At 41.0% G+C, this 72,089-nt stretch overlaps 1 protein-coding gene and 1 long non-coding RNA gene across 3 annotated transcripts; one reads left to right on the top strand and one right to left on the bottom strand.

Moving 5' to 3' along the window:
• The first annotated feature begins 36,141 nt into the window (after positions 1-36,141).
• LOC311433924 lies at positions 36,142-41,035 on the top strand. Its single transcript, XR_014691056.1, has 3 exons — positions 36,142-36,239; positions 39,609-39,685; positions 39,800-41,035. It is a non-coding gene; the product is annotated as an uncharacterized lncRNA (long non-coding RNA).
• Positions 41,036-44,792: 3,757 nt separating this feature from the next.
• TFAP2B (transcription factor AP-2 beta) lies at positions 44,793-71,391 on the bottom strand. Of its 2 annotated transcripts, none has more exons than XM_084513640.1 (7): positions 71,146-71,391; positions 66,173-66,631; positions 61,018-61,078; positions 52,837-53,056; positions 50,181-50,299; positions 47,460-47,601; positions 44,793-45,510 (listed from the first exon to the last, which is right to left on the bottom strand). In XM_084513640.1, the coding sequence occupies exons 1-7, from the start codon at positions 71,224-71,226 to the stop codon at positions 45,210-45,212; spliced, it is 1,383 nt and encodes a 460-aa protein (XP_084369766.1). In that variant the 5' UTR covers positions 71,227-71,391; the 3' UTR covers positions 44,793-45,209. The 2 variants fall into 2 exon arrangements, with proteins under 2 accessions (XP_084369766.1, XP_084369767.1); XM_084513641.1 differs by lacking the exon at positions 71,146-71,391 and adding an exon at positions 67,914-67,955.
• Between the last annotated feature and the right edge of the window lie 698 nt (positions 71,392-72,089).

Below are 72,089 nucleotides of genomic sequence, written 5' to 3'. Positions count from 1 at the left end.
GTAGAAAAATCCACTGACAACTATCACATACTAAGACTCAGCATTTCCAGAGTCACAGATCACCAGGAGACAGAATAAATGCCTAGAAGATTTTGCCATAGACTTGCTATTTTATACAATTCTTAGGCACCCTTTCTGGAGATCAGGCACAGGTTATTTGACCCAAGAGACCCATTTTGCATTTAACCCACAATGAACTGACCTATTCCTCATATTCTTCTGTGGGGATCCTTCCATGCTTTTTTTTTTTTTTTTTTTTTTTTTTTTTTTTTGAGCAATGGCAGCTGTGACAAAGAGAAATGATGTTTCTGTGTTGCCTTTGGTTATTCTCAAAGGGCTGACAGTCAGGATATTTTTAAAGTCCTCTATCATCTCAGAGTGCTTTTGGATTATGAAGAACCTTATGAAGATAGATTTGAGAGAGATTCCACATGCAGATATTTATATGCTTAAACACTTCAGGGTCTACAAGCACCCAAACAATATCTAAGGATGAGTAAAAAAAAAAAAAAGTTTAAAAGTTTTAAGGCATGTATCAGCTGTCCCCATGACAGGAAACATGGATATGGGAAATACAGAGTAACCATCTCCTCAGAAAAAAATGTTCCTTTGATTGTACAGAGTCAAATATTCCTCAAGCAGTTCCCAAATCTTATGCCTTGCTATGCCTTTGGGCTACTATTCTCTTGTGTTTATATATTTCCAGTGTGCTTGAGAAGGCACATTCTGTTGACTTCTTATGTATTTTGACCCAGATTGGTGCCCACACTGAATAAGCTAAAAGAAGTATAAAAAATTCTCCCTTTCTTAATGACAGAGGCTACAGAAGCACTTGAGACTTAGCCTTCTTCAAAACCCATTGATCTCATTAATGCTAGACATGAAGTGTGTTTTTTGCTTTTTGTTTTTTGTTTTGTAAAGTTTATATAGTCTGTACTAGTCTGATAGGTCTGTACTGTCTCTTATACCCCCAGAGTCACATTTGCCTTTCATCCCTCTGTTTTGTCCAAAGCACAGCCTTTGGACTCTGTACGTCTATTCACCAGTGTGATGGCTTCTTATACATGTAGCTGACCAGCTTTTCTTAAGATTCTCCAAGGGCAACCCTGTGTGTTGGGGACAGGCAGAGATCAAACAAGGGTCAAAGCAGTGCCAAATTTAGGCCAAGGTGTGTTTGTGTGTGCATTTTTGTCTGGTGGTTTGGTTTGGTCTGTTTGTTTTTTGTTTGTTTGTTTGTTTGTTTGTTTTTTGTTTGTTTTTTTTGTTTGTTTTTTGTTTGTTTTTGTTTTTTTGTTTGTTTGTTTGTTTTGTTTTGTTTTGTTTTTTGAGAATACAACAAAATGTCCTGAGGACTGTTCTGATGGAGCTTGACTAAAGCAAAGTAGTAAAACAAAATGCAATTAATCTAGTTCTATAACCCTGTGGTCTAGTTGTATGGTCTATTCATGCCAATACTACTACATCTTTTTGATCTTCAAAAAAGTGTGGCTGCACTGACTCTAACTTTTCAGATTTCATTCCCTGGCCCTGTTATTTTTTAAGCTATGTCTAGGTGTAATATGTTGGGAGATCACTGGCTGGCATGGCAAAGACCATTTTTATGCTGTGTCTGTATAGATAACTCTGTTCCGGGACCTGGGAATGTTCTTTGGCACACTTTACTAAGATTGAAGCAGCATAAGGGACTAGATATGTTTAACTTAGGTCATCAAACAGGTCTGCAACGTCTCTCTGGGGAGATAAGAATCATGGATCAGATACCTTGGGAAAACTGTAAATTCTGTTGAAACCTGAAATCCTGACCAATAAAATATTTGAATTACCTTCTTTAAGAGAGGAGGTTCATTCCATTTTCTCAGTCAGTTTCTTGTCCAAATTGTTCTGGTTATTTTTCTTGCTTATTAAATATCCATGCAAGTTTGATTTTGAACATGTTTTCTTAACTCTGTCTTAACAGAGTATCTGGGGAAAAGGATTGGGTATCTCAATTGCCAGTTATTTCACATCAATTGAAGTCAAAGGCAACCACAGTTTTGAAGACTAACTTATTGAACTCCAAAGTACATTTGTTTATAGCACAAATTGAGGGATAAAACATATTCCTAAACATGGTTTCACCTACCATTCTTATATAAAACCATGAGTTCAATTCACAGTCACTCTCCTGGAGGAAAGTTTCAGCATGCTAGATCTCAAAATCACAGAACTGTTGCAACTGGAAAGCAGCTCTGGAGATTGTCTTGTCCAATCTCTCAGTTCAAGCAGTAACCCATAGCAGGTTGCATATTAACAAAAACATGTTGAAGCTAGATGGCTGTGGTTTGGAACAGTAATGGGACTCTTCTTACTGCCATTTAAGATCCAGACCAAGTCTTTTAGAAACATGTGTCATGAATTTCATAGAGTGATGAGACTGCATTTGTATGTACCACCAGTATGTCAGCTTATATTGGCACAGGTACCTACATATAACTAAACTTGTTCATGGCAGTTGCTCTTTTCTTGGTTTCATGGATTTATTGACAAGAGTAAGAAATCTGTGTAGTGCTGAAAAATATAAGTCTTACCTGAGGGTAAAAAAAAAAAAAAAAAAAAAAAAAAGTAAATGTAGACTAGGCAGGATACATTATTTATTTCAAAATCTGCTAGGGCTCACGTATGAGAAGCTGAACTGAGCTCAAAGGGTTCACAGAATAGCTGATGTTGGAAGGGGCATCTCAGATGATCTAGTCCAACACCCTTACACAGAGCAGGGTCATCCTGAGCAAGTTGCTCTGGGCCATGTCCAGTCAGCTTTTGAGTATCTTCAGGGATGAGTACTCCACCTTTCTGGGCAACCTGATCCAGAATTCAAACAAATTCACAGAAAAAAAAAAAAAAAAAAAAAAAAAAAAAAAAAAAAAAAAAAAAAAAAAAAAAAAACAGGAGCCTTCTCTTTTCCAACCTGAACAATCCTGGTCTCTCATCCTTTCCTAGTATGTCAGCTGCTCCAAATCATCAGTTGTCTTTGTGGTCCTTTGCTGGATTCACTCTAATATGTCCATGTCTATCTTGCACTGGGGAGACCAGAACTGGCCACGGTACACCAAATGTACCTTGACAGATCTGACCTGTTGGCAGTGTTCCTCCTAATGCTGTCCAGGATGCTATTTTTCACCTTTGCAGTGAGGGCACATTGTTGACTTATGTTCAACTTCTCCACTAGGACACCCAAGTCTCTCTCTGCAATTCTGCTTTCCAGCTGTTTGATCCCTAGCCTGTATTGGTTCACGGAGTCATTCCTCCCCAGAGGCAGGATCTGGCATTCCTACTGTTGAAATTCAGGAGGTTTCTGTCAACACATTTTTCTAGTCTTTTCAAAGTCCCCTTGAATAGCAGCACACTCATCTGTTGTAGCAGCCACTCCTCCCAGTTTTATGTAATTTATTAATATGTTAAGGGTGAACTCACCCCTATCATTCATATCATTAAGGAAGAGGTTACATGGTTTTGGCCCCAGTACTGACCCCTCAGCAACCCTCTAGTTATTGGCCACCAGCTTTGTCTCATCACAAGTTTCTGAGCATTTCAGTTCAACCACTTTACAGTATACCTCCCTGTCCATTTATCTCTGTGCTCAATCAGCTTGTCTATGAGAATACAGCTCACCCATCCATCAGCCTAGCTCCTTTGAGACTTTAAACAGAAGTTTATGTCCTACTATGTCCCATGCTTACACCCTGAGTTTGGTCTAAAGCTGAAATCCAGGTAGTGGTGGGATGGGGAGGATCAAAAACCTGGTCTGCTGTGCAGAACTCAGACTTTAAACTCCTTTTCTCTCCCTGATTATCCTTGGCCATTATTTACTTCATGTTTTGAAATATTACCTGGGCTGCACCTAAAATGTGGCTCCATTCAAGGATCATCCACATTGTCATTTCTTTTTAATAGTTTTTTAAAGAAAAACACTTTTCAATGACAGCAATCCAATCTAAAAACACTAATGACTCTCTAATTAAAAGCTGGTGTCTTGGTTTGATTTTGTTTTGTTTTTCCGTGTCTAAGCTTTGGCTTTCTCCCCTACAAAACTTTCACAGGAACACCATTTCAAATCACTCTTTTTTGTCCTAATCCTTCAAGGGCTTTGCCAAAATATCTTTTTTTTTTTTTTTTTTTTTTTTTTCTCATGGCACTTCAGATGCCTAAATCCAAACAATGAGTAATGATTTCAGACTCCTTTTCAAATCTGTATTTGCAAATGACTTTACATACCAGGTAACAGGAGCTATATAGGTTGGCTTAATCAACGAGAATCCCCCTGAATGATAGAGGTATAGAGTCCAACCCTTCAGACCAGAGCACTCATATTTAGGTTACACATTTGAAGACCGGGCAGGTCACAATCTTCAGTGCTGAAATTCCAAAGCAGTCACTGGAGTTACACAAGGGATTAATTTGATTCTGTATTTAGATTAACAGTACTCATATAAATACTAAATTAGAGCTGATGTCAATCTTTTATGCTAATTGCTAGTTAGACCCCGTACAAAGACACGCTTTGCTTGGACCACTTTTCTAAGATTGCTATCTATCCACTGTGGAGAGATTTATGCATTTGCTTTCCATTAGCATTAATAGGAGCTGTCCACATAAATCACTCATCGCCAGCAAGAAAAGATAAAGTCCTACCAAGTTCAGAGAACACAGGCTTTCCCAATTGAAAAATCTATTAATAATAAAAAACCTACAATGTAAATATCTGACATCTGAGCTGCATAGTAACACTGTGATATGAAATAAAGTAGTCCATGAAGTGATTGCTTCAAGGGGTAGAACTGAATGGTTATTTCCAAACCTTTTCAAAAAACTCATATAACTCTTATGGTATTGGTGGGACCATAAATAAAGCAAATAGCTGCAGAGGAAGGAGGAGGAGCAGGAACATAGTAATTTCAATTTTTTTTTTTTGTTTTGTTTTGTTTTGTTTTTCCGTGATATAGTGACAGATCCAATTAAAAGTCTTGTTATATGTTCAGAGAGGACAAAGATTGTTAGAAATAGTAGAAAAAAAATCTCTTAGCTAATCCAGATGTAACTGGGCATCAGATCATTTGGGCTAAGAAGTTAAAGGTATCCAGATGCAATGCTTGCTGCTTTGCTCCTTGTTGCTGTTCATTATAAAAATTGATGTAATTTATCTCACTAGGCCAGGGAAACACACAGATCATTGGCCGGGACTCCCTAGTGCTTGGCACTGGGCCAGTCATGATTATGATCTGTGCAACTGTATGACATGATGATATATAAAAAATAAAAGCAGAAGTGTTTTTCCCTTTCTGGTGGTGTAAATCTGTATGGATTCCAGCCAGCTTTCCACAAAGTAACACTGGATAATCAAAAATAACCAAGTTTCATTGATCAAATTGTTATTATTTAATATCTAACATAGCACTAATTACCATTTGTTAAAGTGAGGTTATAAAAAAACTGGTCACAATCTTTGTCTGTATTTCAACATATGTACACACATCTATTGTTTTGTGTTTCCTTCTACTCCAAAAAGAACTGAGCATTAATTACACATCATCATTACAACACTGAGCCATTGAAAGCCACCTATTAGAAAGCAAATTTGATACAATATTTTGTTTTGCAATTAATGCTTAATCACTTTACACTAATGAAACTACATGATTGAATTGTGTGCATATCTTTGTGTGATAGAGAAGAAAAACAATCCTTCAGAAAACACATTTTTGTAAAATTAAAATATCTCATGGGAATATATCTATTTAAATGCATATTTTTGAGTTTCACAGGTGAGTGTTTAACAGAATTATTTTGTTTTTCTAACAAGGAACCCATAGTTCTGGCTTTCTGATGCTACAGTGCTCACAGTTTATATTTGATTTAATTTGAAAACATCCCAGTTAAGCTTCTACCATGACCCCAAGAACATGTAGTAGAACCTGACCCTCCTCTTAGGAAAAAAAAATAAAAATTCTTAAACAAATAAAAACTGCAGAAACCACTGAGTCTCCTGGAAAGCTGTATTAATGGATCAGCTGAAGTTCTCAGCTAAAGATCTGAGATTTCAGTTTATCCAGCCACAAGACCACTGGATCTCATGTCTCTGTTCCTTTGTTACATTAAATAGCCTTCATGTATGGCAGGTAAGTAACCCAGATTGTGCTGATGAACTGATGATCTTCATGAACCTATATACTTAATTTGGGGTTTGGCCAAGGTTTTACCACTGTCACAGATTATTAGGTGAAGAGTAACAATTCCTCTCTCTTAAGGAACACTGTTTCAGCCAAAGGTTACATTGATTTTGGCTGCCATAGAGCAACATCTTTCCAATTGATCAAATGCCTGATAAGCTTGGATTCATGCTCAGTACAAACATCCATTGAATGCATTTGGGAAGTTGGTTTGAAGGAAACAACCGTAAGTAATAGAGATAACTTAAAAATACTTGAACACCTGCATGAATGGAGGAAAAGGGTGGGAGTGAAGTGTTGCACTTGGCAGACAAATAAGCAAAACAGTCTGAAAACTAGTAAAATGCCTAGAAATTGTGACATGCATCTGAATATGCTGCTGAATTGTATTCATTTTCTTTTTAGGGTTGTCAGCCTTGGGATAAGATCCTCACAGATGAAGTAGCACTTGTTTCATTTCTGTTCAGGACCTATCACAAGGAAGGAAATATAGACAGACATACAGAAAGGTAGATACTAAGAATATCTTTGTGGTCTCATTTATAACACAGTACCTTAATGATCTCTGTATCACAGTGACAGCATGCAGAGCCCAATGTGTGATTTCCATGGATGAAAAAAAAAAAAAAAAAAAAAAAAGGTAAAGAGGCCACAATGCAAATATAAAGAACATGAAACTATTCCTCATCTATACAGAAATGCATGAATGAGTTTCTGGTGATAATACTTTAATTAGAAAGCTTTATTTGTTATAGACACAGGTCATTCTGAGAGTGCACAAAAGGATCCAGTGGAACAAAAATTATAAAAATAATGATTAGAATGAATATTCTGTAACAGAGGCTGACAAAGAAAAATAAACCATTGTTCCTGTGAGCACTAAAAATAATAATAGAAAGAACATGTAGAAAAAGTGTAAAATTGGTATTTTACATGTAAACACTTTCAATCAACAACATTAAGACTCTCCATTAAAAAAATAAATAAATAAACTACAAAATGTAGTGATTACATAGATACACACATATCTAGGTAGACAGATGCAATGAAAGAAGAGATACTGTGATTAAAGAGAAAAATCAAAAAAGAACGGAAATGGCTGATTCTTTCTTTGTGACATATTTTCTCTCTCATCCTTGCATATTTGCATTAAAGTGATTGTGAATAATGTACATTTGACCAGTGCTGTCTGCGGAACTAATGCCTATTAAAGTGATGGGAAGTAGCATATGTTGTGCCTTGGGCAGAGAAAGTCCAATCACCCCCACTGTGTGCAAGTCTCCAACTAAAATGCAGGACAGCCTGGGTTTTATCCTAAATGAACCCAGCAGGGAGAAACAGGACATAGTCCCTCATTCCACATTTAAGCTTCTAAACTAAGGTTTAAAGAGTCAGATTCGGAAAAAAGGAACTGTAACATCCATCATTTAATTTACACTTGGCGCTAATGTTATTTTATCTTTTGCTGGTACTATCACTGTGAAGAAAAGCATTAAAACAGGAAAAGTGGATGTGTATTCAGTTGTTTCAAGAACTGAGATGCATTTACTTTATTGGCACCAAAAGAAAGAAGAAAAAAAAAAAAAAAAAAAAAAAAAGGAAAAAAAAAAAACCTCTGCACTGCTCCACTCCTGTTATTCTTTCATATTTTCTGCCAGTGCACAATTTTGTCAGTAATTGCAAAATGGTTTGGGTTTGTTTGGTTTCACTTTTATGTTCTTGCACTGTACTAGAAATGTTCTGCTATTTGAACAGTTTGTAAAGCTTTTTGAGTTGTATTACATAATCTTTCCAACGACCTCAAGCATCAAGTTCAGATCTAAAGCAGTCTTTCTTCTACCTGTGTGAACTTGATAGCTGGAAAAAAAAAAAAAAAAAAAAAAAAAGAAAAAAAAAAAAAGACAATTATAGAACTGTATGAGAATAACAAATTTAGCTGAACTAAGGAAATAAATTTTGCCGAATTGTCATGTTTAGATCTGCAATGATGACTTTTGTTTCATTACCTTCAGCACTGAAAAAAGGGGAGGGGGCAGGGGAGGCAGGGAAAGGAGTTTTTTTTCCTTCTTTTTTTTTTTTTTCTTTTTTTTTTAAATATATAGTATTTATAGGAGGAATTTATTTCCATTTCCAGTAAATTTTCCATCTGAAATAGAACTACATGTATATCTCTTAGTGATGTGGAAAAACATTTGCTGCCAATGTAAATCAGGAATAACTGCAGTGAAATAAATGGATTGGCACAGAATCCTACTTACAGTGGTGCAAGTTCTGAATATCCCACTGACTTGACATTAGTGAATAGAAGGGAGACTGAAATTTCTTCTTTTTTTTTAGCAGAAAAGTAAATTATACATGTATAGTTAATTTAATGTGTAATCTTGAATGCAGATTTTAGTACGTTTTGAACATTTTTTTTTTTCTGCAGGAGAAGTTTCAGAGTTAATACTTTCAATTATTTTTTGTAGTCTCAACTAAAACTTCTGAAGCCAGCAAGAACCCCCTTTTTTAAAGGTATCAGTGAAATTCCAATCCAGCTGTTGTCTGAAATTCAGGCACATCCAAGCTCTAGAATACTAAACATTGGGGTTCTCATTTGCACTTCTATTCAGTTACTGTAGGTAGGAAATATCACCATTTCTTTTTCCTGTTTATTGCTCACGTTATTTAATTTTAAAAGGTAATGGGTAAATAAGGGGAGAGAGAGTGGGGGAGAAAAAGAGAATGTATTGTTGAGAAAATTACAGGAGGTTATTCCCATTAACAGAGCTTAAAATATATGATTAGACTTCCATCGTTTTCCTCACTGTTGCCTGGTCAAATCCAGACTGGCTTTGGAGGAATTATTTTAGTTTCTATTTCCTTTTTCCTATCTCCCTTGACTAATTCCTTAACACCAACCTTAATAACAGTGCTATTAAATACTCAAATACCCCAGCTAGATTCCACCACAGTATTCTACATCCACACACTGTACCTCATCACTGTTTTAAGCCACTCTAAGCACAGATAGCTACAAAAATTGGGAGCCTCACCCAGGGCGATGTTGCTCTGTCCCTTTCTCTGCTGTTATCATTTGGGACTGTACAACCTCACAGTGAGCTGGATCTCCAGACTGATCTTGCTGAAGAGGAAGAGGAGAGGGAGAGGATTAATGTTCAGGCAAATCATGTGGTGACTGCTCAATGTGATAAAAATAAGAAATAATGATGCCGGCATGAGAGAAAGGAGGAAAATATGTGGGTATGGGAGTGTGTAAGCAGAGGGTCATCATAATATAATCCTTCCAGCAGACCACTCTGATCAGCTAAGAGTAATTGGGAGATTGCAGCTGTAATAACTAATCATTTTACTCAAAAATCTGTCAGTATGAACAGATAAAGAAAAAGTACTGGTTTCCCCTTAAAAAGGAACTGAAACACAGGCTGACCTGGAGGTTGGGTTCAGTTCAAGATTAAGCCATTCAGCTTTGATGACTACATACAGGTGTCTAAACAAGCAGGGGAGGTGTTTCTGCTCTCATTGTCAGTAGAGATATAATCAATACAGTCAGTAGAGCCATTCCAGGATCATTTTGCCAACTGGCAATATCTGTCCACGTGCATGCTTTGAATTCTCGTACCCTCAAAAATGAGACAGGCACATCTTGACTCCCTGGTTGGAACAATCTGTGCAAATTCATCTGAGCCCTAGAAGATTTCCCAAGAGTATTAGCTGGCTTACTCAAAACCATGCTAGAGTCCTGGGCCTTGGCACTGTTTTATTTCCTAGAATAGATGTTAGAATCACAGAATGGTTTGGTCTGGAATAGAGCTTAAAGGTCATCTAATTCCAACCCCTCAATGGACCAGGTTGCTCAAAGCCCTATCCAACCTGGCCTTAAACTCTTCCAGGCACGGGACATCCATAATCTCTCTGGGCAGCTTGTGCCTCATTATCCTCAAAGTAAAGAATCTATTCCTTATAACTGATCTAAATATACTTTTTTTTTTTTTTTTTTTTTTTTTTTTTCAGTTTAAAACAATTCCCCCTTGTCCTATCACTATACCCCCTGACAAAGTCTTTCTCCAGCTTTCTTGTAGGCCCCAGTTAGGTACTACCAGGCTGCTACAAGGTCTCCCCAGAGCCTTCTCTTCTAAGAAGAGATTAACAACCCCAACTCCCTCAGCCTGTCTTCATAGAAGAAGTCCTCTGGTCATCTTCATGGCCTCCTCTGGACTCATTCCAATATGTCTGTATCCTTCTGGTGCTGGAGGCCCCAAAGCTGAATTAGGGCTGCAGGTGGGGTCTCAGGAGATCAGAGCAGAGGGGCACTATCCTCTCCCTCACCTTGCTGGCCATGCTGCTGCCGGTGCAGCCCAGGATACATTTGGCTTTCTAGGCTGCAAGCATACATTCCTGGCTCATGTTGAGCTTCTCATCAACCAACACCAGGTCCCTCTCTTGAGGGCTGCTCTCAATGCATCTGACTCACAGACTGTATTTTTGCTTAAGATTGACCTGGCCCAGATGCAGGACCTTGCACTTGGCCTTGTTGAACCTCATAACGTTCACACAGACCCACCTCTCAGGCCTGTCCAGGTCCCCCTGTATGGCATCCCTTTCCTCCAGCATGTCGACTGCACCACACAGCTTGATGTTTGGGATGTTCAATAATATCCAGCACCCTAATAACACTACGAACTCAGGTGACTCAGTCAAGCCTGAACTGGGATTTTAGACATCTAACCATAAACACATAAATTCAGGCATATTAATCATGAAGAAAATCTCATGTTAGAACTCCTGAGTACACCACTGCCTCCATTAACTCAAGAACATAAAAGCAAAGAGGCCATCCTCTTTGACACATACTTCAGTCAGGTATTGTTAATATTGTAATAAGTGAGTTAAAACAAAGCTGAGTGGTTTCTGACTTCATACTAGCTACAGTCAACAGACTCCAGCCCCTGATGCAGTTGATGAGAAAATAAACTTGAAGGATTTGCCGGAGTGAACAATTCAACACTATAAATATTTTTCTCCTATTACTACATTGTAAGTAGAACCTGACCCTTCAGAATTACTAAGAACTTAAAACAAATCTTATGTTATCCTAAATTTTAATGTTATTGCACTCAGGTTAGAGACCTATAAGAGGCCATCCAAATTTGTCCATCTATCTTGTTCTCCCCTCATTTATTTCCATAGAAGTCAATAGCTAAACATGTTCCCGTTCCTCTCATACAGACTGTGGTCTTTGAAATTAGTAGACTTATTATAATGTGAAGGGTTTGGGCTGAAGCACACAAGGATCAAATTCCAGAACCAAAGGTACATGAAATCTAAATAATTCCACACATCATCTTTCTTTGTTCCTACCTAGAGAGCAACCATCCATTTCCTCCTGCAGTAGGTGTTTTCAAGTTGGATGCAGACACATTTCATCTATGACCTATTCAAAATCACAGGATATAGCTGATTTCAATGAATTTTAAATACAGATTTGATCTAGGTCATTTAAGATTTAGCATGGGAAACTATTCTTCTCATTGCAGAAGCCAGGAGGCTGAGGGTGTCTATGGTCCTGAGAGGTCTTAACAAAAATTCAAATGTCTATCACAGTTGTATCAGGTCCTACTGGTATGTGTATCTCTAAGTCTATCCTCAACGCATTCAGTGGCCACATTCTCTAGTTTATTTGGACTCTGCATTCTGTGTTTTTATGTGCTTAATCTTTATTAGTTCACTTCTCATACTTATTGTTTAATTTTAGACTGTATGTTTTAACCAAAGTCCAAGTATAAAATAGTCTAATAGTCTCTGTGTACACTGTTTGGTGTACGTGTTCCTTAAATGTTTCTTCCAAGTGCTGAGATGTGCTCATTGCTATTTTCATGGCATTTGCATCATGTTTATGTCTTGCCCTAATTTTGCAATCTTTATTGCTCTCAGTTAAGAAACTGGGAGGGAAATAATTGCAGAAATCCTTACAATTATTCAGTTTGACTTTACATATTCATCTGAAAGTAATGTAACTAACATGAACATTAATTATAACTTTCCTCAGATCTATCAAACAATCTAATGGTGATAACAAAATGTATAAACCAGGACTAAGAGTTGTGAACTAAAGCCAGTTCAAATGTTCAAATCCGTATTCAACCCTAAGGAAAACAAGTTTTTGAAGCACCAAATTTACAGACTCTACGTCCTGCAAAGTTGTTCACTATTGTAAAATCTATTTGGTGAAGGCATACCAAAATTGAAAAGAACCTCAAAGCTGTGTTGAGTGATTGATTTTTTGTCCTTTTTGATGTCAGTGACATTTTTGCGATTGACTTCAACTGCATCCCAATTTCTTTCCTAGCACTTTTTGTACATGAACAGATACATTTTTTTTTGAAGAAAGTTATCTATTTTGTGACAAACTGTGAGATGGCAGAGCTTGTGACTTGGATTTATGCTTGAAGGAAATTGTGTGCAGAAGCAGCTCTTTTACACCATGGGAATACTATACCTCACTGCTAAAACCCTTTATAACAAAATATAGGTGATAGTATAAATAGACTCAGTGATGCTACTAGGTCAGTCAGAAAACTAGTACCTCTTTCAAAGATGGTTGGAGAGTATCATGTCTGTACAACTTGCCCACTTTTTTGGTCCTATTCCTATTATTAATTTCAAAATGTATCTATTTGTCCTGTGAGTGGATGTTTGGCAAAGAAATTACAAGCAGCTACCACCGAGCACAGCTGTTCATTGTCATCTCTGATAGCAACAAATATAATCAGTCCAAAGCAAGATCACTCCTCTAAGGGGAAAGTATATTTAGCTATCATTCAAAATCCTCAGCCTGATATCCTTGATAGTTCAGTAACTCACTGTTTTGCCAGTGGGGCTGGTAGAAGTTTCTTTGTTGTGATGGATGCATTTGCCATTACTCACCATACCGGTTCTCCCCTCCCCTCCAGCTGTTTTAGTATCGTACAATATCCAAAACCCATGAATCTTGCAGTATCCTAGCAGCGCACTCTGTAACATTCCAGCTTGACAAAATTAGAGCTAATAATTCAAATAAGCTAAAACACCAAATGGGAAAAAGTCAAAAGATACTTTTCATTGGATGCATTGACTATTGGGAAAGCTGGGTGATAAATTGTGATCCAGTAATCATCCTTGTCAAATTTGAAAGTGTCAGTGTATTGATTGCATCATTATAATTGAATTAATTACAGTTGCATCTCTCTGGATATTTAATTTATAGCTTGATATTACAACTTGTTTTGCTTGCCAAAAAGATGGGGTTTTATATCATGGCCTCCAGAAGTTTATTCTAAGACCCTTTGAAGTTTGGTTTTCTGATTTTGTTTGGCTAGTTGTTGTTTTGTTTTGTTTTTGTTTTGTTGTTTGTTTGGTTTTGGTTTGGTTTTGTTTTCAGTATGAATTCCATGTTTTGCAAAAAGATGGTGACCTGGAAAATGAATTTCTCTGCTTATTCATGCAAACAGACATTACATCTGGAAATTTCTAGTCTCCTAATTCCTCTTGAGATATTTCTGTGAAACATAGGTATAAGAAAAAAAGTTTTGCATCTGTTTAACTGGAATCAGAAAGACAATATATTCTACAACATGACAGAGTCTAATGATTGCATTTGTGATGTGACTATTGGTAAGCAAGGAACCAGATTAGGAGAGCCAACTTAGTCCACATGATCCAGCCAGCAGCTGTTTACAGCTTTATGAATAAATGAATTTCAGTGTTCTAGCCATCAAGCATTGACCTCCTGGTAACATGTCTATGCAGTAATTACAATACCAGCATGTCTTTCTAGTTTTAGCTATCTAAGACCACTGTGTCTGAATGTCCTTCACTTAAGTCAACATTTCAGAACAGAAATTCCATGTGTGATGGAAGGTATTTGTAATTGCTCCTGCTTTAGTGAATGCCATTTTTATTTACTTCATTAGTGCTGCTGTACTTGATAGAGATAACGTCTTATTTTTCTGTCATCTCTTCACTCATTTTATTTACAGGTGCTTGATGGTGTTGCTCCTCTATACCTATATGGAAATACAGACACAGGAATATTATGTGGCTTTTTTATGTTATTTCAGGAAAATAAATGTGAATGCAGCTAGCTTGGGAGTCTGAACAGACAGGGCAGCATGCTGTTCAATAATCTATTTTCTCTTTCTGCAATGTTATGACAACATCATTTAAGTATCTTGTTCTTATTTAAAGTTAATGTATTTTCCACTTTTATCTTTGTAAGTGTCCTCATAATTAATCTGGAGTAAATAGGGTGAAATCTAATACTGGATCATATCTGTTGATATATCAGAGCAATCATTAATAAATCCAACACTGTTAGGCTGCTCAGGCTCAGTTGTCTTTGTTTCAAGGACATTAAAAATATTTGGAGAAGAAAATGAAAATATAGAATTCTGTTATGGTGAAAGGTGTAGGTCTTTTGCAGGTGCATGTGGTGTTGACTATTCTATGTGAGAGGCATATGTTTAATGCAAGAGTAGGTTTTTTTTTTTTTTTTTGAATTAACATATTTTTTTTGTTTGACTTTAGGTCCACAGTTAAACACAGAAAGATCAAGAGAACACACTACTTTTTAATTGCTAGGTTCAGTTGTGAAGATCATGCTGCCCTGTGGTTCTGTTTCAGCAACAAGTCTCACATTAACAAACTGTCTCAAATCACTCCATAATTACACGTTCTTTCATCTGGAATTTATTTACAGCTTCTTTCACCTGAAGTTCATTTACATCTCTTAGAGTCTGTGTCCAGTTAGATTACAACACTGATAGCTTCTGCTATGCAAAAGCTACATTCCACATTAGCTTTGTGCAAATAGAGAAGAAACCATGAGGTCTAAAATCTAAATTGAGATACATCCCTTTGCTCTCCAGTATGCAGGACAATCATGTCTGACAACAGAGGAAGAACATGATCATTCTTTGAAAGATGCAGCCTGCGAAACTACATCTGTGAAAACAGTTTGATAGCAGGGGGACCAGAGATTGATTCATTGTATCTAGCTCCGAAACCTTGTCAAGGCACATATTTCTGCTTCCTCAATGTTATATCCTGAAAATTAATAAATCAATCACATACAACCTGTTTCATCACTAAAGCCAGGGACTCAGAACTTTGTGGTCCTTAAATCATAACACTGTGTGCAACAGGAGCTGAATAAAAATGTTTGTTGATTGTGTTGAATGCACATCTCAGCTCACATTAGAAAGGAACACTGTATGTTTTGAAGAAATAGTAAACTGGATAATTCTGAATCCAGATCTTATAATAACACCTCCTATCCCTTTCATCAGTCACTTAATATCTTTGGTTTTTTTTTGTTTGTTTGTTTTATTTTGTTGTTGTTGTTGTGTGTTTTGTGTGTGTGTGTTTTTTCGTTGTTTTTTTTTTTTTTTTTCCTTCGATACAGTACTACAGAATCACAGAATCACAGAATTTTCTAGGTTGGAAGAGACCTCAAGGTCATCGAGTCCAACCTCCAACCTAACGCTAACAGCCCTCCACTAAACCATATCCCTAAGCTCTACATCTACTATTTTAATAAGAATTACGTCACAAGAAAAACATGAAGCTTAATTAAATAAAGACTGATTATTAGAAACTGAGAGCATATGCAGAACCTATTTGCTATAGCTTGTTTTTGTTGTTGTTGTTTTTTTTTTTTTTATGATGTTTGATTAGGGTTTTTTTGCCTTTTTTTTTTTTCTCTTAAGTTTTTCTGCTGATCAAACATGGACTACAATAAATTATTTATATCAATCTGTATCAGAAGAAATATGACTCATCCAAGACCATAAATGAGACATTATTTTGATAATGAGGGATTTATAGAGGAGACACAGGGAAAAGGATCTCCTACTTCTTTAAGCTGGCTCCTATTCTACTCCCGTATACAATCTCCTTAAAAATGTACATAATGGTCAATTTTGATTGAAAAGGACTAGCCAGCAATTCCTAGAAGATAGAAAGCAGATGAGACTTGGTCATTTTTACACCTAAACTCAAACCAGACTTCATGAAGTTCCTCTAATGTTCATATGCTGCTGGTTGCAAGCCGGGTCTGGAAGTGGAAATGCCAAGGCATCCCAAAGACAGGCAGCATTTGTGATGGGATGAGAAGCAGATGTTTTAGAAATCTCGTAAGAGATGATTTTCTCACAGAAATATCATGCTTTTTTTTTTCAAAATTTAAGTCCAAGACTTTAACAATCAGGTGTCTTCAGCCTCCACTCCAAAAAGAGATATATTTACAATATCTCCTGTGTCATATCCAGCAGCTTCAGAGTCATTTGAAATATCCTGAATCCCCCTCAAAGGAATCATGACCTACACGTGAGTTGTTAACTCAGTCCCTCTGTGTACATTGCCTCCATTGTAATGTCTCATTTGGACAATGGAAACCATAAGTTATATTCATCTCACCTGTGCACCTTTAAAGCCTGAAAGGTTAAAGTTTTACTAACTCACTTAAAAGTATAGCAATCATCTGTAGTAATAACTGCAAATTTCCTAGTTAAGAGGAAAAAGAATAAGGTGGTTCCAGAGAGTCCTTCGTCTCAGCTTGGTTATGTTCTTTTTTTTAGGTCTATTTATCTTGAGAATCACTTTTCTTCTCCATTGACTACAAAGAGAAACCAGAAGAACCTTTTGGATCCAGACTTCGAACTTTTAGGTATCTAAATTCCACCTTAAGAAAATACTGAGACATAATTTAACACTGATTTGATTTGGATGTAGGACTAGAAGGTGTTTTGAGCAAATTTACCGACAACACCAAACTTGGAGGAATTGTGGTTTCGGATGTGCGTGGAAAGGCCTTGCAGAGAGATCTGGACAGATTGGAGAGCTGGGCGATCACCAACCACATGAAGTTTAACAAAGGCAAGTGCCGGGTCCTGCACGTGGGACGGGGCAACCCTGTCCATATGTACACACTGGGAGATGAGACACTGGAGAGCAGCCCCACAGACAGAGATCTGGGGGTTGTGGTTGACAGCAAGTTGAATATGAGGCAGCAGTGTGCCCTGGCAGCCAGGAGGGCCAACCGTATCCTGGGATGAATCAAGCACGGCATTGTTAGTTGGTCAAGGGAAGTGATTGTCCCACTCTACTCTGCGCTGGTGCAGCCTCACCTCGAGTACTGTGTGCAGTTCTGGGCACCACAGTACAAAAAGGACATTAAACTGTTGGAGAGTGTCCAGAGGAAGGCAACAAAGATGGTGAGGGGCCTATAGGGGAAGACATGAGGAGTGGCTGAGGTCACTGGTCCTATTCAGCCTGGAGAAGAGGAGGCTGAGGGGGGACCTCATCACAGTCTGCAACTTCCTCGTGAGGGGGAGTGGAGAGGCAGGTGACCTATTCTCTGTAAACACCAGTGATAGGACCCATAGGAATAGTGTTAAGCTGAGGCAGGGGAAGCTTAGGCTGGACATCAGGAAGAGGTTCTTCACCGAGTGGGTGGTCGCACACTGGAACAGGCTCCCCAGGGAAGTAGCCACTGCACCGAGCCTGTCTGAATTTAAGAAGCGATTGGACTGTGCACTTAGTCACATGGTCTAAGCTTTTGGGTAGACCTGTGCGGTGCCAGGAGTTGGACTTGATGATCTTTATGGGTCCCTTCCAACTCAGGATATTCTATGAATTCTATTAATTCTATTAATTCTATACTTTTAACTGTAAACAGAAAGTTGGATGCAAGAATCTTCTAGCAGAACGTTTATAATAAGATTGTGGTGTATTAAGAAAGTACCCTTTTTTAAGTTACTATTTTAAGAATGAATGCATTACATTTTACGGCTCTACAAGGAACCCACAGAATGTAACATTTTGACTAAAACGATTTTTTAAGAGCAATCAAACCAAATGGGTATTAAATGAGGATACTGTAAACACATTCATAAAATATTTCTTTTTACATGTGCAATATCTTTACTGTTTCCATTTACCTGAGTATTATCATTTTTGCTTCTAACTCTTACAAAAACTCAGAGCACTTTACAGTGATTAATTAATTAATTATACCTCAAACCCAGTCTCTCGGGTAAGAAAACTATCTGATGGGTTCCCTGAGGCACAGAGTTCCTTATGTTTGGAGAACAAGTGGGTGGAAAAATTAAATCTTCCTGCCTCCTGCTTTACCTCCAAGAAGACACTTACATGGTACACCACAGGGTTCAGGATACAATTTTTCATTCCAACTCTTTTAACCTGTGGATATCTGAGGGTGTACGTCACCATGGCTGTTGATGGGGGGAGGGAAAGGGGTCCTTGAGATTAAGACTAGCTTCAAACTCCATCAGGTGCATGTTTTTAAAATAAATCAGTACTTCACTCCCATGTATTGAAGCCAAAGGAAATTAGGAGATGAAGGAACTTCATTTCTTAAAGAAATGGTGATTTCTCAAAAGATTTAGGCTTACATTTCTGAATCAAAAAATGGTTGAGGTTAGAAGGGACCTCTGCAGGTCATCTGATCCAACACCCCTGTTCAAGCAGAGACACCTAGAGCAGATTGCCCAGGACCATATCCAGGTGGCTTTTGGAGATCTCTAAGGAGGATACTCCACAACCACTCTGGGCAACCTGTTCCAGTGCTCTGTCACCTGCACAGTAAAGTGCTTCCTGATGTTTAGATGGAACCTCCTGTATTCCTGCTTGTGCCAGTTGACTGTAGGCCTGGGACTGGGCATGGCTGAAAATGGCCTGGCTCAATCTTCTTAAAGCACACATGAAACTCATATTACTAACACCTGTTAATGGTGGAACACACCACACTTATCTCTGAGTTAGGCATTTGGACCGAAGCAGCCATCTAGCTTCTGTATATGGTTTCAATACCAGAGAATAGAAACCTCCAAACAGCGACTCATTCAGTCCTAAAACAGGTTGTTAGTTGATTAACCAGAGCTAGGTACATAATCTATACACAACCAACATGAAATGACCTTAATCCCCCCATAAACAGTCAACTACTGCCATATTGCAAGTCTTAACCAAATTAAATCAGTCTTTTCTAGTACCAGGTCAACCAGAACACTTGTTTCAATCCCAAATAAACATATCCTATAACAACAAAAAACAAATGCGAGAATTATCAACATAAATGCTCATTTTGACAAAAAAATAAATCCTTGTTTTCAAGGCAGTCTAGCTTAAATCAAACACCCAGCTAACCCTTGAACCAGAATTGGGAAGTTTCCATTCCAATGAGGGCTTTAGGAACACAAGCCAACAACCTACACTCTATCCTCAGTTGGCAGAAGGTTGGCAGGGGTACAAAAAAGCATGTTAACAATGGTGCTTTTTTTCTATATATACAGTAAACCTTATGTGTATCAACATACTTGTTTAAACAGCTTTTTGAATCTGACTCACAATCTTCATGAATACATAAAAAGTTCCAGATGTTAAAATGTCCCAGGACGTGCATTTTAACCAACTTTGTTCTGCATTTGTAGCCTGACATGCAAAAGGGAGCATATTGATTAGAATTACTGGCATATTTACTAATTCAGTTTTCCTGCTTCCTACCGAGTGGTATTTGCTATGAAATGACTAGTCTTTGTGCTATTTATTCTTAGCACAGTGCTCTTGGGATTCTGGGTGCTTTGGAAATTCCCTTTCCATCAGTAGCTGGACAGATGAAAAAAGAAGAAAGAGGAAAAAAATAAAAAAGAGACAGAGAGAAAAGAAAAAAAATGTAGTCAAGACCTCACAGGTGCAATAAAGGAGAGGGTGAGGGTGAGGAGAGGAAAAGAAGAGGGTGAGCAATAAAATCTATTTCCCCCTCTTTACCATTACACACAGATCAGGTAATGATCAATACACAGATCTATGTCCAGGAAAGAAGGTAGGTGAGCTTTAGTTCACCATTGGCATGTCCATTGCAAAGCCATCTGCACCGATGCAAAGTCACTGTTTACTTTAACTCTTACCCGTTATTAAATTTAAGACTCAGAATCCCCTGTAGCCATTTGCTTTTATTAACAGTGAGCATGTGTGCACTGCCAGAAAATCCAAGGCCTGGGAGAAATAGACTGCAGAATGTTACAGCTTCAGAAAAAAGCCCGTTAGAAACAAGGTATTCTGGATGATTTGCATGGGAATTATCATAAAGGCTTAGTGGAGCTTAAAAAACAGATTTTGTGACTGATTCTGACCTTGCTTGAGTTGCTTGTATACCAGTGCTGCTCTGCTGATTTCAGTTCATCTACTTCTGAACGCAAATAAATCAAGTTGAGGTACATTCTTCTTAAAGTGACCCAAGTGCTTAGCTTTAGACCTATAAAGGATTGATGGAACCTGTTCTCCTCTGCACTTAGATCCAGATCTTAGAACCTTATCCAGATCATTTACTACAAACACACAAAAAAGACATCACAAAAAGCAGCAGATACTCACTGAACTACTCAGGGTAACCCAAAACATAACTATCTGAGAGTATCCCAAGTAGAGCAAGGGTACAAAGAGGAAGACATATGAGGAGCAAGTGAGGTCACCTGGTTTGTTCAGCCCAGAGCAGAGGAGACTGAGGGGAGGCCTCATGGCAGTCTTTTATTTTCTCTTAATTCCCTTAGTCCCATAAACTGTGTATTCCTCATCTGTGCCTGGTGGCAAGAACTGAGGATATTTCCCTATTTCCTTCCTTTTCCCCCTTCACATCAAATCTCAAGCCATAGAATGGATCTGGGATCCCTTCTGGGCAAGGGGATCAATGTCTTCTTCAGGCAGAAAGGTTCTTCTTCAGGCTCAACTCCCTCTGTGCAAGTCTGGTTTCTGGGACACCTGAACCCACAAGGCCTTTAGGCACAGCAGTATTTGGTTCAGCGGAGACGTACACTGCTATGGGTATCACTTAGAGATAAAAAAGTGGAAAGGTGGTAGGAGCTACAGAAACTTGCCTGCAACTTTCGACATACAAAATGTCTTTGCGTCAGGGGTTAGGACAGCATAACCTACATTTGTCCTCTCAATTCAGGCTTCTGCAGTACCAAAATAAATTTAAATCTAAGTGTAAGCTGCCAACCTCTCTGTGCTCCACTGACCTTGCTGAATAGATTTCTACCTCCCATAGTGAGATGTTTGATACTTGGAGAGCCCATAGGCACCTGCACATTCAAAACAACATTTAATTGCCTTAATCTCTGACTGATTCCCACCTCTCTTTATCTCTGAATGATATTTTAGGTATCTGCATGCTTGGTTTCATCTGACAGTGGGTTGTAGGTAGCCCATAAATCTAGGCATAAGATTTAGGTGTTGTCTAGGTGGTAGGGATGTGGTCTCATTGCCCACAAAATCAGATAATGATGACAGAGAAAGGACAGATGAAGGAGAATACTGTAGCAATACAATTAATGCTTAAAGACTGGAAGTGTACAAAAACATGAGCAGTTCAAAGCCTTTGGCTTTCTAATATTTAGATTAGCAATCTAACCTAATGCATCTCAAATGTTAAAGTTATTTATTTGGATTGGAAGTGTTAACCTGGAAGCACAGGAAAATCAAATTCACCTCACCTAACTTTAGCCATCAGAAAGTTAGACATCTGTCTACACTATTTAATCAGTTCCTCTTACAGTCTGTGAAGAAAGATACAAACCGCTAGTAATGGCCTAACCCATCCTAGTGTAAGTGAGATGAACTGCTATCTGGAGGATTCTGTCTGCTTCCATTGACTATTGAGAGATGATCAACAGCTTAGACAACTAGCTTAGATTAGGTACCAACTGTCTAGACATGCAACACTACATGAGACTAATCTACCCCCCAGATATTCAGTATCTCTTTAAAAATCTCATGAGTCTTCTTGCAGTAATAAATATTGCTTTTTCATATTTATGCTTCACAGAAGCAAATTTTGATTTGCTAGTGTATCTCAGCAATGATTGTTGCCCTTCTCTTCGCCTCTCTAAACACATGTATATGTGTATGTGTATGTAGGTACATACATGTAGTGTACATGTGAACTAGTTATGTTTTCATATGTAATACAGCATACTTGTATTTCATGAGTTTTGTTTTAATTTGTTTTCTTATGCACAGAAAACTTGGAAATCTTACAAAATATTCAGGTTTCTGTATCTGAATTCTAAGCACGATATATTTTTTCTGTTAACTATTGACCACAGGAAACTTCTGGAACTTAAAAGCCTTAGGAAATTATTATTAATATTATACTCTTAAGGGTTATTTTAAAACCATAGTCTCCCAGGTGCTATACTTAGTTTGTCCTGGGATATTTAAGTCATGTTAACCCTTGAACCTGTCTCATCTTTTCTTCAAAATTTAGCCAGCTGAGGCTTTTAAAGTTCACACTTAAAATTAACTTCTTGTCTGTTGAGTCTTATAAATGTTCTAATCTATAGCTTGTGATTCTGAACTGCAGACTGCTGGCTGCAGAGCAGAAATAATCAGGTGTTTTTCAGCATTAGAAACCAAAAGGAAAAAAAAAAAAAAAAAAAAAAAGGACAAACTATATATATATATATATATATATATATATATATATATATTCTGTATGTACCCTAATAATATCAGATGGATTTATTTGCAGCAAAATAAATTACCAGATATATATAAACAGCTTGCTTGGATACTAAACAGATTAGTCCTTCATGCCATTTAAAGGAAGAAAACTACTTTGCAACAGGAAAATTATTTTTATATCTCCTATCTCACCTAGTGTATTTCCCTTCCATTCTACTGATAATTTCAACATACTTTTTATGAAGAGCAATTCCAGACCCTATTATTTTTCCAAGCTCTGACATTCACATAGGAAATGAAAAACTGCTCTAACCTTCCTTCCTGCTCATAAAGTCCTGGAAGAGGTGGATAAGACCACAGAATCTTTTGACTTAGGGTACAATTTTTTCTGCATTTGCATAAATCCCCCAGGCAGGCAGGAAGAAACAATATTTCAAACCCAATCCCAAATATTTCATTTGGAGCAGTTATCTCATAATTACAGAGCTGCTGCCAATTAGCAAAAAGAGAAACCTGTAGAATAATTTTGTGCTGTTAGACATGGAGGAAGGGATGGGGCTGATGGGCTTTAACATGTATTGGAGGTAAATACATAGTCCTGAACTAAAACTGGCAGTCCCACAGAGTGACCAATGATTTCTTTGCCTGGAGGGTACACATACCCTATACACATTGATAGAAACACCTTTTTCTCTTGAAGACATTTTCTGTTGTGGGACAACCATTGCTGTCACGGTGATTTAATAGAACAAAGCAGTATTATGGGCAATCTGAGGCAAAGATTTTATTCTCCCACCAAAAATGCACGGAAAATTTAGAGATAATATAATTTTCTTTGGCAGAATTGAGGGATTAGTGCCCACACACAGAACTTCCCTGGAAGTCTGACAGCTGTGGACAAAAAAAAAAATCTTTCCTTCAGCATCACCTGAAATATATCAGTAACAGTCACGCCCAATGTCATGTGGGTTCAGAATATGGTTACATGAAATTATGTTTGGGCCATATGTAATTCCTGCTGAAAAACTTCCTCTTTAAACATCTCATACTCCCTATTACCCCACCAACACATCAAACTTTGTGATTTAAAGTGATTTAATGTAATTTGATACCTTTTTATTGAAGGTTCCTTTCCTATTTATTTGTTGGTCTGTGCACATGTTACTTAGGTTAGTAAACTCATGAAAATATGGGCTGCAAGTGTTTTATAGATGAGGCCATGGTAAGAAGAGGTTAGAACAGGAGCAAAAACTGAAAAACTCTTCCATCTTCATGTTATATTTAACACTTATGAACTAGACATGCCCTGTGATTTTTGCTAAATAAAGAATCTCTACAGATTTTTTTTTCAAGTAAAACAGTGAATGTGTTTTTCCTAACATTAACATCAAAACCTTGTGTCTGGATATGAGATCAATGTTCCCCTTGAAGAAGTGATTATCATCCTTTTGGCTGAATAAGAGTGTAAAGTATCATCTTACCTGTTAGAAAAGGTCCATTCATCGCTCCTAAATCTTGGAGGTGAGGAAGGCACCTCTCAAAGCATGACTATGTCTACAGCAGTTTACAAGTGAACTTGCGATAAGTATGGAATTTTTCTTATCTTCTGACTTTTGAAAATGTTTCCAGTGCAGACTCATTACAGACCACTTACGTGTTTCCATACTATGTGTATGCAAGCAGATGGGCTCTAGTTTTGTGTGGAAACTAGACATCAGAAGGATGGGAAAATCACAGAATCATAGAATAGCCGAGGTTGGAAAAGACCTCAGAAGATTATCTAGGCCAAGCAGGGTCACCTAGAGCACATTGTGCAAAATGGCTTCCAGGTGGGTTTTGAATATCTACAGAGAAGGAGACTCCACAACCTCTCTGGGCAGCCTGTCCCAGTGCTCTGTCACCCTCACAGTAAAGTGCCCCCTCATATTCAGCTGGAACCTCCTGTGCTTCAGTTTGTGCCCATTGCCTTTCGTCTTGTTGCAGGGCACAACTGAAAAGAGAAAATCTCCATCCAATCAACACCCTCCTCTCAGATATTTATATACATTAATGAGGTCAACAAAATGTAACCTATGTGTCCCCTCAAGGTCAACCTGAAGGAACATAATTTTTCATCTGCTATTGTATGAGATTCCTAATGGAGAAGAAGTACCATGTCACTACTGCTTGACAGTCCTAGACAGACAGTACTTGAAATGAGCTGGATTTCCAGATATTATTGGATAAGAGATGTAGAAACTCTGTATTTTCCTGGAAGTACACAATAGATAACTAAGTAGGTCTGTTCATGCAGTAAGCAATGTGTTGAGGATGCTGAAGATCACATTCAGAACAAATCTGATGACTGCAATTATGCTGAAGTAGAAAGGACAAAAGATTATTGATTATTATTGACAGGTACACTCTTTGCTGGGTTAAAGCTGTCTGGACAGCCAGACCCAGAAAACAGTGGTTAATGGAGTGAAATCCAGCTGGCAACAGGTCACCAGGGGCCAGTGTTGGGAGCCATCTTCTTTAATATCTTTATTGATGATTTGAATGAGGTAATTGAGTGCACCCTCATTAAGTTTGCAGACAACACCAAGTTGTGAGGAAGTGTCAATCTGACAGAGGGTAGGAAGACCATGCAGAGGGACCTGGACATGTTGGATAGATGGGCAGAGGCCAATGGAATGAGGTTCAACATAGCTAAGTGCCGGGTCCTGCAATTTGGCCACAACTACCTCATGCATGGCTACACGGTTTGGGGGAGAGTGGCTGGAAAGGTGTACAGAGGAAAAGGATCTGGAGGTGTTGGTTGATGCTCGCCTGGACATGAGACAGCAGTGTGCCCAGGTGGCCAATATGGCCAAAGGCATCTTGGCTTGTATCAGGAACAGTGTAGCTAACAGGACCAGAGAGGTGATTGCTCCCCTGTGATCTGCTCCGGTGAGGCTGCACCTCGAGTGCTGTGCTCAGCTCTGGGCTCCTTGAAAGAAATCCTATAATCCACTGATTATGACCCATCCAAAATTATATGAGTTGGGTTTTCCTTTAGGAAAATTTAAGGAAAGTGCCTTGTTGCATTCAGAGGGTAGGAATGTGAATCTATTACTTTACAATGGACAGCACTGATTATGGGCAGACCCTGTTCTCACTGAAATCAATTAGAATTTTGCTACTGATTAAAATGGAAGTTGAATCAGACTTCATAACTACTTTTCTGAGTACTTTAATAGGCATTCCTGTGTTTTTATAATGTCTGCATTTAAATAGCTTATTCTTTTAACAACATCCTTTCTACTTAATTCATGTTACAAATAAACAGAAATTATTGAGCTGATGCCTAAAAATGAAAAATAAATAATAATAATGCAAATACTTGCTACAGCAACAACTAAAAACAAGGATTCACCTCTGGCCTGCCTTTGCTAAGAATAAATTAGATCCAGTAATTTTTATTACATTCACTATAAAATAGACCACACACTCATTTCTTTGAGAAATGTTTAATCGTGGCTTTAAACACATGTGCATGGTTCCTAAATCCTGCAGCACCATAGGATGTACAGAGGGTATCTACTGAAGAAGCTCATCCCTTTCCCCCTGATCTATTCAAGGGAATATAATTATTGGCTTATAATATTTATTACAGAGAGGAGGTTATTGGCTTATAATAATTATTACAGAGAGGAGATGCCTCCAATAATGGAGGCATTGTTTACCACAGGCATGACACCAGAAGGTGTGATATTGTCTGCTTTTGCATTAAAGTCACCCAAATGAAGAATAATCAGCCTCATATGGATATGACTAGATAGTGGCACATCAGCCAATATGTGCCAAGTAAGTGTGGCCTGACAGCTCCAAGCTGTCTGCTGTAGAGAATGAATTTATAAGTCCTTATGTTAGAAATACCATTTGAATTTCCTATTTTTTTTCCTAACTGCGGTGGTTTTACTCAGGTGGGCAGCCGAGCTCCACCACAACCGCTCTCTCACTCCCCCTCTCCTCAAAGAGGAAGGGGGAGAAAATACAACACAGAGAACTCGAGGTTTGAGATAAGAAAGGTTTAATTAAAGGGAAAGGGAATGGGAGGAAAAAAACAGAGACAAAAGAAGCAATCAGTCCGCGCGGAAGCACAGAGAGAGGAAAAATTATTCTCTACTTCCCATCAGCGAGCGGTGTTCGGCCACGTCCTGGGAAGCAGGGTCTCAAACGTGTAGTGGTTGTTCAGGAGGAACAGCCCCCTCCCCCACGAGAGCCCCCCCTTTTATTGCTGAGTGTGACATCAGGTGTTATGGAATATCCCTTTGGTTGGTTTAGGTCAGCTGCCCCAGCAATGTCCCCTCCCCATCACTTGCCCACCCCCAGCCTGCTGGCTCTTGGGGGCTTGGAGGAGTCCTGATGCTGTACCAGCACTATGCAGCAATAGACACAACACTGGAGTGATATCAGTGCTGTTCCAGCTACGAGTGCAGAGTACAGCACTGTGTGGGCTGCTGCAGGGAAAAGTTGACTCCAGCTCAGACAGACCCAACACACTAACATCTAGAAAGGATCACCATATTGGACACAACCTGGCATACTTTTCTTTTTTTGTTTGTTTGTTTTTTGTTTGTTTGTTTGTTTGTTTTTGTGAAGATTTCCAGTTGGAATTCATTAGCTTTGTAAGTCCCTTCCAACTGAACTATACTATTCTATTCTATTCTATTCTATTCTATTCTATTCTATTCTATTCTATTCTATTCTATTCTATTCCCTATCTTTTCCACCTCTCCAAGCAAAATGACAGTTGACTTCATGCCATCCTACATTCTTTTAAGTAGTTTATGAAAATAGGGAAAAAAGTGGAGGGGGGGGGGGGAAGGATCAATAAAAATTAAGAGATTCAGAATAAAGTAATATAGTTAACAAATAAAAGAAAGATTAGTATTTTACTAGGACAACATGATTTATTTATTTTTTCACATTCCATTTCAAATTGATAGAAAGAATAGAGGAATCAAAAAAGAAAGGCCAAGAAGTCCTTACAGCTCACCTTACTACTATTTTTCCTGAGATCTGGAGCACACTCAGCTTCTCCCTTGTGCACTGCATCATATTGTTTGGTTACCCAGCAGAGAAATTTGTTAGTTAATATTGGAAAGAAAGCCAAGTATATGATATTCTGCATAAACATTAAATGCTCTTGTTATCTAGAGAAAACTGTTATTCCACCACTCTTATAAAAAAGGAGCTTGTCATGGCTGTTGTTGGGGGCATAGAGGTATGAGCCCGAGTGGTCAGATTGTGTAGGTGCTTAGGAACTCTGCCAAAATAGGGTCTTTAAATGCCATGCATGTTTCCAAACCATGGGTTATAGGTAACCTGTGGAAAACTTGTCCATGTTTCAGCCTGCAGGTTAACCAGGGAGGTTTGAGGGAAGGAGGTACATGTACTTGTTTCTGCTGTGGCTGCCAAAAGCTTCTGCTGTAGTTTACACCTCCAGAGACCATGCGCAAAGAAACACTTCACAAATTTTCAGTTGATGAGTGCATCAGGAAGGCCTCTTTCTGTCTCACTGCCACCATTCACACCCAGGGTTACGGTCTCTAATAACCTTTCACATGGCCTGAGAAAGGCCTGGCCAGTTCCTCTATTTTCCCCATAATAAGAAAGAGCAGAAGAAACTTTGCAGTTTATTGACACAATAATCTCATTAAAGCTTCACCATGGCTTCCAGAAGTTTTAATAAACCAGCTGGTTAATCACAATAATATCCCTCCCCCCTTCACTTTATGGAAAGATCCTGCAGTCAGGAAATATAAAACTCTCAACACGTTGACCACAGCGAGGATTACAGCCTCATGCAGTGACACTTTCCAACTGTAGATCTTGTGTGCTGCACAAACCTCAAACAACCTCATAAACAAGTTTGAAGCAGACCTAACGCCAGGCTTGCCAAGGAGAACATCAAGAGTGATTCTGTTAATGAGGTCTGGCTGGAGCTGAAACACCTCTCTTAAGTGTGTTATTTTTAATCAAGTCATTTCCAGCAGGAACCTTTATAGAAGTGTGCAGTGATTCATTCCTTAAAATTTACACTTGAAGGGCCCAGTCTTGGGCCACTGATGTCACTGGAAGCTTTAGCAGTGACAGATGGGTGTTGAATCAGACACCAGGGGTTTGATATTCATTGACTTAACACACACAGATCACACTATAATCAGTGTCCTCAGACTCTCATACCACAGAGAAAGGTTGGGAGTGTAATCCAAGAGCTCACTTCTACAACTAATAAGAAAGTTAATAAAAGATCAGCAAACAACATTTGCATTGCATCAAAACTGTCATGAGCTGAGCTAACATGCCACCTGCATGAGGCTCACAAGTGGGTGCCCCTGAGCTGCTGTTACTAGAAAATATGTGCTGTTACTATCAAAGCCTACAAGTGAAAGCAGAGTAACACCAATCAGCTGAGACAGTGTCAAAGCAAGGTGGATGTGGTGAGCATATGTGACTCTAATGATAATGCAAAAGTTCAGCTGATGTTTTACTCAATAGGCCACAAAACCACAATTCTCCTTGGTCAAACCAAAGGTATCACTCTCATGTGTTACAAACTAAATTCACTTATGCAAAGAAACAGGACAAAGAAGAAGGAAAGTCTACAGTAGCAGTGACATTGCTGGGGAAGCACAGTTCTTTGTGTCTCAAAGTTCTCAACATAAAATAAGTAGCAATGGTCACCTTTACCTGTGCCTAATTTAGCAGCTCTATCAGATGTGGACTTGTAGTTCAATAACAATAAGGAGATCAGTAAAAGTAAAAGAAAACTCATGCTGTCTCCTATGAGTTCTCTGGGTCCCCATGAAGCGAATTAAGAAACAAAGACAGTGATGTTGGTCATACAGTTTATCTACTCACGTTAAGGTGGCAAAAAAACAGCCCCTGGTAAAAGCTCGCTCTATCTATGCAGAGGGAGCCTCTGCAACTTATTCAGGTTCCTACCTTTTAAATAAGCTAATGAAATTAACCTCAGTCCCTCAGTAAAACACCAGGATGTGGGTCCTTATCCCAATTTATTTATATAAAAATGAGGAATAAGACAGCTGTTTCAGGAGAATGGCTGAACTGAGAAAAGACTCTGCTTTTTCCTTTCTCCCATTCCATGTCTCTACTCACTGGGTCACATTGTTTCTCTCACATTTTTCTACTCCTGCAAATGTACTATTTCTGGATAATGGTTCCCAAGTAGTTATTTAATTAAAGCCCCCATGTAGCCAATTTTATTCCAGAATTCTGGAATAGCTATTCTGGTAAATTCTGAAGTGTCAAGAAGCCCTAAGGCATGTGAAGAGAAGTGTGTGCCTGTCTCAATGAGAAACAGTAAAAAAGGAAGGTAAAAATAATAGGAAACTTGCGTACATTGGCAAATGACAATGAGAATGTTGCTGGTAGCATCATTTTCAATCATTCTGGCACACAAACAACTAGAGCTGAGCCACTAGTTTGGAAGAAAAAAGAAGAATTGAATTAATTCAACTTTTTTTGAGATTCACACAGGGTCTTCGAGGTTATGATTTATTCATTATTCAAAGCCACATTCCAAATTATTTCTTTGAGGCATCTTGGTCTCAAGTCTACGGGCTGTTTGTTGTGTATGTTTGATATATCAAAACAAAGCTGGGCTAATTAGTTTTGTTTAAACACGTAGTTTATGATGTGTTAGTCCTTTGCCTTGATTGGATTAATTTAGTTCAGAAACACATGCTACATGTGAAAAAGGTATTTGGAAATACCTCTGCCACAAACATCCTCCAAAAGTCATTTGAAATGCCTTGTTTGTAAAAACTTTTCTGCAGTAAACTTACAGACTAAACTATACATAAAAAAATAATACACTGGAAACAGGAACATAGAAATATATATATACATACATATATATATGTATATAGCATAGTATTTTATTTGAGCAAGTAGTCAATGTTTTGTAGACTAGCCCAGCACTGTTCACTACTGGGTTGGTTAATTACATCCACTAATTTTGTAGTCTTTGTTCCTGGTACTGAGCACTTATTCATGCATGTTCAGCTACATTAAAGTCAATGAGATTGCTTGTGACTTTCAGCAAGCTAGTGGAAGGGCTGTACCAGCTCATGCTTCAATGTAGAAAACCCAGACTGCATTTTGATTATACCCACACCTCTTACATCCCTGACCCACAAAACATGGCTGAGAGTCTGTCTCGTGTGGTCCTGCTGGTGCCATCCTGGCTCCTGAGAGTCTTCCAGCATGCACCTGCTCCATTGCAGACACACTCAGATACACCCACCTTCAGCTTCAATCATACCCTCTTCCCTCCACTAACATGTACTCACTCAGACACTTTCACATTTGGTTACATATCCAACTCCTGGCACTCACATTCAGTTATGTTCGGAGTGCTACACCCACACTTAATTACAATCACACCCTCACACTCCCCATTCAGTTATACCACCAATGTTGCCCTCATACCCCCACACTCAATTATAATTACATGCGATTAAACATGCAATTCTGCACCTATGGTATAATCCTTCTCTGGCATTCGCATCCACTTATGCTCAAGAGCCTTCACTGGGATACACGTCTGCTCGTCACATTCATGCATGCATGGAAACACCAGATTTCTTCTCCTGTCCTGACAGCAGAACCTTATTTATTTATTTATTTATTTTACAGCAACAGAAAGAGAACCACTTTTTACCAAGGGAAAAAAAAAAAAAAAAACATGCTGCTGTTCTTAAAGACTACTACCTTCCCACAAAATAGCCTTGAGTCCTCACTATTTTATACCTCCTGAAGAAAGTACCCTACAGTCGTTATTGTTAGTCCTAGCAGGACTAACCTAGCAGGAATGAAAACCAAGTGGAAACATTATGAGAGCAAATTACTGGTGTTTCCTAACACATGACCAACCACTCAATGTTGCAGCAACTGACAGTCCAAATCAGATGTGTGTCTGCAATCCCATAACATAACACATATGTATAGTCTCTTCTGCATAACTACATGGCCATCTTTTGCAATTTGCTAGTAGAGATGTCCAGGTGAAATCTTTTTTCTCCTAAAGTCAGCAAGGAAGTTGTTTCAGCAATGATGAACCTGGCCATGTGTTTTCCCTGATAATGAGAACACCCACTTCAAATATGTATGAAGCCCACACAAATGCTAACAAGAAGTCTGGGCTGTTTTCACTAGATACACTCGATTCCAGTAATACTAACCATACTCATGAATATTAATGAAAGAACGGGGAAAAAAAAAAAAAAAGAAAAAAAAAAAAAAAGATAGGAAAAAGATTCCATATAGACAAATTAGAGGAATAAACAGAGCAAGCATCAATCATTTGTACCAGTTCATGTGCACACACATATACAGACAACTTATTATTTTTCCCATTATTTAAAACCCACAGTCAGTCTGAACCAGACTTAAGAGGAAACTGGTAATCTGAAGTGATTTCTAAAGCAGGTTTTCATTTAGAAAGATAAGACAAAACTCTGACTGAGAAGCCAAATTTCCAATCCTGTATTCCTAACAGAGACTTGAACCTGTTTTTTTGTTGTTGTTTTTTTTTTTTGTTTTTGTTTTTGTTTTATTTTTTAATGAAGACTTAAAAATCCAATGAAATTCACACCACTTCTTCTAGAAGCAACACCAGGGGAAAAGAAAAAGAAAAAAGAAAACTAAAAAACACACTGCAGGATGAGACAGAGTCTATGGATAAGTGCCTGCTGCCACAATAGGATACACATGGCCTGTTCAAAGATGCCTTTGCAGGGAGCCAGGCCACAAATAAAAAAAAAAAAGACATGTTGTGTGGGGTTGAATTGGCCACTTTTTTATTAAATAAACAATTGATCCAAATCAAGTAACTCTAAATCGTTTAGGAGTTCTTTGTTGATCCTGACTAGAACTAATATGTGCAGATAACCTACACTTGGTCTTATAATTATCATTCCCTGCATGGCTACCACCCATCAGAAATCCCGCTTCTGTGTATCTCAGGAGGCAGGGGAGAAGATGAGAGGGATGATAGGAAGGGACACAAACTGGAGGGACAATCTTTTTTCTCCAGCCAAGCATCTGGAGTGCAGATCCAAATGGCAGAGGAGGAGACCAGTCTCAGCGTTATGGGGCTGGCTCCCCCAGTCTGTGACTCCCACAGCGTGTTGTGCCCAGCCTCGGATGCAGAGAAGGCTAAAATACCATGGCTGCTTGTACCATCATGTCTGGTAGAGTTGAGATTAAGGTTAAGTTATTTTGCTCCACAGTTCTTGCAGAACTTATGAAAGGCAGAGCTCTTTTTTTTTTTTTTTTTTTTTTTTTTTTTCAGGACACTGTTGTAGCCACCTTAGAGAATACTTTTTTTTTTTTTTTTCTTAAAGACATACAAAAAGTCATTACTCCATAGGACAGTCCTATGTGTCCTGACAGTAATAGAATTTTGGAAAATACAGGGTGTTGCTAATGTAACTAAAATAACACCTATGAATTGCTGCTGTATGGAAGGGAAGGGTTCAGGCCAAAAAAGCAAATGTCTGGGTTCACTAGAATGAAAGGCATGATAATAATAAAGATTACTATTAAATTATGTACATCCAACATGAAATATTTTTTGAATGGTGTCACTGTCTTGGGGGTGTATTCTGCTTTTCAGCTGGTGATCAGTCAGTGCCTAAAGATGAAGGTGGTGTCAAAATATGAAAAATTATTTCAAAGGAATGGTTTCCTGGAGACTTGATCCTTAAGGACTAGTCCCAGCCCTGAGGGTCCCGCAGATCTCAGCAGTGTTCCCGAGGCACCGTTGGCATCCTAGTGCTCTGTTAACCTTCTCTTGTGAGATTTATTGTGGGTTTACACACAAAATGATCCAGACACGATGCCTGTAGTAGGCTTATTTCCTATGGAGTAAAGAAAGGGAGAAAAAGCAAACAGCACAAGTTGTGTCATTTTTAAAACCAAAATGACAATCGGGATAGAGCAGAGAGAAACTTTGCAAGAAAAGTTTCCGATTAAGAGTTCGGGTTTGCACCTCTCAAAAGGCTGGTGGGAAAAGAGTAACAACAACAGCAATAAACACAGTAGCAACAAAAAATGTGGGATCCCAATGCCTGTGCCCACAGTGAGAATAAAAAATGCAAAGCCTGGGCCACCTCGCCTTTAATTTCCTAACTGCTGTTTTGTAAGGCTGTGTCATGCTTCTCAGTTCAAACACGCTTTGGCTCTTTATTATTCATGGGCCTTTTTCTCAGTCAGTGGTGTTGAATAATAAAACAGCCCAGGATCAAATGGGCCAATTCTCCACGCCTGACACCAACTGCTACTGTTCGCTGGGCTCTGCCAAGCGTTGCCTCTGATAATGAGTGGGATTTGGTTAAACAGTAAATTAATGAATAATGAAATATCCAGGTTGATCAGTTAGAGAGCACGCTTGCTTTGCCCCCGGCCAAACGCTCGGGGCAGAAATTACTCTCAAACGGCACTTGCCTGTGTGCTGAGCTGGATAACTATTTTACAGCCTATTGCTTGGCAGGATGTTGTGAAGCGGGGAGCTTGGGGAGGGAAAGCTCTTTCTCACCCCTCTAGAAAGGGACAAGGGGAAAAGGGGCTGGCTGGTGGCTGGATGTGCTCCCTCCCATGCTTTTCTCCCCTCTCCCAATTTCTGCAAGGGGTTAGAGCTGGGGATATCCCAACTTTGCAGCCCCTGACAAGCGTGGCCATCCCTCCTGGCAGGGAGAATTTTCAGATTGCAGAAGGAGCCTCCCGGAGCCGGTCAGGTGTTTTTGGCGAATAAAAGAGGCTGCAAACGACACGGGTTGTGGCAGCTGCATAGGAACAGGGAGAGAAGGAGAAAGCAGGCAGAAAGGAGGAAATAGCCCTGTCGCCTTCGTTCTCTGCACGGGGAGAGATAAGTAGCTGTAAAATATGTCCCGCAGGTCAGTAACACGAGTACGTATATGTACACACACTAGACGATATCTACAGCCAGAGGGAGAAAAGAAAAGCCCTTTCTGACTTTCACAGCTATCCTCCAGGATTGCACAACGCCCCAGCCCTGTGTGTTTTTTGGGCTGCGGGTATTTCTACATTTGGGCGAGCAAACCGCTAATTATCACCTTTCATCCAGAAGAGAAATTCCGTGTAACTAACTCCCTCCCTCCTTTTTTTTTTTTTTTTTTTTTTTTTTTTGATAGTTCTCCTTTCCAAACAAACCCCAGCCTCCCTAGCCAAGGCCAGAGCAGGGAGGGGGCAAGGAAAAAAATTGGAATAAAGAAAAAAAAAAATCTGTTTCAAAATGTGAGCTTACAGGTCGGAGCTTACAGGTCTCCCACAACGAAAGTTCCTTTCTCTCATTTCATGTCACTCCTAAGTTAAAGTTTAAAGAAACTTTTGAAGCGTAAGGAAGAAGGAGGTCCCTACTACGCCTCGGCCATCGCCCCCGTCCTCCCCCGGCAGCTGCAGGGCTCAGGGAAAGCCCCCAGGCTCCGGCTGCAACGGCAAGGTCCCAGGAAAGTAAAACTGGAGGGGTTTAAGCGACAGTCAGAGCCTTGCCCAGCCTTCCTCTCTCGTCCGTCTTCTCGGGGTTTTGCGGGTGTAAGGCTGAGAGGAGGCGGCGGGGGGGCTGGCGTCTGGCCGGGGTAGGTTAAAGCCGGGCTTTACTTTCCCAGGCGAACAAAACCATCTCCCACACTCACTGCCGAGCATTAACGTTTAGATCCAGAACTTTTCGTTTTGACATATTTCGCCTCTTTCCTTCCTGCTCTGATCTGAAATAGGTTTTAAAATTCGTCCTCTTTCCTCGAAAAGCATTGATCCGAAAAGGCTTTCCGTCCTCAGTACGTTTTTTTTCCCACTACCCCCCTCCCCATTGTTACCAGTTATTGTAGGCTGATTTTCCGTACAGAGCTGCAAACGGGCTACCCATTTCCCAACCCAAAATAGGATCTACTCTGAACTGCAATAAAGCAGCGTTAGTGTAAAGGAAAGCGGGGTTTGCTCTTGTCCCGACCGCTGATCTGGGGGCAGAACAGAGCTGGAGGGGCAAATAAAGGCAGCTCTCGGTTAACTCTGTGAGAGTTTTGCAGGAAAGAAGACTTCCAGGTGATGCTCTATGCACCAAGAGCGAGATCAGTTAGTCTTAGAGCTGATTTCAGGAGACAAAAGATTTTTTTTTATTTTATTTTATTTTTTTTTGTATTTTAAAGGATTTCTACAAGGGAGCGAAATGTCCGTACCCATCTCATTCACCCTGGCGTTTAAGGGAGTCAAACTAAGTATATAATTGCAGCTGTACCCACTGTTCTTTATTTGTCTCACTAATTTATCACCTGGAAAGAACCAAACGTTTCTGTTTTAAATGAGATGTTCTTCTCCACCTGTCCTCTCATGGTCTAGAAGAAGGAGGCTCGTCCGCGCACACTGCTGTGGATTTAATAGCAGAAACAACCCCAGGCACAGCACCTCCCCACTCTGCGAAGCAGGAGGTCACACTGCACACCCGGGGTACCGCTTCAAAACACCTTGCCAAGGGTTGAATCTTACCGTTTTCTTTATTTATTTATTGTCTTTGGGGCTCGGGGAATTATTTATTTGCCCCACCCGGGGGCAAAGCTGGAGTTGGGAGGTAAAAGGATTATTGCCTCTGAATATTCGGGTGAGAAATGCACACTCACACACACTTCTAATTTTCCTGTTGTTTGGGGGAAGCTCCGAAGTAATTGCTGTGATTTCATAATTGCGTGAGAGTCTGTTTTTTCCATCTTTCTGTTAAGGAGAACATACAGACACTCTTAACTCGCAGTTCCCCAGAGGTTTCCTTTTCTCGGGGATTTTGCAGAAGGACGACTTGCTGCAAGGGAAAGTCGAGCAGCCCTTGCTCCACTGCCCCGGGGCACAGGATCAGGCCCACGGCCCTTCTGGGATGCCCCAGAGTCAGAGGAATGTGCGGAAAGCAGAGCCCTGGGCTGAGTGGGGGGGAGCGCGGGGAGGACCGGACCTTTGCATTCCCGAAATCTATTCCAATGTTTTAATTCCGAAGACAAAACCAAGGAGCATTTTTTTTTCCTATTAACTTATAACAGTGCGTAGTAGTGGGAGAAAGAGCTTGATTCTGCACGGGGCTGCGCAGCTACGCGCATTTTAGGGACACTCCATATAACACAATATCCCAGTACAGCTGAGCACACACATCCAGCTACAGGGAAAAAAATCTGTGTGGATGACTGTTTACGGGAGAGACAGAGAAAACAAAAGAATTCAGGGAATATATTGGTACTGGGGATTATTTAAGACATTTGACTAGTTCCATCATAGGGACACCAGATGTTATTTATGAGGTCTCATATAAATGTGGGCCATACCATGCAGGTGGGGAGGGGGAAAGGAGAAAACCAAAAGGAAGAAAGAAAAAGAGTTCAGCCCAAAGGGATGGAAGACAAAAATGATGTTTATGACTATATAAATCAAGGTGAAGTTTTGTAATGGAAACTAGAAGTACCTTGAGTTTAAAACAGAGACTGGGGCAAGGCAGAAGGGACAGAGAAAAGGTCCCCGCCGGTCACGACTGGGAAAGCAGATTATAACATCAGACTGGTGGGGAGGGGGAAATTTGATGAGATAGGTTACTGCTGCTATTCATTTATTTTTAACCTTAGCCGAGGGAGAAGCTCGAAAAGGGGAAAGACCGGGATGAGTAGAAAGATAGATAAATAGATTAGATGGATGGATGGATGGATAGATAGATAGATAGATAGATAGATAGATAGATAGATAGATAGATAGATAGAATCTGATCTTGATTTGTTGGAGACCTTTAGGATAATGAAGTGGAGCACAGACCAGCAGGCATATTTCTTTTTTCCTGACCCCCTGTTCAGCCCAACTGGTGGGCGAGTTCCCCCCGCCCTCCCCCTAGACAGCGCTGGCTGTGAGCTGGGGGGAGAGGGAGGAGCAGGCGGCCCCGAGGGAGGCAAGGCACAGCGGCACCCGGAGCCCTACCTGTATTTACTACAAATATAGACGTATGTTCATTGGCTTTGCCATCTCAAGATTGCCCCTGGGAGGTTAAGAAACTGGGGTGAGCCCTTCTTCGCATCTTCGGGTCGCCCTTTAAAGGGAGCCTCCATTTCTACCAGCGGGTGCTTCTGCTGAGTTATAAAAGAGCTTTCCTCGCTCTTTTTTTTTTTTTTTTTCTCCACATAACTGTTGCACAGTTCTTGGACAGCAGAGAAACTTCCTGAGCCGCCCCTCTCGCCCCCCAAACACCCCTCCCAGACTCCTCTGGGAACTTCGCGAGCTGTTTTGAAAGGTTTCATGCAAAACATATGCTCTACTAAAAATAATATCATCGGCGCGATTAAAACAAAAGAAAACAAAACAACGCATAAAAGCATGCAGCCTTGCTTTTGGAAACCAGCTCCGATGTCGCTGCTCTTCCCAGCCCTCCCTGCCCGCGGGCATCCTTCACCCGACACCTGCCCGCAGCTGGGTCAGCCTTGAAGGGGGCTGGGGGATCCCCGATCCTCGCCCTGCAAAACTCTGGTAGGAAGAAGGAAAAGGGGGAGTGGGATTCCTTTTTTTTTTTTTTTTTTTTTTTCTCTTTTTCTCACTGTTCCCCCCACCTCTTTTTACCCCTTACTCGGACCCCGGTAATCCCCTGCTCCCACCCACTCCCTCCATCCCGGGCCCCGCAAACTTGCTCCGGGCGCTTTTGCCATCACACCACGGACAGAAAGTAGGTCACGGCTGAGTCCAAGCCTGGCTGAAGCCGAGGCAAGCGAGCCTCGGAAGCTTCCCCATAAAACAGACTTTGGGGTCGTGGTTTGCAAGGCGTTTTTTATTATTATGCTGAGGAGGATTTATTATGGACACCTTGGGCGATCAGCTGAGGCGGCTCCTGTAGTCCAAGCTGGAAGGAGAGGGAGAAGGGAGGTAGTTTGGGAGATGGAGGTGGGGATGGATTTATTTTTTGCTATCCCCCTACCCCTTCTCCGAGAGAAATATTAAGTTTCAAAAACCGATCCGCTGCCTGCTATAGCTCCCGCATTTCTCTGTCCTCCCTCTTCACTACCGCTCCCTCCCAAAACCACCAGACAAACCTGAACCCAGACAACTCTTCGGAGCGGGTATTTAACTAAAATAGTTCATCGCAGTAAATGCGATGCTTTAAACCGGCTTCCAGCCGCAGGGCTCCCTGTCTGTCTGAGCACACGTGTGTGTTTTTTTCGCAGGGTGACCGTGCCGAGGGATAAACTGACAGTCCTTTCCAGCTCCGAAATGCGGGGGGGAGGAGGGGAAGGGAGGAGAGGGTGGAAAAGAATACTTCTTTCTATGACAGCAGCGAAGAAATAAAAATAAATCCTGATGTGTCTGCCCCCCGCCTTTCTCTTCACCCAACCGCAGGGTAAATCCCGAGTCACTCCGGAGTGTCTCCGGGTTAGCCCTGGGGATTTGGATCTCCCCGGAGCTGTTCTTCATCAGTGCCGATTACAAACCCAAATAAAGCCGATTTGGGAAAGGAAGGGGGAGGAGGGATGTTTTGTTTTTTAATATTTCCTTTTGATAATTAGTTGTTGCAACTGTAGACCTAAAGATAGAAAATAATGCCGCGTTGTGAATACGAACATCACTTCCGATCTGTATATAAGAGTATATATATACATATATACACGCTCACAGTCACATATACATAAGTGAAACGTACAACAACAGTTACACAGCAATGGAACCGCGGAAATTAAATAATAAGTAAAAAAAAAAAAAAAAAAGTTTCCTGATATCAAAGACTTGTAATGATATATAACGTTTTGATTTAATGGCTAATACTTTGAAAATGAAAATAATTTCATTTTTCTTTCATATCTCCTAATTCAGCTAGTAAAGGCAAAATGAAACGAAGGATCACGTTAACATGACATGAGGTTTATTATAGGTCTGCTTAGAATGAAGAGGTAAGGATGGTAAAAATATGGACACTTTGAGTCAGATAGAAATAAAATACCAACATTTCTGAGAAGCAATATTTATTGTCTTTTTTTTTTCTTTTTTTTTTTTTTTTTATGTAGAGACATGTCCTGAATTTCCCCAAAACCTATGTTGGGAAAATGAAGACTTCTTGGAGTTATAAGTAAATCCGTCTGCAGAATCGAAGCAGCACCAACATTCAAAAAAACTGAAGAGGAAAATACAACAAAACACAACAATCTCTTTTTTTTATTCTTATTCTTATTATTTATGTAAATCAGGTCATCACTGGACAAGAAACCAATTTCTACCCATTACCATAACAGCTTGTCTATAAAGAACAGAAAAGATTCAGATAGGATACTATCTAGTCAGGCGTTTTTTTTGTCGGTTTTCTTTTTTCTTTTTTTTTTTTTCTTTTTTTCTTTTTGTTTTTAAATTCCCCCACCCATTCACAGAGGTATAGATTCACAGATAAATAACCCAAAAACTACTTGCTCGCCATATTTACACATTCCCGTTAAATTAAGCATAAATAAATATATACAAACTCAATACTGAATGCCTCTCCGCATTTCTTCTCAGGAAGAGTCGATAAACTGACATTTCTCACTGCATGGTCAGATTTTTCAAGAAGAGGAGGTGAAAGGGATCATTTGGGGCATAGAAAGGAACAGTGTTTATATGACTTTTTTTTTTCTTTCATCTTTCCAGTTTCTCAACTGCTTTTTCAGAGCTTTGCATTAGTTTGATTTTTCTCTCCTTATTTCTCTCTGGCACACAATGTTTTGTCTCTCTCGAAATGTTCAGGCGTTTGCCAATGTGTTTGGGGATATTTCCTTTTACTTTTTTTTTCCTTTTTCCTTTGTATAAGAAAATATACTATTTGTAAAAAGCGTACGGTCTTTCACACGGGGAAGCCGGAGGGGTAGGGGCTCTTGGCCGGATCGATCTGGAAAGGCTTACGGCAGCTGAACAGAGCACCAATTTCTCCGAGAAACGTATTAAAACACAAGCCGAATAGGTCTGCGTGTTAAACCGGTCGGAAGGAGATGAGCAGGGGAAGGGAATAGGCCCTGGGGCAGAGCTAACGGTCTTAAAAACCATCCTCCCCCCACCCAGCCCCAAATGGAAATTGGGGGATTTGGGGGGAGGTTGGTCCGGGGACCGGGATGCAGAGGGACCTGAAACAGCTTCTCACAGAGAATTTCTATTAGGTGGGACAAGATGCGACCCGATTTTAGAGAAATCGCTGGATTGGAAAAGGTTTCCCATAGAATGGGTTTCTTGTTTCCTTCACACCTTGTGTGAATAACTACCAGGAAAAAATAATAATAATAATAATAATAATAAAATAAGTCGAGGAGACTACGAAAACAAAGACATTTCCAACGGAAAATAGAATTGATATTAAAAAAAAAAAAAAAAAAAAAGACTAAGAATGAAATAAAATTTACAGCTACCCACCTGTTTGGTTTGAAAACAAACTTTTCACAGTCTCTCCTCAAACTTTTCTCTTGAGTTAAAAAGCAAAGCTGCCGTGTTAATCCTCCTGTTTATTGATTTATGATCCCGAGGAAACCAAATCTTTTAATAACTCAATTTTCAGATAAACGTCTGAGCTGCCCCGCCAACACAAGTAGTCAGGCTGGGAAAGTACAGGGGAGCAGGAAAATGTTTTCCGGCGGGAGGCTGGAATTAGACTCGGGGGGAGACCTCCATCCTCAGCACCCACAGACACCAAGCACTGGATGAGTCCCTCTGGGACCAGCACTGGGCTATGAGGAAGAGCAGAGGTGGATGGCTACGCTCCTACACCATGCTTTTCCCTCTTTGTTTTTAAAGCAGGAGCCTCAAGACTTTGTCTCCAGACCTTAAGGAGCATAAAACAAAACCAGAAAAAGGTGGGGGGAAGGTAGCCCCTCTGAAATCAATGGGGATTTTACATTTGCCTTTCTTTCGTCTGAGCAAAGTACAGACTGGCATTTACAGTCTATCTCTTCCAGGTAGGAGGCACAAGATGCAGATCCAAAGTCACCAGGAGTCAACTGAAACCCTCCCTTTGACGTTACCAAGGTTTAGATCCTGCTACAGGAGACCAAACCTGCACCTAGGGGACATTTAATCAGTAGCAGGATTGGGCCCTCACACATGTGCAGATCTTTCCCTGAGAAGTAGTTCCCTCTTCCCATTAAATCACAATTGTGGTGTGATGCTCTAAGTTGTCTTCCCCATTTAAAAGGAAGGAGCATCCCTAGCACCCCTCCCAAAAAAAGGAAGGGCCATCCTCAGCATCCCCCTGGACCTTCATCTGGAAGCTCATGGGTGACAGGGACAGGTCCCCCATGTCCTTGTGCATGCAGCTGGGGAGATGGAAGACTGAGCTCTGACTTGGGGTCTCCCCAGTGCCCAGGAGCACCTCCAGGCTGGGGATATTGGAGGGCTTGAACCCACAGGCTCCTCACCAAGGCAAAGTGGTGTTCAACACTTTGAGATGGGTTTCAGTAAGTAGTTTCCATAGGTAGAGTAAGGAGATATATTTTCAGGTGATGCCATTCATTCCTCCCCATACACACACGTGTCCTCTTTCCCTTCCTCATACATCCCCCTGCTGGGGTTTGCCCTGTGCTGGAACCCAGTGTCTCCTTCCCCAGAGGGTTGATGAAATGGAGATGGAGGGGAGTGATTGTCAAGGGGCAGGCTTTGGAGGGCCAGAGGCTGCTGCTCTTCAATTTGGGAGGCCCCAGCATGGATCCTGGTGGGGAATCAATGTGGATTGTTGTGTTACATAGATCTCACCTCCACCAGGGAAATCCCCAGGGACCTGCTGATTGCCAAACCCACTGCTGGCTGCCAGGGACCTGCCTAAAGCTGACCAGAGACCAGGGCTGAAGGCACCCTCCATCTCATCCCAGCAATCCCTAGACAAAGCCACCTGCCTCAGTTTCCCCTTGATGAGCACTCTGCCCCAGCAGGACCAAATTTACATGGATGAGGAGCATCTCCAGCAGAGTGGGTGCTCCCCAGGGCTGATCAAGACAGGACAGTTCCTGGGCTTCTCTTGCCACATGTCCAACCCACACGCAGGGGACAAGGCCTGAGACCTCCACTTGCTGCCATCCCCTAGGAAGCTAAGGACATTATGGGTGGGAATCATGAGGTTCATTTGCTTTGCTTTAAAAATATTTTGTTGGAGGTTGAAGAGAATATTGCTAAATGATTTCTCTCCCACCCACCCACTCTGGAAGGTATTTAGGAATGAAGCCAAGGCTAAGGTTTCTCTCTCCCCCCTTAGAAGTACAGGTGTGCCTGCCTGGGTCGGTGGCACTAGGTGCTGCAGAATTAACAGGGGTCCTGGGGGAGGACTGGCCCCACTGGAGTTTTGCCAGCTAGTCCAGAAGAGACAGGATTTACGCTCCCCTCCTCTCCCCCCAAACACAGAAACTGTTCTGACATGAGCAAAAAGATATGTTAGTGAACAAATCCTGCCCCACTGAGAAATACATGCAATTACCCAATACTGCAGAATCCAAACAGAAATTCACATCCTTACACTTTAGCATTATTTTTACCATATAAGACAGAGAGAGAGATGAAAAGAGAAAAAAAAAAAAATCAGACTTCCCCTCCACCCCTCCCAAATCATAAGCATAAGACATCCTGTCACACACCAAACCACTGAGAAAAACATCGAAGTTAAGAAGTTTTCCCCCTACCACACCAACTCATTCCAAAGCAAGAGTCACAAGACATTTTTGAAAAGCTTTCTAAGAGAAACAGATTTCCTCAGACTGAGATGAGAAACCAGGATGTTCCCTGGCAAACCCTCCCCACTCCCGTCACGAGGAGCCAGCTCACATGGCAGCCCTTTCCTCCCTGGTTACAAACCCCGTGTGCCAAGCAAGTGCGGTAACATTCAACACAGCTCTTATTTTCTTTGCAATATTACACCTCGATTTCAACTTATAGTTTTTATCTCCTTCAAATTATTCCCTTTGAGCTTCTTTAAAGAAGTGCACCTACAGAATTCTGAAACAACTGGCTTTGATTTGAAAAAAAGAAAAAAAAAGTATCAGAATATCAGAATTGTGGATTTTTTTTCTCTGTACCTGATATATTGTGTAGGGATCTCTAGTCCTCTTTGAAGAAGCTCATAAGCCAAGCGGGCAAAGCTTTAGGAAACAGAAGAAAATAAAATAGTGCATACTCCTGAGAAAGAATTACATACTCATATCACTCATTTTTTTTGTTGTTGTTCTTAACAGTTCTTTAAAAATGGGGGGAAAATATCTCTCGCACACACTACTCAAGGAAATTAAGGACTGAAACATTGGCATAGTTAGGAATATAAAACTCTCTAGAGGAAAAGAGGAAATCTCAGAAAATTAAGATATTAGACAGCACTGACATTGTACCAGACCTTACTTTCAAATTTTGCAACCCATTATAGACAAGGCATTTTACCATCGAAGGCAAGTACTAAATTACAAAGGTATGTTTACATGCATGGATATGTGAGGCAATACACACATATTAAATATATATATATGTATACATCCATATATATACATATATATATGAACATATACAGTATACACGCACGCCCCTATCAGGTTATGTGTGTGCATAAGTATATGCACACACATACGCACACATGCGCACATACACACCTGTAAACGTTGGTAACCTAAACATAGTCTGTCTAGACCAGGAAAAAAAAAGATAAAGTTCTTAAAAATTTGAATTAACTAATTTAATTGAACTACCATGACTTGAAGCATCCCATATTATGTCATTAAGTGAAGACACTGCCATGAACGAAGGCTCATGTCTTCGTGCAGGGTCTGGGGTAGCCTGGGCACTTGCCTGCCCTTCTTTCCTAGTCTAGACAGAAACAAGGGATGAGATGAGATGGGAAAGGTGGGGAACAAGGTGATGGGGTTGCTCAGAAAGGAACGCTCTTGAAAATGGTTTTATCTGGGGTGGAGACAGGACATCATTCCAAAAAAAATAATATAAAATAAAATAAATGAAAATAATAGTAAGACAGACCGTGCAGCTCAAGAAATCAAAGCACTGACACCAAAAATGTTTCTCCGATTTCTTCCAATAAGTTATTCATTTCTTTCTTTTATTATTATTATTAATTATTATTATATTCCCCCCTCCCCTCCCCAAATCATTATTTAAAAAATGTGAAAGAACAGAAGTGGGAAAAAAAATCCTGGTGGTTGTCTTCACATGTTCCTGGCAAGAGACTCTGAACCACTGGTCTTGCGCCATTGTGCTCCTCTGATCTTAAATTATTGTCTTTCTTTTATTATTATTATTTTTTATTATTATTATTATTTTGTCCTACCTAATAGAATTCTTCCAAAGCCCAATCCAATACTTTTAAAGCTAAAATTAAGACGGTTTTATTTTAAAAGATTATCTCTCTCTCTCTTTTTTCTCCTTTTATTTAACTTTTTATTATTTTCTTTTCCTTTCTTTCTTTATTTTTTTTTCCTCTCATTTTCTGTGTTTCTCTTCCTTGTCTCCAGTTTTACTACCTGGTCCTTCGCCAGATGTGTGCCTGTTAGCAGTGTTGTTGTTCAAGAACATCTTGTCCATGCCTTTGAGAGCTTCAGTCAGGTAGTTTTGAAGGGCCGTGAGGGCGGCGCAGATAGCAGGGGCCCCAAAGCCATGAGTGATGAGGCTGAAGTGAGTCAAGCAGCTCTGAATGCCTGGTTCCAAAATAGGGGTGGGCCGGCTGTTTCCAATGGGTGTCCTGTCTTGGGCCAAGAGATCTGTAAATTCTTTACAAAGTTGCCTGCATGAAAGAGAGAAAGGTGAAAGAATGAGAGGAAAGGAGAGAAAGAGAGAGAAAAATGATGGTTATACTCATCCCACACTTGACACTGTTCTCTGAGACAACGAAGTTTGAAGAAAGGAGCAAGTTCAAGCCCAAGCTGATCCCAGTCCACAGGATGGAATATTTTTGCCACCTTCTTTTAGGATTTCCATAGAATCTGTGATTCTATGTTTCTTTTTCCCTAGTAGTGTTTTGGGGGTCATCCATGGTGAGCCAACAGTTCCCCGCATAGGATGATGCTCTACAGGAAAGAGGTTTCTGCAATTCCAGAACAACAGGAGGTCTGGAGATAGAAATCTCTCCTGAAACTACAAGGATGCCTCTGGAACACTGTGAAAACCCAACTCTGCTTGCTGCCTCCAGAAATAACCAGGCTGAATGTGCTATGGTGTTGCCAGCTGCCATCCGGACCACGGCCCAGAGCAACTCCCATCAGTGCTGTTCCTGGATAAAAGTACAGCCACGGGTTGATGAGTGGCACAGGGACAAGAAGTGGACTAAAATGAACTTCCTTCGAGACTGCTTGAGCTGGGCAGCCTTGTTGAGAAAGTTCAACCTGGCTTAGCAAAGCTAACACTTGCTATTTTATTCTAGAGTGATGCACCCCAATCAAAGCATCACAGAGTTCAAATCTGGCTCTTGATTGTTTTTCCACACCTTTAAATTTATTTTATTTTTTTAAATGATTTCCCCCCCCTTTCTTTCACAGTGCCCTAGTCCGGAAGGCCTACAAGTCAACAGGTGCCAGGGCAATGTAAGAACCCTGGGGACGAGGGGGTTCCCAAAGGAATAGTTTCTTTGAATAGATGCCTAGGAAAAAATGAAGTATGGAATAAAAAATAAAAGAAAGGGAAAATAATAATAATTAAAAAAAAAAAAAAAAAGCATTAATCTCTCATCCTCTGAAATTCTATGAAATTCCCAGTGGGTTAAAGGTTTCAGAGGGTGGAGAAAGATAAAGGTCTACCTCTATGTGTATTATCCATTAAGAAAGTGCAAGAGAGGAATCTTTGAATTTGGAGAACAAACAGTAATGAGTCCAACATTTTACATCTTCAAAGAGCAAAGCTGGGTCTGTGAGCAATTAAAGTTCTGGGACATTAATATCTTCTGACCCTGCGGAAAAGGGCAATCAAATTCCAATCACGTCTAAAAAACATCTGGACAAATTTGAGCAAATGATTTTTCAACCCTCCATATATTTCTTTAAATTACACTGTCATTGGAGGCAAGCCACATCCCAGAACATGAAATAAATGAGAGCACATTTGGGGTGATTTTTTTTCTCCTTTTTCCTTTTCCTTTCTTTCTCCCAGAGACAGAAATGTGCAGAGGCACACAGCACCCACTGCCACAGACCCAAGCAAACTCTGAATCACCCAGTTACAGGCCCAGGAGGTTCAGCTGGGTGTAAACCATCCCATACAACAAAGCCACCAATAAAATCCCGAGGGAGAGAAATGGGTTGGGGGGAGAAAAGCGAGGGCAATTAGCAGTACATGGTGACTTTTTTAATTAAACTGTATGGATAAGATGGTGACTGTATGGATAATATGTTTACAGACAGACAGGTGTGCATGAGCAGCAAGAGGGACAGAGACATATGTAGAAGTAAAATAAATTTTTAGTCCTCTTGTTATAACAATTTTTGGAAATGGTGCATGGTAGCTAGGGGTCAGTCACCCACATCATCTGTAAATTCAACGCGTTTCCCACTGCAGAGGGACACACAGACAATAGGGTCTACCCTGCCCACAGGGCAATATTCCTTCCTTTCCCCCGGGGCCGCTGTCTTTTGGGGACTGGAAGCTCCATCTGCCTTTAAAACGAGCTCAGACATAGGGTTTTAGGAGATGAGGGAGGGTTTCCAGGGGAGGGCAGAAGAGGGTGGTCAACTTCACACTCACTTTGTAGCAAGCAGCATGTTTTTCCTGGAGTGGAGATCGCTGGGGTCCGTGTGCTGTCTGTTCAGGTATTCAGAAACAGCCTTGGCTGGGAACTCCGTTTCGCAGATGTACCCAAAATCCCGGGCTAAATGAACGGCCTCACCTGGATGGAATGAGAGGGGCATTAATATTCCCGGCCCCACCCTGGGCTGGGTCCGACCTGCCAAAGCATCGTGCAGCAGTTTGCTGCTGCCCACTGCTCCCCCTGGGAGAGAGCAGCTCTTTTGGTTTTAACAAATCCAACAATAACCCCTGCACCTTAGGGACAGGCTCCAGATGTCTCTTTTCCCTCCCCAAGCCCTCTTCTGGGGGAAGAAGGAAGTTTATGGGACAGATTTACAGCTGATGAGATTTGTCTTTGCTCCAATGTAGTTGTGATGGCATATGCACATGCAACTCATCTTGTGCAGAATTTTGGGAAAGTACACACACCCACACACATACACACTCACTCCCTTTTCACGTGAACTGGACCAAAAACAAAAAACAAAACAAAACAAAAAAAAAAAAAAAAAAAAAAAAAACAGCAAAGGGAAGCTAGTCAAGTCCCAAAAGACAGCAAGACACAAATTTCCCCTAGAGCAGAGAAACCATTCCTGTTTCAGTACACCAGAAGAAACACTGTCCAAAATTTTACAGATGTGGACTTGTTCATATTACTGTCATTTCAGTATAGGACGTGATAAACACACTTATGCACACAGAGCACTTACATCATTATCACAATTATTGCCACATCAGTAAAATGTGGGAGATAAGTGATAATTTCCATCGGAGGAAATGCAGCCTGCTATCTTAACTGACCCTTGTGCAACAGGAACTCCTCTCTGCCCAATGGAAAGACAGCAACTAATGGCAACCTTTTCTGTGAAAAATAATTATTCTAACTCTAATTGCAATTGTCACTTCCCCTGCCTGCCTGGTTTCAGATTTCTTGCCTCCAGAGGTTCATGTCATCAAACTCCTACTGATGTACTTTATGCCACAAGAAGAAGACAGTAGCTGAAGAAAGGGGGGAAAGAAGAGGGGAAATTTTTAAAATAAAATAATAACAATCATTAAAACCTCAGACTCTAGAGGGATTCCACCAGATTATAGCTCAACCCCTCTAGAATAAAGCATTAAACCCTTTAAAGCACGGCCTGAGGGAGCAGGGGGAAGATTTTCAACACGCCCAACAGATATGTCTAACAACTCCAGGACCGCGTTATTTTCAACGATCCGGATTTTCGACGATATGGATTTGCTTTTCGACTTCACCCCCGCTTTCCAAGGCTTCTCTCTAATCAGCGACCCCCGTAATGAAATCGGGAGCACCCTGCCGGAGCCCTCCTGCTCTCTGCAGTGGGATGACTACAATGCCCGAGGCTGGCTGGTGGCACAACATAGCCTTCACCTCCAGCAGGTGCTGCCCCTTCCACAGAGAGGGAGCTCTCAGGTTGTAAGGACTTCAGGGAAAGCAGAGCGAGGTCTGCCTTCCTATGCACTTGACAGTTTTTTTTTTTTTCATGTCTCACAGCTCTGGGGATGCTCTGGTTTTGCGGAGAGTGGGATGCTGAGCCCGCATTGACGCCTATGGATAGCAACCCCGGCGTTATAGGGGCAGCTCACCGCACCCGGAATGCTGAGAGTCCCCTATAGCGAGCGCCCCCGACTCTATATCCGAACCCTGCTCTGTGCTTTGCACACTCAGCAGAAGCCATATGAGGTACCAGGAGGAGCTCGTTGCTGTCAGCCCCCGCCTGGCTGCGAGCCTGCCTTCAGCTCTGCATGCGGTAAGGGCTTATCACTGCCATAACTCAATCAAAAGAGTTGAAAAGTTAATATCTAGCGCAAATGTTTATGCATGCTTATATGCAGAAGAGATAAGTGGATTATTTATACGCCTCTCGGTGTGTATGTATAATGTAGATACATATAATTCATAATTGCATCCATACTATTCTGGTTATGTTTTTTGGAGAAGGTCCAACTTCTCTCAGCATAAACACACACGTATCCTAAACATATTAGAAGCTCTAAAAATGGCTCTTCGCTACAGCAACAATAAATCAAAGAAAACACGCTGAACACCAAAATGACATCATTTGACTAGAAACGAGGTGAAGCTTCAGTCCCTCCCGCTTCCCTCTCTCGTCTTTGTTTTGCTCCAGCCACCTTAAGGAAAACTGCGCTCTGTGACTCCTCAATTGCTGATTTCTTTCCCCAGACTTCTTTCGGTAGTTTTTTTTTTTTTTTTTTTTTTCCTCCTCCTCTGTGGGCGTCCTGTAGGGGGCATCTGCCATAAATAAACTCGGGAGGGCCAAATTAGTAAAAGGATGGAGCAGACATGGAGCTGGAGAGCACATCCTAGTAATTACTAGCAATGACGAATGGGACTGCCCTGCATAAGCATGCACACGCATTATATATATATATATATATACACACACAAACATAAATACACACGTACCAGATGCACATACCTTCATACTTGCCACCAAGATCAGTCAATGACCCTCAGGCCAGTAATCTCATTTTTGGGGACAGGGATCCTTAACCAGCGTTAGTGCTCCCCCCGCCCTGCATTTCACCTTTGCAAGGCTTTCCCACCTGATCCCGAAAGTTTTTTTTGGTTCGCAAAATGTCAGACACGAGCTGAGAGCAGGCAGGGGTGTGAAGGGAGCTGCGACCCTCGCTTACCTTCCACCAGGGAGGTGAGTAAAGTGACATTTGCAGCCTTACGCCTGCCGGCTGGTAAATTCAAACCGATTTTTTCTAGCCTTTCTCGCAAAGATCTCCCCCCGTTTTTCGATTTGGCTCTAGAATTACAAAGAAATTAACATCGTGATTAACCCCGCAGTGTTCCTGGAAGAAACATTTAATCTGTGCAGTCAGTGGAGCCTGGGAGAGTTTTCACTCGGTGTTAAGCACTTTGGGTGTGTTGGTTTCTGCTCCAGTTTGCTGAGATCTGCTTTATCTCTCCCAGGGGTGGGAATGGGGATGAGCCCACTTTTCTCCCCGTTTTATCCAGGGAAATGAAATAACGCCAGATAACAATAATTACTGTGTAAGGTTTTGATCTAGAGAGCAAATGGGTTCCTACTGTAAGACACTAACTCGTAGGATGGAGCGTGGAGATGGACAGAAAGATAGAGAATTAAATCCTTATTTATTTTAGGAAAGAACCAGAATAGAAAGAAGAATGAGAACAAAATAAAATAAAAATAATAATAATTACAAAGGCTCGAAGGGATAACGTGTGTGACTGTGGATGAATAGAGTAGAAGGAAAAAAAAAGTATGAAACTTCAGGAACCATTTCGTGCATGTGTGAGTGTGTGCGGAAAGGCAGCGCTCATCTGAAGGCAGTGCGTTATACAGAGGGATTGTGCGGCCTGAAGGAAGATGTGAATATTTGTTGGAGGTTACTGATAAGGACACTAAAATGACAAGTGAGCTATAGGTGGCAAATACAGAGCTATTGTTCAAACACCTATAGATAACGTAAACCTCCGGGGATGAAATCTTGCCACCTGTGAAATCAGTAAGGGCTTTGACACTGAGATCAGGGTCCATCTCACGTGTTTATTACTTCTTACTTGCTGAAGAATTGGCAGTGACATTTACGGAAAGGAAGCCAGAAACGACAGAGAAGCCAGACTGGCTTCCCACTATTTGATATCAAAGTAAATAGGGAGAGACGGCAGAATTGCAAGGGAACAGCTTCCTATATTTCATCTGCTCTGAACCAAAAGCTTGTCTAAAATTCTGATTCAAGATAGGAACTGAAGTCAGCAGCAGCCAATGATTATGTCTTGGGCCACCTCCAGAAATCCACTGAAGCTCAATAATGATGTTTCTTTACCTTGATAATTATATTTTCTACAGTATATCTTTCAGATGTCCTCCTTGCTCCATTTGCGGCTGGACAGGAGGAGCAGGCAGGTTAGCGTCTGTAAGGAAAACTTTGCCTCTCTTGCTGGCAAGGATCGCAGCTGAACATTGATTACAGACATTCACGTGGAATGGCAGCTATTTTAGGAGCTCCTAATTCTCACGTGTATTTTAGGGCGGCTGCGTGTAGCAGGACATGTTCCGCCCCCCCCCCCCCCCCCCCCCCCGTCCAGACACGGAGATGGAGCTAAAGATGTCATCACAGAATTGTTTGCAGGAAAAATACACAAAAAACTTCATTTTAAAGCACCTGAGAGTCAAAGTTGCCCAATAGCTACTACAGAAGTTGGGAAGATTTGTTCTTTCTCTAACACTAGCAACTTTTAAACGTATTCTGATTCTTTTTCTGGGTTAATTCATATACGTCTGTTACTGATAGAAGTCACCCTTTATTTTCCAGTCTGCCATATACCTCGTGTTATTTTTTCTCCACCTGCCATTGACTTGAGAGTACCTTACACCACCCCACGACCTCTTCCCTGCTCTGACTGGTCTATATCCTTAGTTCACCTTTCTCCCAGACAAATCATACTGACAATTCACAGCCCTCTTAGGAAGATAAAGGCCTTTCTCTCTCCCTGATAGTTCAGCTGGTGACTTCAGAACTCAAGTTCTTGTTACTGATAACTAAATGAACAACCCTGAAGTGATGGAGACCCATAGGTCCTCTGCCTCTTGCTTAACGAGTACCAACAATATAAACTGGAGGCCTTCAGCAAAATCCCCCAGGACATCAGTGGGTGGATTGCACAAATACTCAGCAGCATAGGCCTCGGGACCGACTCTGAGAGACTCCACTACCAACTTTCTCTAGATGAAGCACTAAGTTACTGACTTTCCAAACTATCTGTTAATGGCTTTTCTTGAGTCGGGTACTCACCTACCTTACAGGTTGCCTCTTAATCTCCTACTGCTTTCAGTAATGTCACGTGTGACACCGTTTAATTACCATATCGTTATTACCATATAGAGAATGCCACACAGATTTATCTCAGAAATCAGCTTATCACTGAAATATAACAGGCTCATCCTGCAACATCTAATTTCCCCATGCCCAGTGAGGCATTTTATCTTGTGCATTTGCTGAAAGAAAAGTAAAGACAAGGAGGATATATAGAAAGCGTGTGCTTGTACAAGAGTGAAAACTTATCTTGCCTCACTTCCTTCATTTTGGGAAGCTCTGATAACATCTATATATGGCCCAAACTTTCTGTAGCCTCCATACATTCATCTCAGTGTCTGAATATAACATATTTTCTCCTCATTCTCAAAGTAACACACATATGCTGCGACAATAAAACCAATGTACATTTGCAATCAACTTTACTATTGATCAAACATTTCTGGTGCATGCAAGGATGCCCGCACACGGGCTTGTTCACAAATGCGTCCCAGCCTCTTACCTTCTAAGAACTCCTCCTAGGAGGGATGCGTTCAGACACTCGGGAGGAGAAAGGCGTCTTTGAACTTCTCCCACTGTTACTTTATATTTTGAAGTTGAACTAAGCAAAGACAAGCGGCCAGGTACAGAGCAAAACACCTCTCCGGTATTGACTGAAATTCCACCCAGGAAGCCATCTTTATTCATCATCAAAGAAGTAACAGATTTTGGAGGAACCGGAACTGGAGAAAGAAAAAGGAGGGAGGGGAGAAACCATCATGTCGCGAAGGAGTACGGGATAAGCACAGTCTTTCTGCCATGCCCAGCAGAGTAAAATGAAAGGGAATTTTTAAGCTCTAGCACCTACAACAGCCTAAATGGTGCTTCACCCCCAATATTTAAGGGTATAAAAATTAATAATAGATGGAGAGAAAGGTGGTTCAATATAGCCTCTGTGCAGGGTTTAATCACAGGGAAATAAAATACACATGGTAAGCGTTGGGCAACTTTGAGGCCTGGCCTGGCCTGTACAATCCCCCCCCTTCCCCCTCCCCCCAGTGTTTTTCTACAACAGACAGCACCGGACACTTTGCAGGAATAAAAAATAAAATAAATATATTTTTTAAAGGAAAATGTGCTTCTTTCCTAATACTTCGCATTACTGTTAAGCTGAGCCGGGAATAAATTCGCTACACTAAGGGAATTGCTGTCTTAAATAAGTATCGAGGCTGGAGGATACAGCAACCAGAAAACAGCTCTGTTATTGCTTTGTGTTTTTATTAAGTCTGGTTTATGAAATAAAATAAGCCTTTTCCTTCAGAAAAAAAATAAATAAATAAATAAATAAACAGCAGAAAAAATATCTGGTCTAACGTGGCGTTCACCAACTTAATCATATTGTGTTGTTCTTAAAGTAGTGGGAAGTCTCCAGTCCCTAAATAGAGATTATCTATTTACTGTAGCACATATTTAAAGAAAGTTATGAAAAAAAAAATCAAAATAAAAGGGCGAACCAAAACGAAATAAAAAACATTTTATTCTGTTCACAATCAGACAAAGTATTCCTTTTCTCTGATAAACTAAAAGGTTGTTTTAAGAGTAACCGAGGGGATTATAACGAACAAATTCCTGTAATAGCAACCAGACATACTCCGAAATAAACAAGGAGGGGAAGAGAGAGAAAAAAAAAAAAAAAAAAGCTTAACCAAAACCGAGAGCAATTCCCCCGTGCCACGAATTTTGTTTACAAATGAACTTAAATGGCTCTCTCATAATTGTGTGTAACTGTTATGATTTACAGCAGGTGCTCTAATCAATCAACCAATCACTTTAATTTATAGGGAGCCTCGCTGCATTTTCCCAGTTGTTTCATTTCTGCAAGTAATTGATAACAAACCGTACTTAAGGTATGTTTTATGCAGGAGTTAATAAGAGTTGACAGCTGCTACTGCTGCTTCCTCTCGGAATCACGGCAACACGCGTTTTCCTTCTCGAAAGTGTGCTCCGCACTTGTGGGTTTGCTGTTGGTGGTGTCGTGGCCGAGCGGCGGGCATGTTCCGGAGGAGCAGCCTAATTGATTACACACCCTCGCAGAGCAGATAGTGCCTCGCTGTCTCCCATTTCCCACTCAATCAATTGTAAGACCAATTCGGCAAATAATAGGGGTCTATTCTGCACATATGCCAGCTATTTAGGTAGTTATAATATATGTCAGTTAAGTCATAAAAACCCTGTTTATTTGCAACATATCTGGAGAATCAACCCATTAGGGTTGAGGGGATATTTAAGTCGTCTGGAGCTGCTAAACAATAAGATCGGGTATCCTAATATATTACCAAGTGCTAACTACTGGGCAATTGCCAATTTTATAACCTCAGTGTATGGAATAGACACAACCGTGTTTCACTGTTTTTATTACAGATCATTTCCTACCGCCAGACCAGACCCCCACAATAAAAGCTCTATAACAGCTAAAAACCAAAAGGCATGTCGATTTTAGATATACGTATTGCTTCATATGCCTTGTATATAGTCTCCAGTATAAACAAATTATTTTGAGTGGCTTTACTTCAGGGAATCGGAAAGTGAAATGGATTCCTATTTCTCTATTATTTTTAGTTAGGCACATTATGCAGCTCATAAAGGCAGTTTCAAATAGTTTGAGATCGGAACAGAAACAGTTATAAAAGAGTTGGAGGCCCGCTCCTGCTTTCCTTGCTATTAATAGGATTTCTGCCATTGATTCTATAGGAAGAGACTCCTCCGGGGTATCAGATGTAGTGCTGGCAGATGTTGTGCTGTAACGTCTCTCTCCTCCCCTCATCACATATAGATATATCACTTATTTCCTACACCATGCTCTGGAGCTTCATGTTAGAGCACGACCAAGAAAAAGTAAAAAACAGATAAATTAAAGGAATGACACACCAGAGAGATTTCCATCACCGTCTTTTTTTTTTTTTTTTTTTTTTTTCTTTTTCTTTTTTCTTTCTTCCCCTTCCCTTCGGACAAACACACAGGCTCAGTGGATTGAGCACACCTCTGCTGTGGCTATATTTAGTGGCCAGTTTATCAGGTCACTGTCCAGTGAACTGAGAAATTAAACAAGAGGCAGCAATTCCACGAACATCTGATCTTAGTCTAAACTCACTAAAGAGAGAAGTACCCGGGCAAGGCTTAAACAGACCTCACTCCACTCTCTGTGGCCTTTCGGAGCACTTATTACATTAGTTAACCTTTGAAATATAGATTTTCACGTGCTCGGTTTTTTTTTCCCATGCAAATTGCTTTTGGTAAGCAGTCTGGCTGCCTTCCCTGCTATGCTGAGCGCTCCTCAGCTATTGTTCCTGGCATTGCCTCCCCGAAAAGAACCACATGAACATGCCAAGCAGTTGGGAGTCTTGATAACTCTCAACCCGTTTTAGAGGCTTACCAGGCGGTGTAAGCATATCTATTGCGATTTCATAGCTTCAGAGAGATGTATTCTATCTACACTCGATATCTTCTGTAAATTACCTAATGCTGCCTAAAAAAGTGTTTGCCACGGAATGAATTATCTGTATCTATATCATATCTATATGTTTATCATGGCTATAGCTTTTCAGATATAGCCCAGGCATTACCAGAGATAATATAATGTGGAGGTTTTAGTGGGTGAACAGCTACACACGTCCGTGCGCGCAGCTGCCAGTGTCAAATCCCTGTGTGCATGCAGCCTGGTGTAAACCGAAATGGACAGTATATTTTTAGTCGATGCCAGCTTTCCCAGCTGCTTAGGAACTGCTGACATAGCATGGAAGAACACACGCCTATATATATATGTATATATATATAGTGTCTCCACCACCTCTGCTTTAAATTTATTCCCAGTGATTTAGTTCCCATTGTCCCCAGAATAAACTGTTAGATTTTCTTTCACTTCTAAACGCGTTTGGATCGTGACCACGACCACTTTCACCTAATTTCCCCTTCCCAAATCTCTCCCTTCTTTCTCTCTTCCTCTTGTCAGTTTCTCTCCCTTCCTTCCCTTCTTTCTATTTCTCCCTCCCTTTCTTCCTCTTTCTCGTCCTGTGGTTACTTCTAGCCTCTTTGTCATTTCTCCCCCTTCCATTTCTCTTCAGCTTATCAATAAACCGGGAGAGCAACAGTAGCCGCTTGATTTGTTAGTAATTATAAGCATACTGTTCCTGCAAACGGGATCTCTAGATGAGTGAGATCGCTTTAAAACGACAGCAGGAAATGGTGAGGAAATGGAGCATGGCGAAACTCAGCGTGAAGCTTTCAGTTCTTTACATGTTTACAATTTTCTGTGCATACATTAAGTCTTGAGGTTGTTTTTTTCCTTTTTTTTTTCTTCCTTTTTTTTTTTTTTTCCATTTTTTTCTGGTGGTGGTGGCTCTCTTCCGGGTTGCTCTTCACAAACGCGTGAAAACGCGCACAAATGCACACTCACAAGTGTGTAAGCGGCATTAAAAGGGCATTCACCATCTCTAAAAATAAACAAATAAGTAGAATTTTGTCCTGAAAGCAACTGAAAAAAAAAAAAAAAAAAAAAAAAGGAAGCTCTAAGCTATGGGTACCGTCTCAATATCCGTGGCAAATAACAGGATAGTCGATCCGTCAAGCAATCAATCGCGACAAATATTTCTTATTAAACTTAACGGACAAAGTTATTACTAAAGAGTTATCAGACCACCCTCAAACCTTTTTATCTACTTATTGGGTGTGAAGGAAGCTTGTCCATCATAGCATCAAGGCTTTGTTGTTCTTGGTCTGGCTTTGTAGCCAAACCTAGCAAATCCAGGGACAATGCCTTACCCATTGCTACTAAATACCCTATTCTTGTTGTAGACTTAATGTGCAAATACAGAAAGTGTGTGTATTCCTGTTCCCTTCCCTCCTGTCCCTCTCTTCTCCTTCTCTTCCCCTCGCCCCCCTCCTCTGTCCCTTTCCCTGAAAGCCAGGAGTACGTTTCAAAGTGAAATGTATTCCCCCGAAATTGTTTTGCATTAAATTAAAAGGGATCATAAGGCTCAATGGGTAGTCCAGAAAAAGGCACAAAGAGAGTGGCAGCGAAGCAAAATCTCTGAAGTAACGTTTGATTCCCAGATCTATCACCTGAAAAGCTGTGTCCGGAGTGGTTTCCAGTTAATCATTTATTGCTGGATACCTCAAGAAGGGGGTGGGGAGGAAGCTTATGCTCTACGACTAAGTACTTTATTTTTCGTCTCCTTTCACATGTTTCTTTAAAACAATATCAATAATAGAGCGTGTCAGCAAGGAGACAATGGAAAAGGTGTTAGGTTAAAGTGGTCTTTCGTGCTAAATCAGATGGAAGTGTTTGGACAATCTTCAGAAATAGCCGAAAGTAAATAAATACATCAGGATAATTTTAAGGTCACAGACTGTGCCCCAGAGTCACAAAAAAATAACTTTGGACTCGGGCCACGCAAGGTTTTGAAAGACGACAACTTATTTCACCATAGACTGTGCCAAGCAAATCTCAGATGGGCAGTTGACAAGGGGACCCTGTCTTTTATCCCTAACACACCGAAAACCTTCCCCTCACTGCAGCAGAAATGGAGGAAAAGGCCTCAAAACGTGTAGCCGGTAAGTTCTTACAGCTGAGTTAAATCTGGTATTAATGCTCTTGATGATTATCATCATCTTGATGATTTATCTGGCTCCCTCCCTCTTACTTCCACCACCCAAATCTTAATGGAACTAGGAGTTAACGATGATTTTTTAATGTCTTGTTGGATTTTTAGACTGTTAATGTACCGCATCCTTCTCATTATTAGTTTATTGATTGTTCATTGACCAGCCCCCTTCAAATCGTATTAACCACCCTCTGCCAGTTTAGATTAGGAGAGTTTAAAAAGCACCTTTCATTATTTCACCGCTACCACCACCACCACAGTAGAGTTCAGGCTTGGTAGCTTAATGCTCGCTCTAATGGGGCAGCTAAGAGATGAGGGGCCACGGTCCCTGCCTATTGCATTAATAGCTCAAAGGGGGCTAATACAGAAAATTAGCCTTAAACGAGCTCTGGAGATCTCCAAATGAAAGAGCCATTTATCACGCTGGCTACCTTCACTCCACTCGTTTGCTCTCTCTACTGGGAACAACTCATTTCCTCTTAACTAAATTACTTCAGAAATGTCAAGTAAGCTGAGATAGCAAACATAACAAGAGACTGTGTATATGTAATCTATTGTGTGGGATCGATACGTGAGATAAATCAATAGCTGTGTATGAATCCCTATATAATTTCCTTAATATTTTGGCAATCCCTTTGCATAGACAGATAGATAATTCCATCTGCAGGCCTCAAAGACCATAAAGAAGTAGGCCTTTACAGTCTGGATAATTTAATTAAGCTTATACTTCAAGTCTGCATCATATTCTTTTCACTACAGTTTAATTAAAGCATTTTAGTCACCAAACCAGGTTTTTGTGAAACAGACCCCCTCCAATCCTCATCTAGTAAATATGCATCCAGGAGTGCTCTGCAGCACAAAAATAAAACATTATCTATGTGTCATCTGCCTGCAATAATGACCTACAGAGTTTAAATAACTTATTATTACTTCAAAGAACATCTTCACAGCTGCGAAGTGCGGGGAACAAAGCAAAATTCAGGCTGAACCCTCTCTGTGTCCCTTTTTTTCGCCCTGAATAAATGTCGTCTGCTACAAATGTTCCCTGCCACTTATTGCCCACTTCTCCTCCTCCGCACCCAGGGAACTCGCTATGCAAAGGGAAACTGAGCTCTCAATTTTCCCTTCTGCTGGAAAGTTTCTTAGAGCTCGGCATTGCCTCTGAGGCAGCAAACGCTGCTCTGGTGACTTCAAAACAGCTGCAGACGAATCTCGGTGGTTTTAGCAATCAGATTTCTAAACTGCATACGTAACGTGGATGAAATTCAGAGCGTCTCACCCTTATAGCTGCAAATACACCCACGCAGGGCCACCTATATGGGACCGTGCGGCAGCTGCTCGAAACGGGGCCACTGCTCTGCCCATGCACACTCAACACATCTCCATCTATACCTAACCCATATCCTTAATAACATTCGGATTTTAAGCTATTCAGTGGCTAACTCAGCAAGCACATTACATGCTTCTGCTGTCCTCGGACGAAGGGGAGCCCCAGCCAGAGTGGGGAAAACCCACTCCGGGCTGGGTGCTCACGCAGAAGGGGGTTTTGCGGGTACCAGGCTGCGGAACAAAAGTACGAGAGCAGCCCGGCGTTAAAAAGAAGCCTCCCGACCACAAATCAAGCACCAATTAATCAAATACGCCCAAGAGGAAACATCGTGTGTGAGGTAGCATGCGGGGCGGGGAAGGGAGAAGAGGAAAGGAGAGGTGAGGGGAGGAGAGAGCGGGGGGGGGGGGGGGGGGGGGGGGGGGGGGTGGAAAGGGGGAAAATGCAACCAGAAGCCGTCAGGTTACAGATCCTGAGCACCAAACCTACTCATCGCATACAAATGATGATTTTTCTTTTTTTTTTTTTTAAGGTAAGTAATTTTCTGTCTTTCTCAGAAACACCTTCCACTTTTCAACCGGTGGTCATAAATGATGCTGCCAAATGATCTTCAGGTTCTCATCTGTCCTCCCTCAAATAACTACAACTCGATTCTGTGAAAGACAGGGACTATACATGAGGACTGAAATAAAAAACAATAAATACACGGAAGGACCTCATGCTGTCTTGAACACATTTAAATAAACACTTTCACTATTATTTTGCTTTACATTCTAGAAGATCATCTGCACTAAAATATTTGTAGCTTTTCTGCACATTTGACAAATAATAAGGTCCTGGAGATAAGTGCTGTTGATAGCAAGCATAAGGGACAGCATTTCTAAGCCTCATCTCTGGTACTTAAAATTGAATCTAGAAATAGAAACTCCTTAGATAATTAAAGATAGCTTTCCCTACATTTGCAGTATGTGATCTGTTTAATGTCTATCAGCATAACACAACACTAATCGCCAAGCATCTTCGAGTGACTGTCAGAGAAATGTAAAAAAATTAAGCAGCTGCAATACGCCCAAAATGAGTTATTGTAATTACATTTAATTAGTTTAATTAGTTAATTATTTTGCTTACAGCTGTACAAGAGACTGCAAACATTTGTTAATATCACATTCCCTTTAACAGTATGGGGTGATTCTGCAGTTACACTAAATCATGTGTGCATATGTAGAAAGATTTAAAAAATAGGCAGGGGGAAGGGGGGGGGGGCTTTTGGAGGAAGGGGGAAAGGAAGTCAGGGCTGCCTTTCCACAGGCATTTCTTTCTCTCTCCTTCACGTATGATTCGCCTGGGAGGTGCATTTAAACCCAAAAGGGATTCAACACCCCTCCCCTTCCCCCCGTTAAATTCAAGCGATCCCCAACGAGGACTTTCGGGGGGGGGGGTGGGGTGGGGTGGGGTGGGGGGTGTACAAACTGCGTTGGAGCACGGGGTGCCCCATTTGAGAGAGTTAATGTAATTAATCCGATTGGAGGGAAAAATCAACTTTCCTTTCACACGTCTCTCCTTTTCCCTTCACTCTATCTACAGATCTAAACAGCTATTCATCTTGCTGCCATGTATGCCTGCTTCCCAGATAAATTAATTGCCCCAAAGTAAAAATATATCATGGAGATATTGCTACACAGTAAAAGTTTGTCTAGCTTGTTGGAATAATCCATACCTTTTTTAATGACAGACTGGTCCAATAAGTTCATACCGCTGTTATTGGCATCTTCAACTGACTGTGGATATAAAAACATCACTATTCAAATTGACTGGATATTAAAGAATCGCGTACATAAATCATGTCATTCCAAACTGGAGTTTCTGTTATTTCCATTTATATTAATTCACTAGGGGAGGAGGGATTTTTATTATTATTATTGTTATTATTATTCCCCCAAATCGACAAGGAAATGAAATTCTTACAAATTATATAGTCTTCTAATAAAAAAGAGGTGTGAAGCATATGGGGTGCAATACTGGTTTTGTTATCTTATAAAACATGGATATCACATTGACTTCTTTGCATTCGATAAAGCTTTATATTTCTTCCTTTGAAAATCTGGCAATTTGGTAGCATCTGCAAGATCTATCGCATGACATAAATGAACACGATTAAGGACAACTTAAATTCTCCCTCCCCTGTCCTCCCCTCCCCCCCTCCGTTTATTTTTTTTGTTTTGTTTTTGTTTATTTGTTTACCCTGCTACATCTTAATAATTCAAGGGCCATTTACTTTTTATATATAATAGTTTACATTATGGACTTTTAATTAAAGCCTGAGCAATTCGGAGAGCAGCGCAACGCCCACGTCGTATAGGGTGCAAGCAGAAAGAGATTTACAGCTCCCGGGGTTGCTTACATGTCCTAAATTTGTGGGGCGGGAGGAGGGAGCGGAACTATACATTATCAAAAGTATAAACTATTACATTGATTGTCTAGAAATAGTGTCCCGCTCTCCCTTTCAAACACTTTTCTATTATTACTATTTTCAGTTCCTTTCGAAGCACACCTGTTATTATGGTATTAACTTCTCTAACAGAGAAGAGAACAAAGACGGGCAAAAGAGGACAGAGCAAATGTTGGGTTTCATTTCTCAGCGCGAAGGTGCGATATACGAAAACAAACAAACACAAATTACCGCTCAATCTGCGGTCAGTACAGTAAAATTATCTGTCAAAAAGCAGTGTCGTAAGAACAATTAATTGCAGAATTGCTCCAGGTTCCGTTTTAGGATAAATTCTGGGTTCCAGGTGAACGAAGGACTTGTGTGTTTCTTGGTTTTATTAATATATATATATACATTCTATTTGTTATTTGGCTTTTTTTTTTTTTTTTTTTTTTTCTTTCAGGTTATTTCATATTTGGGAGTTCTCACTTTTTTCCCTGATAAGGAAAACCTCTTTACAGCAAAACAATGATTTTATTCTCTATTATTTTAACTTTATCTTTGCTACTCCGAGAGGCTGAGCTTATCCGGATCCAACGTTTATCTCTGACTCTTTCTGACTCTGCTCGGCAGACATTCAAGATGGAATATGATTTAGGAGAAAATTACATCTCCCCAAAAAGTGACGGAGATCTTTCCTCTCTTTTTTCCTTACATATACAACCAAATGCGCACACACACAGCGGTTCCTTATGCTGTGTGCTTGTGCATGTCTGTGTGTCTCTCTCATAATCAATAGGCTACATACCTAAAGGGCACAAAATAAAATTACAAAGTCTTCACTCCTTTCCCTGAGCAGCTACCAAAGAGGGATGATGAGCAAATCCTGCAGCCTGCTGGAGTCCATCGTGTTGCAACTCGATGGCACAGAACTGAAGGTAAATATGAAGCGCCATCTTTCCTTTTCATTTTTTTTCCCCTTATCTCACCTTATCTCTGGAGTATATGGTTGTGCACACGCTTTATGTGTGTGCGTGCACTCCGCTCACTCCATCAGCAACGTGGGTTAGTTGTTGTAGTTAATGAGAAGACTCCTGTCTGATTTTCTATCTAATTACGCCCTCCTGCTGGGTTTTTGTACAGGATATTCGCTCAGCATGCTGGCAGTTAATAGTCACAGAGAGGATCGTAAAGATTTAATTAGGACTGCATGCGGAAACGTGGAAAAACAACTCAGACTTTTAATTACTAGACTTCTTTAGTTAAAAGTGATACCAGGGGTTACTTTATAAGAGACTCGGGTGTTTTGGTGCAACTTAACTTTCCGTGTCTCCTGCTAGCACACAGGCGCGGGGCCGGCCTTGAGCGGGCGGAGGAGTGGAGGTGTGTGTGCAGGGAGGGGAAAGGTGATGAGTTTCCAACTCACAAAATCTAGAGAGGAAGATTGCCCTCCCTCCGCTCCGCCAATAATCTGATAGCACCGAGCTTCCTATATACCATAAATATATGTGCATATATGTATACACCTTATTCAACACCTAGGGAAATAACTGAGAGGAGAACCTGGGCAGTGATTTTTTTTTTCTTTTAAAGACTTTGTGTTTTTCCCTGCATATATTTTTGTCGTATCTCTTTCCAGTAGAACCCTACTTTTGTCTAGATTGTGGGGAAAAAAAAATAAATCTGGGTTTACAATGATGTTTTTCAGTGTCCCTATTAGATAATGCAAATTTATTTTCAATTATTAGGTCCTGGCTTCCCTGTTCCCTGTGTGACGGCTGTAAATCGCAGATTGAAAATTCCTTTCCAAAGGGGCAGCAATAGCAATACAATACGTCCTGTTTACAATAACAGAGCGCTATCGTGTTACAGTCACTTAATTCTACCCCTGGACAATGGCTTACACATGGCCTGGATTTGGTGTTTATATAATAACCACTGTTTCTTGCTGTCACGCACTCTCTTTCTCTCTCTTTCTCTCTTGACAGCCCAACCCATTCTCGAGGCATCTATTTAAGCGGAGATGAATATGCTAAAGCAAAGATACCCTTCTTTATTTAACTGTCTGCCTAGATACCGGTTCAACTTTTTGAACCACTTAGAAAAAAAAAAAAAAAAAAAAAAAAAAAGAGTCGTGACCCTTCCTGAAAATTCTATTTAGTGTTTGTAGATGGTAAATATATGTTGCTGAAATGGGACTTCTCACGGTCTGAGCCGAATCCTTACAACTCAGGTAAATCCATCCTAAAATTCACGGTGGAAAATTGCCCAACTTCATCTGTCACTAATGGAGGGACAAGAATAGAAAATGCTGAAAGAGAGGAGAGAGGACTGGGCTGTTTTCCCTCCTGCCTCTGCTAACTTGCAGTTGGACACTTCTCCATTCACGTGTTTCTCCTTGGGACACCCTCTCTCTCCTCTCCTCCTCCCTCAGTCTGCGACCAAACTTTTGCAAATAAGGGGCCTGTTTGCTTCCCCGTGGCCTCAGAACCACAGACAAGAAACACAGACCTGCTGGTCCACAGCTTCCTCTGCCCATCCCCATCCCTAACCTTATTCCCACACCGCTGGAGCAGGTCGCGGGTGGCCGCGCTGCGGCAGCGCCCGGCACAGAGCTGCGCTCCGAGCCGCCGGGGGGAGGCACGGGGGGGCTGCTGCAAAAGGGGAGAACTGCTTTATATGAGCTGATCAGAGGTTTAGGGGCTTTCTTTCTCTCCTTCTCTCCTTCTCTCCTTTTATCCTTCTCTCTTTTTCTCTCTCTTTCCTATTTCTTTTTCCTATGTCTTTATCTCTCTCTCTTCATCATTGCCTTCTTCTTCTTCCTTTTCTCCTCTTCTTCCTTCATTTCTTTTTTTCTCTCCTTCCTCTCTCCTTCGTTTTCTTCCCTCCCTTACTCTCTCCCTTCTCTTTTCCCTTCTTTCTCTCTTTTTCCCTCCCCCTCCTTCTCCCTTTCCCTCTCCCTTCCCTCCCTCTCCTCTCTCTCTCACAAGAGCACTAGAGCCAACAATTACCGGCTTTTCTTTGTGGAGGGTGTAAATATCAAAGCACAAATGCTAGCTAACGTCTATTGCAGAAAGATAGAACCACAGAGAGCCCCTTTCTGCATTCACAGAGGTAAAACTCGCCTTGAACTGCAAGGGATTTTGAACCAGGAATGCGGGATGAGAGCTGCGCCCACCGCCCGTGGGGCTCGGGGTCTGCCCCCAGGTCTGCCCGACCAGCTTGGGAACCCGCAGGAAAAAGGGACCAAAGGGGCAAGGAGCTCAGAGGCAGCAGGAAATCCAGGAAGAAAACCTCCCTGTACCTACAGCACTCTTCCCTGTCCTGATCCCTAGCAAATCTCCGTGATTTCCCCGTGAAGCTCAAGACAATTCTTGAGCCGATGTAATACAGCCCCCCTGCTCCTCTGCCACGGATTCCCATGATGTTCAGAAGGATCCTTTTCCACAACTATTTTTTGTTTCCTTCTCAGCCTTCTCCTTCCATAACTTTGAAGTCTATGTCTCATCCAGTCACCTGTATCTGTATTTATTCCAAGTTTGAATATATATATATACTCATTATATGTATCATATAGAAATTTAGGAGGGAAAAAAAAAAAAAAAAAAAAAAGGAATGGAGAAGAAATCCCAAATTCCGACTTCTAAAGCTGGATACAGGACCTGGCCCCCGGAGGCTCCAGCCTCCATCTCGGGGCCCCCACCGGTTGGCCATGCCCTGCTCCAGCAAGGTGCAAACCGCCCCAGCACCGAAGCTGTTAAGGGCCTTTCTGTTTTTAGGAAATAACACGTGATGATGAGTTTCGCGTGGGATGGGGGAAGGCTGGGAAACATTGTGCTTTGAGCCCGGTGAAACTCCTTTGTTTTCCATAGCAGCGAATAAAACAATTTAAAATTAGTGCTACCCTAACAGCTGTCCTTAAAAGGGGGAGCAGGATTCTTCCTGATGGCCAGTTGCTGCTTTTGGTTTGGGTTTTGTTTATATTTTCCCTCCCTCACGGATGAAAAAAAAAAAAAAAAAAAAAAAAAGTAATTTGACAATTTCATCAAAATCCCTGGAGTTCAGGAAGTTAGTTTAGGGGGTGGAGGGGTAGAGCTGAGATTGCATGTGAAGTAACTGGGATTTGAAAAACCAGGCTTAAACTCTGCCAGCTTTTGAAACACGTGGAATATTTAGAGCAGCATGTCTGCCTTTCCCACTCACTCTGCTGGTTTTCCATGTAGAGGAGAGTTTACAAAGCAGAGCCTGTGCGTGACAGCGATGGAAAAAAATAAATAAATAAATAAAAAGAGGGGAAACATTACAATTATAATTCCAGTGTTTCCAAAGGATAGTAACCCACACAGAAACTGCTGCAAACCCTCGCTGATCGTTTCTAGCCTGGGCAGGGCTCCAGGCTAGAAGGCGTCTGCATTGCCCAGGAGAAAGAAGCGCGGTGCCTTACCTGGACCTCCTCCATCCCTGGGTGTCCGATGCCATGCAGAGAAAGGCTGTCCCCCATGCCGGAGTCAAGGCCATGGTGAGCTGAATGCAGAAGGACATCTGGCCTCCGTACTGAGTGGTAGTCCCGCCTGGGGTCCAGTCCCGAGAGCTGGGGCAGGGCGGCCCGAGGCTGTGGCAGCAGTGACCCGGTTTCTGATCCCACCTCTTGCCTCTGCCTCTGTCCCCAGGGGTGCTGCTGGGGTTGATGCAAGGGGTTTAGGGAGTAGGGGTCATTGACATGGGAGTAAGGGTCCTGGCTTTGGTGGTAAGGAAGAGGCTGGTAGGGGGGTGGGAAATAAGGCGGCTGGAAATCCGAGGACGGGGTGTGAGACAGCGGAGGAGCGCTGGAGTAGGGTCCCTGGGAGACGGATCCCAGCTGGGACAGCCTGGAACTGTGGCTGGGCACTCCATCATGCCGGTCCTACAAGCGGAATTGAAGAAAAACAACAACAAAAAAAAAAGAGGACTTTTTTTTTTTTTTTCCCTAGTATAAATAAAATGAATACAAACCCAGCAGCAAGTCACCCACCCCAAAATAAAAATAAAAAAAAAAAAAGAAAAAGAAAAAAGAACAATTGTGAACCAGCTTTCAGTCGTGTCCCCCTCCCCCGCCACAGATGAGAAATGTCCCAGCACTTCGTCCCCAGTCCGTGCCTATTCCCAATACTATTCCCAATAACTATCGGGAAGGGCGAAGTGGGGGGGGGGGGGGGGGGAGAGAGCTGAAATGCTAAATGTCATGATTAAAAATGTAGGACTGGGATTCCATATACGTATATGATGTGTGACTTGAGTCTAGTAACATGATTCTCCTTCCATCAGCCCACAAAATAAAACCAGAGATTTAAAAATAAAAATAAAAATATCCCCCCAAAAGCATCCCTCCAAACAACCCACCCCTTGTCCTGCCTAAAGTTCACAAACTTCTGTTTATTCCCTGTGCTGCAACTCAAAGTCACCAACCCATCTTCACGTGGAAAAGACCAAAAGGAAAGTTGTACTTCTCGGAGGAGTCCGAGTAAAGCAGTCGTCCGATAAAGGACTTAAAATAATAATAATAATAATAGTAATAATAAAATATGTCGGGGGCTCTTTGTATGAAGAGTCCACCCCCAAAAAAAATAATAAAAAAAAAACATCAAACCAAATAAAAATGAAACATCGGTATTGAACAAATCCAGCCGCTATGATTTCTGCAGCAACTTGCAGTGTCTTTTGTCTCTTTTCGATATTATATTCCGGAGAAAGGGGTGGGGGTGGAGGGTAATTGTAATGAAAAGTCTTTGGGGTATGGGGGGGCTTGGAGGGGGGGGGGGGGAAGTGTGTGGAGGCTTCAGAGAAAAGGTGGGAGAGGAGTTTTGTCCAACTCCATCGTGCTGAAGCTGCGAGGCTAAAGTAAACAAGAAAAATATCTATTCCGCAAAGTGTAGCTCAAACCCCCACAAGCAATGGCACACATGGTTAAAAAAAAAAAAAAAAAAAAAGTTTTTTTTTTCTTCCCTACTCTCCCCCCCAAACTCCCCTAGCTCAAATCGAGAACACACAATGCAAAAAGGGAGAAGCAGCTGCAAGCCTCCTCCAATTATTGTGCTAAATTACCAAGCCAAAGGCGTTTAAAAAGAGAGAGAGAGGGAGAGAGAGAGACAACAGATCGAGAGAGAGAGAGAACATGCAATTCTAGTACAACATGGATCCAAACTCACCATGGCGGAATAGGTGTGGACTAACATCTGGAAATAAAAAAAGTCTTGTAATAGCTAAAAATAAAATAGTGGTGATAATACTAATAATTGGAGGGAAAAATATCAAGGAGATCTGCAAAGGGACGTGTTGGACACAGGAGAACAGCTTGAGATATTTCGAAGTCTATCCATCAAAAAAAAAAAAAAAAAAAAAAAAAAAAAAAAAAAAAGACCAATGCCCCCAAAACCGAGCCTGGAAACCTCTATCTACATATATGATTTACCCCTCCCTCTCTCTTTTTTTTTTTTTTTCCTTTTTTTTTTTTTCTTTTTTTTTTTTTTTTCTCCCTTTGAGCTCCCAAATACAATCCTCTTCAACCCAAGGCTAGGCTCAGACTGCTCCGCTACCCCTTCCTCCCTTTCCTTCTCTACACCGCCTCATAATAATTGATATTCATGACTATTAATATTACACGACTACTTTAAAGGGAGAATGCAGGACCAAATGGAGCGTGAAGCTGGCAGCCAGCTCGAGAGCTCCCCTACTATTGTAAATGACGTTCATTCAGTGGAGAATTACTAGATGTAATCAGACGAGGGGGGCTGGCAGAGGCAGAGTTTGGGGAGAGGGAGAGGGGGGAAAAAGTTTAGCAAGGAAGAGGCATAACTTCAATTAACTCGAGCAGAGGAAGACGCGGAAAGTAGAGTCTGCTGAGCTGGAGTAAGGAAGTGAGATGAAGCAATGCTAGAGGCGAAGAAGAAGAAAAACATATTTCCTTTTTTTTTTTTTTCTTTTACATTTAATTATACATTCCTAATACGATGAATTGATTGCCTTTGGTGCTTTTGTTCTTGTACTTTTTTTTTTTTTTTTTTTTGAGGGAAAAAGAGACATTTTTAATTCTTTCTTTTTTTAAGAAAAAGAAGAAGAAATGTGCAGTGACTATAATATGCTTATTTAGAGCGGAGATTAAGCCATTCTGGTGCATGTTACCAGATCGTATTTGTTCTCAATAGCCAAATAAATGCTAAATCTGGGTTAAATTGGGTTCCATTTAATTCTGAATCCTGTTCTTCCCACCCGATATGAACATATATACCCCGATTTTCACCCAAATGTAAAATGTATGCAGTGAATTTTAAAGGATAGTAAATTTATAGTTTCGAGGCAAAGCCAGAGGCGATATAAAACCTTTTTGATGTTGCAGGAACCCGTTCAACTGGACTGTCTGCCATTTCTGTTAAAGTTCAACTTACGTTCCTTCCTAAATAGACTCACACTTCCCAGAGCAGCACCCCCCCCACCCCCCCCGCACACACACGCACATACACACAGAGACACACACGCACACACTTTTGTTTTAAGAACAGATCCAGTTTAAGTGTCTAAGATGCCCCTGCCATAGTGCTGTTAATTATAATTCGTAAAGGAAAAGTTGTTTTTTTTTTTTTTTTTTTTTTTTTTTTTTTAAAAAAAAAAGAGAAGCCTAGAAGGCTTCAGCTCCTTTCCGAACAAGCAAAAGCATTTTTTTTTTTTTTTTTTTTTTTCCAAGGCTGCATGTTACAGAAAGACCCGGAGCGCTCCCTCAAGTTGGGGTGCATCCCTCCTGCAGCCCTAGTCCATCCAAGTGCTCCCCAACTTCGCCTCTCTCCCACGGCAATGCAGAAACGCGTGGCTGCAAAACGCCCGGCGGCCGGAGCAGGCTTAAAAATCCCTTCCAAAAACAGCGAGGGGGGGAAAATCCCCGACATTCCCCGACCTCGCAGGACAGGGAGATGTTTTGTCGCCTGCTGCTGCGGGCACAGACAATGGTCGGGCTGTGCCTGGGGACGGGGAGAGAGAAGCAGAGAGGGCTCTGCGGGCTGGTGATCGCCGGGGGGATGCTTACAGACGCCGGGCTGTGCCTCCGTAGCTCAGGCTGGGTTTTGCCAGTTGATAATTAGCCTGACGGGAGCTTTTGAGAGCGGAGACATTTTTCCCGAGCGGACTGCGGCTCCCCTCCCGGCTCCCCTCCATCCCATCCTTTAGCCGGCTGCGAACCCCCCACCCCCTCTGCCTCTTTCTTTTTTTTTCTCTCTTTCTCTCTCTCTCTCTCTTTTTTTTTTTTTCCTCTCTTTTTGGGATGTGTGTGTGCTGTTGTTGCTCGGGACTTTTCCGCTGTAAGTGCGGTCCCGACGGCGCTTTCCGGGGGCAGCCGGCGGGTGAGCCCCGAGGCGCCCCAGCTCCGGATTTGGCCCTTTTAAAAATCCCCCCGCCACAGTCACAGCCGCGAGAATCCCCTTCCCTCAACTGCCCTCAATAATAGTAACAATAATAAACATTCAAAAATAATGCACAAAGCGGCAAAGCAGGCGCCTTTCCTTCCACATCTTTTCCTTTTCGGAGCAAAGCCATCACACTGCTAAACTTACACCAAATGCATTCGCGGAGTCGTTTGGGGAAAGATCCCGGTCAGGAAACGGTGCAAAATTGAGAAACGTTTTCGCAGTGTTTGTGTTGTGATTCCTCCCCCACCTCCCACCCCAAGTCTGCTTTTTGACCTCGAAAATACCGAGGAGGTCCGAAAAAGCAGACAACTTTTCATGCCTGCGGACGATACGGAGCTGACTGCGAGCGCACCGGTTCGGGTACGTGCACACACGTCCGTGCAAGAATGTGTGTGCCGCTTCACTAGTGCGGCTGTATGTATGCATGTACACCTTAGCTGTTGGTGCACGTGTAGAAAAGGTCGTAAAAATGTATCCGAGTGTAAAAACAAGGAAAGGAAAAAAAAAAATCAAATTCACCGGGATCGGAAAAAAATAAAGAAAAGAAAGAAACGCTTCCCGTCCCCGAATACCAGATTGTGTTTCTCTTCTAATTTCATTTTTTTTTTCTCGACATTTGTCCGTATTTAATTGAATTATATTTAATTCGAGGTCTAAACAATCAACTCTTGCCTTTAAGTTGCCTCATTCCAACCCCCAGATCATTTCTTTGATGTTTTAAATCGCATCAAACAGCTTTTCCACGAAAGAAAAAAAAAAGTTTAGGACTTGGCATGCTGAATACAAATATGCAAATAAATAAGCATTTAAGCATTTACTCTTGGTTTCCTGTCTCTATACTTGTGTGTGTTGGTGTGCGCGTCTCTGTATCTGCGTATATGTAGAAGTAGAGCTATATATGTATTGTATAGTGTGCCTATATACAGCTAGATGTATATTTAAATATACATATACTCTCTTACTCATATGCATATTATATACTCACCTCATAGATATCTTCATACTTGACATTTTCAACCAGTTTCCAGAGCATGATGGCAGGCTGTTCTCTAGGAGGTGAGTGCATTCATGTGAAGAGCAGATGTCTGGATTCTCAGTACTTCTCTGTCTGTAATGATCCATCTATAATTGGAAATGGGGGACAGACACCAAATCCGACGTTCCTCTTCCATCGCAACTTATATCTGTTGTCTGAAACAATAGGCTGCAGAAGTAAACCTCAATCGGAGAGTAAAAAACATTATCTGTTACATAGTTATATATATCTACAGACATATATGTGACTATATATCTACATATACACAGATATATAGACTTATACATATGTGCAGACGTATTAAGATATACACATGTATGCAGTTTCACATACACTGCCATACATATACAGGCACATGTACACACATATATCTCCAAACATATAACTTTCCCACGTATAGACATATATAAAATGACAAATTTATATATGTAAATTATATATATTCCTGTGTATGTATAGATATACCCAGACACATTTATACTACACATTACATACTCACGTATACATACAAACATGAACAATTTATATAGGACTGTACCTAAAAGCATATGTGTATATATTTATACATCTGTACTTATATACGTGAATATACAGTGATCAAATGGACATATTATATGGTGCATATATCTGTTATTTTTATAGATGGGTGGATGGATGGATAGATAGATAAATAGATAGATAGAAGAAATTAATGAACATTTTTTGCAATCCTATTTATATTAAAATAAAGAATAGGTGGTCTCTGCACTAGGCGATACATCATTTGCAATGAGATATTATGCTTTTCCCCACATGCAATATGCTTTTATTTACATGTCCAGAAATTATCCTCTCATATGCAGTAAAACACCAAACCCGCGACTCCTCAACACATTCAAGCCAATTTTAAAGTA

Source organism: Aythya ferina, assembly GCF_964211825.1.
Source record: "Aythya ferina genome assembly, chromosome: 3".
Taxonomy (NCBI): Eukaryota; Metazoa; Chordata; class Aves; order Anseriformes; family Anatidae; genus Aythya; species Aythya ferina.
The sequence above is the reverse complement of the archived record's forward strand: the minus strand, read 5'-3'. Positions and strand labels throughout refer to the sequence as shown.

Excerpts from the sequence above, each read along its gene's own strand:
- TFAP2B (XM_084513640.1), bottom strand. The coding sequence starts at position 71,226 with ATGCACTCACCTCCTAGAGAACAGCCTGCCATCATGCTCTGGAAACTG. Across the intron at positions 66,632-71,145 it reads AGTATGAAGATATCTATGAG|GACCGGCATGATGGAGTGCC; the intron begins GTGAGTATATAA and ends TTCCGCTTGTAG. Across the intron at positions 45,511-47,459 it reads AACATGCTGCTTGCTACAAA|GCAACTTTGTAAAGAATTTA; the intron begins GTGAGTGTGAAG and ends TCTTTCATGCAG.